Source organism: Carassius gibelio, chromosome B17 (assembly GCF_023724105.1).
Source record: "Carassius gibelio isolate Cgi1373 ecotype wild population from Czech Republic chromosome B17, carGib1.2-hapl.c, whole genome shotgun sequence".
NCBI classification, from domain to species: Eukaryota; Metazoa; Chordata; class Actinopteri; order Cypriniformes; family Cyprinidae; genus Carassius; species Carassius gibelio.
In genome coordinates, this window is record NC_068412.1 from 13,509,734 (window position 1) to 13,561,632 (window position 51,899).

Here is a 51,899-nt window from a genome sequence, read left to right on the forward strand (position 1 = left end):
CTTCAGCCAGACCCTCTTGAAAAAGTGTCTAAATAACTTTGGAAAAAGACCATGACTAGGTGTATAATCTAGGCTTCATAAAATGAAATTATTACATTTATGTCATTTTCCACAGTACGTGTGCACAAAATTTAAATGAAAGCTATGGGTAAACTAACTAACTAACTAGCTACTGTAGCTAGCTGGCTAACATATACAAATAAATTACAAAATGTAGCTTTTATTTGTTTTATTTCTTTTAGGCATTTCCTATTGCTCATATTTCCCTTTTTTGTAATAAATACGTGTCACTGTAGGCATACAGTAGTTTTGGAAGTAGCTAATGTCTGGTCCCTTCAATAGATAACAGATTCATTTATAAAATACATAATAAAAACATATGCATTTAATTATCACAATTTATTAACTACTTATTTATGTTCATACTTATCAGTATTTGTGTAATGTTATAGTATAGTAATCTGCATCTTCAGAATTTTTTATATGGCCTCGGGCACCAACAGAGCCTGTGCCGGCCCTGTGTAAGAGGTTTTTTTTTTTCTGATATGTAGCAGATTCACAAGATTTCTCTAAGTAAATTTCTCTTTTAAGTCCTTAAACCCAATATCCCATATGACATTCACACATTGGAGATATAATTTCCTGTGCAGATGATCAACTCAGTGGAGAGCTGAGACATAATGAAATTAAGATGGCCTTTATAAGGAGAGTGATTGCTAAGCTTTAGAAAATCCAGATTCAATATGTTTTTACAGCAGGACCATACAGTAGCTAGAGCCTTATGGGTTTACATCCTCAGGGATGCAGCCATCAATCTTTTGTGTTAACATTGAATTTTCCCATCTAATAGGAACAGGCTTTAGCTTATTGTTCTTGTGTTTTCATGGCTCTAGGCCAGAGCTCTGGGAGTAAACCTGTTCATTTTGATCCCCACTGCCTATCCTTCATATACTGAGATCTGGCCCCTAATGTCCACTTATCGACCGCTAGAAGTGGCCAGGACCCCTTCAGTCTTCTGAGTGATGGTGAAGAAAATAGACCGCTCCTTCCAAGTTTCCGATGGACATTTCTCAGTGTCTGTGCTCCAGAGTGAGATCTCCTGCTGAATGTTTATTACGAGTAATCATTGAACCATTTTAATTACTTTGTTCATCAGGCACCAATCCTTACTTCCAAGTTATTTCCAGCATACAATATGCTAAAAAAAAATCATAAAATTAACACATTGATATCACATCGCAGCTGTTTTATTGCAGTATTCTGTCTGCTTTCTAAAAACGGTCTGAATAATCTTACACGGGTCCCCATATTCACAGTATGGTGGCATTTTTTAAACCACTGCCGTAACTAACTATATTGTTAATCCTTCTAGTGATGGAGCACTTGGTTAACACTTGGTTAGTGCACATGTCTAGATCTGAGTCTCAGGTGGATGGATGAAACATGATGTCCAAAATAATGATTCCTGTGTTAGCGTCTGCTGAGAGGGGGCTTGATGTGGTGGCTCTGCTCTGGAGGTCTTTTTGGATGAATTTTGCAGCTGCCGGCTAGCATGACTGGAAACCTCCATTCCACTGAGCAGAGAGAAAATATCCAAGGAGCTGTGATTTTTCCCCTGCAGATCAGTGCCATGCATTATTCATGATTTATCTTCCAGGCGCCCTGGGCCTTTAGACCAGTATGAGCCCTCCATGAAGAAATGCTACAAAGTTTAGGTTGTTTCTTCTGTCAGTTTTTGTCGGACCGATTCCAAAGCTCTAAATCAAACTGAAGTGTCCTGACCCCTGCCTTCTAGCAATTGTGGGGCATGGCGGCGTGAAATTGTACAGGCTTTAATGTCTACGGAGACTTTCAGAGGCTATTACAGCTTTGAAAGCAAAAACCAAGCTGTTAGTGGCTCACTGTAAATAAACAGTGATAGGGTCAGATGGGAGAATGGATGGCAGTATAAATATCAGTATTATGTTCCTCGCATTCTCACATGATCTTAACCTGTCATGTGTTTCTAATTCTCTTCCATTGTGGCACAAGATAATAGAAGCACTGTGGTGTTATAGTCTGAGGCCAATATGATTACATTCTCCTCCTGACACAACAGGGCAGGTCTCATATGTGAGCATTGAGTAATTAGAAAGACTCTGTTTAACTGCTCGTCTCATTCAACATTTCAGCCCATTAGTTGCCACTGTCCTATTATGTCTCTTACACTCACAGTTTCATTCTCTCAGTGATTAACTCCACTTGCAAAGCAAGAAAGTGAAAGTGAAAGTGAAGTGACATTCAGCCAAGTATGGTGACCCATACTCAGAATTTGTGCTCTGCATTTAATCCATCCGAAATGCACACACACAGAGCAGTGAACACACACACACACTGTGTGCAAACACCCGGAGCAGTGGGCAGCCATTTATTCTGTAAATGATACAAAGAGATACAAAACCAAAAACTGTACTCTGTTGCACTCTTTATGAAGATACGCACAGGGTGTTATTAAAAAGAGAGATGTTAATTCTTTTTTTTCTTTGCATTTCAATCCAAATCTGATATACAAGTGAAATCACTTAGAAGAAAAAAAATATTGCTCTGAGTTGGCTCTATGGAGAACTTGCAGTAATGGAAAGTTCCTTTTAAAAGCCCATTTGACTCTTGCAGAATTCTGTGCAAGACACGATATTCTACAAATGTGATGCTTTTGTTAAAATAAGTTTTTATGAAATGTATTTTTCATAAAATAACTTTTATACGTTTTTGTGTGATTTTCTATTCCACCACATTACGTCTTGTGTGAACAGGCTTTAAGGACAGGTTCAGATTCAGCACTATACATTACACTGTTTTTTAAAGGGGACATTGGATACCCAAGTTGGTAGGATTTTTTATAGTCTTCATGAGATGTCTGCAACATACTTAAAACTCAATGCTCACAATCAACACCCTTTTTACCTTGTCAGAAACTTCTGTACTTACAGAGACCTGTTTCGGTGCATGTCTCTTTAAATGATAATGAGCAACTGCTCACTCCATCTATGTCTTCAGTTTTTTGTGTATTCAGTGGCGTCTTATCATCAAAAACAAAACGAATCCAATGCGTTATCAGTGGCTCGGATTTGAGGAGAAAATTAAGACTCTTGTGTCTACTTTTACATCCAACAAAACTGTTTATGAGACACTGTTGTTGCTACAACTGCTCGAGTGCGGAGAAAACGGGAGTTAGCATACAGCTGACTAAAGGGGGAAATATGCTAATATGGGACAGTCTGTCAGCAGTTGTGGGTGGGGGCTGACTCCTGTATTAGCATAAAATCAAAATGGCTTGATAATTGAGACGGTTTCCTTTTTTTTTTTTTTATCAATGTAGGGTGGTTGTGTCCACAAACTTCTAGGACACATTTATATGTGCAAACCATATAAAAGTAAGTTTTGCATCCAATGTCCTCTTCAATCATTGTGTCTCGTTTCTTTTTCTTGCACGCAATTGTGCCCACTGTACGCCATCTAAAAAGAGCCTGCTTGGGGAAATCTTTCACACTCACACAAAACTCCTGATCACGAGGATGTATCTTGATTTCATCTGTGAAAATTCACTGAACAAAGGTAAATGTGACTATAGCTTAAGACTTAATTTTGAGACTTGATTAATGTCTTATTACCGTTTGCAACATTGCTGAGTGGGATCTGGGGTTACTGAGGTATTTTTATCAGAAGACAAATCTAAGAAGCGGAAAAAGTCTAAGTTTGCTTTCCATGTCTAGATTCAAAAATAGATAATACATAGATCTCAGTGTTTTTTTCTTTCCTGTGGACAACTGTTCTGCTACCCTTTCAAATCTCTAGGCAAATTAAAGTAAGTAAGTTGTACTTTGCTGAGTAAACCATCTTTTACAGCTGCTAACCTGCTCAATAATCCCCCCAATAATGTCACTGATGGCAGTTCCTCATATCTGCTCAGTAAATCAGGAGAAAACAGGTTACCCACATTTACAATATTCACAAAAAGCAGCATTCATATACTTGATGGTATAATGCCATATTTTCGTAGCTCTGATGGTGCATATGGAGATTCGTACAGGCCCACATGACACTGATGCAGAGTAAACATTTTACAAGTGGAGTTCATGCACACATTAACCTTATAGGCTGTAATTTCCATTAAAGCTCCTCAACCTTTTGTCCTCGTATAGGTCTCGCTATAAGTCCACTGCTGAGTCTGAGTGTCCTCATAAACATTTGAAGGATTGGGGGCACAAGCCCCGGCTGCTTACTTTTAAAGCCCTCTAAGCTCAAGTCCTCTATCATTTATTAATGAGCTCTTAGGAAACCTTGAATTTTTAAAGCAGTCACTGATGGAGATTAAAATTTAGCCCAAACCGGTTGTCAACAACCCCATCCGGCTTTTGCTGACGATCTCTCTCTCTCTCTCTCTCTCTCTCTCTCTCTCTCTCTCTCACACACACACACACAGTTGTAATTACTTCTAATGCAAAGCTTAATTTATTAACGGAAGGTGCTTTGAACCGTTCGTTGTATAAATGCTCAACTTGTACATGCTGTGTGCGAGACTGTATCTACTGTGCATTTCATTTATGCTTTTCCTTGTCACTCCCTTTTTTATGTTGTTTTCTGTTTGCCAATGTAGGAAAAATCTCTGAGGTTGACCCTGGCTACACCTCATAGCCAAGGTGTTTTACCATTGCATTGGTTTACCAGCCATTGCAAATGATGTGAGGACTTTTAAAACTTTACAACTTTTCTTTACAACTGTCCTTAACATGCCCATATTTAGAGAGTTTTATAATATGGAAAATATGCAAAGTCACTTCTTATTTAAAAAAAAAAAAAAAATCTAACTGTACAGAGTAAAATATTAAGAGCAGATATTAAAATGCAGCTGCAATTTAATGTTACATTTAAAGTATGTTGAATTTATAATAAAAACGTATGTCAAGATCGGTGTACTGGAAACACAGAGAGAGAGAACCAATTTCGGGTATGATGTTTATTAAAGGGTAATCCAAAGGGGTAAACAGTCCAGGCAGGGTCAAAACCAGAATATCCAAAACCAACATAAACTAGACACGAACACAAGGCAAGGCAAGAATTGACGGACATGAATAACACTCAGACATTAAACAAGGACTCCGTAACACAGACTCAGACAGACAGGGTATAAATACACAGAAGGATAATGAGGGAACAGGAGACAGGTGGGGAACAATCAATTACACAACAAGGAGGAAGGTGACCAAATAAGGGAACAGGAAGTGATATGGTGACAGACACCGTGAGAAAGGAGGACATCTAGTGGAACCCCAGGGAACACAACCCAGACACTGTGACAATACCCCCCCTCTACGGAGCGGCTCCCAGACGCTCCACGACAAGACACAACACAGAGACCAGAAGGGAGGCGGACAGGTGGAGGCTCAGGGAGAGGGATGGAGGGCCAGAAAAGAAAAACATCATGTGGCGCCCACCAGGGCGGAGCAGAAGACCACCAAAGCCATGTGGTCCGGACGGAAGCCCCCCAGGGCAGAGCAGAAGACCACCACAACCGTCTGGTCACAGCGGAAGGTCCCCAGGGCGCAGCAGAAGACCACCACGTCCTTGTGGTCAAAGCCAGAGTCCTCAAGGGTGGAGCGGAAGACCACCACAACCGTGTGGTCAGGGCGGAAGGCCCCCGGGTGGAGCAGAAGACCACCACAGCCATGTGGTCAGGACCAGAGCCCCCCAAGGCAGAGCAGACCTCCGTGCGGCCGGACCAACGGGACGACTAAACTCTGGTAATCCCCTGGTGTCCTTACTGGACTCCAGAAGATCGGTGACTTGACCTGACTCTGGAGGTTCAGCGGTGACTAGCCCTGACTCTGGAGGGTCAGCGGCGACTAGCCCTGACTCTGGAGGGTCAGCGGTGACTAGCCTTGACTCCGGAGAGTCCACCGGAACCTGATTCGACTCCGGAGAGTCCACCGGAACCTGACTCGACTCCAGAGAGTCCACCGGAACCTGACTCGACTCCGGAGAGTCCACCGGAACCTGACTCGACTCCGGAGAGTCCACCGGAACCTGACTCGACTCTGGACTGCCTGTGGAGACCTGAGGCGCCTCGACTTCGGACACTGCATCCGGAACAGCGTCGGGCACCGCCACAGCCTCCGGAACAGCATCGGGCACCGCCTTGGCCTCCAGAGCAGCATCGGGCACCGCCTCGGCCTCCGGAACAGCAACGGGCACTGCCTCTGCATCCGGCAAGACCTTGGCCTCCGGAACAGTCTCCGGAACAGCATCGGGCACCGCCTCGGCCTCCGGAACAGCATCGGGCACCGCCTCGGCCTCCGGAACAGCATCGGGCACCGCCTCGAGGCTGGCAGCGGCCTGCTCAGACACCGCCTCGGGAACGGCAGCGGCCTGCTCGGGAACGTCCTCCTGGACGGCAGCGGCCCGCTCGGGAACGTCTTCCTGGACGGCAGCGGCCCGCTTGGGAACGTTCTCCGGACTTTGAGGAACGGTAGACGCCTGTATCCTCCTCCTCTGTCCTCTATGATGGCGAGTCGGTGGCACTTTGTGTGGAGACTCAGGCGTCGAGTCGGCCATCTTGTGCTGTGGCGCTGGGCTGGCGGCCATCTTGTGCTGTGGCGCTGGGCTGGCGGCCATCTTGGGCCATGACTCTGGACGAGCAGCCATCTTGTGTCTTGGCGCCGGGTTAGCGGCCATTTTGTGCTGTAGTGCTGGGCTGGCAGCCATCTTGTGTGGTGGCGCTGGATTGGCGGCCGTCTCGTGCTGTGGTGCTGGGCTGGCGACCATCTTGGGCTGTGGCGCTGGCTCAGCAGCTGTGACGTGAACAGTCTTGGGAATCTCTAAGATCCTTAACAGTGTGGAAAAGTAATCCAAGAACGTGTTAGCGGCCATCTTGGGCGTTGGCGCTGAGCTGGCGGCCATCTTGCCCCATGGCGCTGGATTGGTGATCGCCTTGTGTTGTGGTGCTGTGTTGGCGTCCATCCTGCCTCGTGGCGCTAGACTAGCGGCCATCATGGGCAGTGGCGCCACCGTGGCGGACGTGCGCTTCCTCTCTCCTCTCCGTCCGCCATGGTGAGACGGTGGCTCTAATCCATCCCACACGAGCCCCAGGTCGAAGAGTATCCTCTCGACCACTCCCTCCTCGGCGACCTCCTCTGGTTCCCCGGAAAACCACCAGGCGAGTTCCTTCAAATCCATTCCTCTCCCGCACTGTGGCTGGGGAGGAGACATAAGCCGACAAACCGCTGGCTCTTGCAGTGACGGAGTCATTCTGTCACGGCTCGTGATGCAAGGAACGAGGACAGAGAGAACCAATTGCGGGTATGATGTTTATTAAAGGGTAATCCAAAGGGGTAAACAGTCCAGGCAGGGTCAAAACCAGAATATCCAAATCCAACATAAACTAGACACGAACACAAGGCAAGGCAAGGCAAGGCAAGAATTGACGGACATGAATAACACTCAGACATTAAACAAGGACTCCGTGACACAGACTCAGACAGACAGGGTATAAATACACAGAAGGATAATGAGGGAACAGGAGACAGGTGGGGAACAATCAATTACACAACAAGGAGGAAGGTGACCAAATAAGGGAACAGGAAGTGATATGGTGACAGACACCGTGAGAAAGGAGGACATCTAGTGGAACCCCAGGGAACACAACCCAGACACTGTGACAACGTAATTCATAATATGCATAATATTATAAAGACATGTTGATTCCTAATTTAAATAACTGGTTTTTATATTTTTTCTGTTCTAATGCCAAAACAAATTATTAAAATATGATCTAGAATAAAATGTGATGAATATCATAATTTTAAACCTTTTTAATAAAGCAAAGTGAAATTGAATTTTTTTTATGTATTTAGTGTCTTAATTTTTTTTTTTTTTTTTTGACAATAAACACATACAAAAATGTAGTTTTTCTCGAATTTGTTCGAAAAATCCCTGGTTTGTATTATATTGATATGTTATTCTATGTTTTACATTTATTCGACAGTCTACAGATATTATTCTGAGGTCACGGGAGCAAAGCTAGACAACTTTTCACAGATAAATCTTTCTTTTTAAAGGCCAGTGGCAAAATACAGATTCTGTTGGACACAGGAGACATTCAAAACATAAGCAACTATTGGGAAGATTACAGTCACTCCATATGCTATATACAATTTATCCTCAGCACAAACCTTTAAAATGAGATCTAGTTATCTGCTCACTGGTAAAAAATAGTTTTCTGCCACCATCACAATCATCTACAGCCTTAGTGTTGTAGTGTTGGCATGAAAGTGTAAGAATATTTTCATGAAAATATGTCTGTACCCCTCAATTAAAGTAACAGATCACCCAAAAATGAAAGTTTGCAGAAAATTTAGTCACACTCATCCAAGATGCACTTGCTAACAGCTGGATTTTCTGCAGTGAATGGGTACCATCAGAATGAGAGTCCAAATAACTGTAGACCATAGAATAATATTTCAATATTGTGATTTTGTAGTGTATTATTATTATTTTATTTTATTGTATTTATTTTTACAAAATTGCAACTTTTCACCTCACTAGACAGTTGATTGACTAGAGTCATGAGGATTATGTGTGGATTATTGTGATGCTTTTATAAGAAGTTTGGACTATTATTTTGATGGAACCCATTCACTGCATGATTATGAAAATTGTGATTCACACTAAAGGCATCAAAACTATGAATTAACACATGTGGAATTATATATGGAATTATATACATAACAAAAAAGTGTGAAACAACTGAAAATATGTCATATTGTAGGTTCTTCAAAGTAGCCACCTTTTGCTTTGATTACTGCTTTGCACACTCTTGGCATTCTCTCATTGAGCTTCAAGAGGTAGTCACCTGAAATGGTCTTGCAACAGTCTTGAAGGAGTTCCCCCAAGAGATGCTTAGCACTTGTTGGCCCTTTTTCCTTCTGGCTGCGGTCCAGCTCACCCCTAAACCATCTCGATTGGGTTCAGGTCCGGTGACTGTGGAGGCCAGGTCATCTGGCGCAGCACCCCATCACTCTCCTTCTTGGTCAAATAGCCCTTGATGCCTTCAGTGTGATTCTACAATTTTCATAGTCAAGAAAATAAAGAAAACTCTTTGAATGAGAAGGTGTGTCCAAACTTTTGGTCTGTACTGTGTATATATATATATATATATATATATATATATATATATAAGATCCTCTATCAGTCTGTTTGGAAAGATTGCAGGGGTACAGAAATGCAATCAGTTGTCAGTGTCATTTTGTTCACCACTTTCATGTGCACATCATCTTAAGTAGCAACTGTTATCAATATTAAAATAAGGCTGTTTGATCAGAGAATAAGGTCAGGGAACGTCTGGAGAGATTCGTTTGTAGTCATATCCCTAAGATGGGTCAGCAGAATTACATTCGCCATGTTTAGATTAGTTATGTTTTCAGAAAGAGTTCAGAGGAATATTTCATCCCTTGATTCAAAGTGACTGACAGTATCTTGGCAGCAGGTGTTCTACTGGAGGCCGTCCAATCACAGAGCACGTCTGTGGAGTGTGCACCAAAGCTGAAGCCAATCAATTTTAGAGAAAAGTGTTGCAACCATCTAATCCTCCAGCTGAGTCCTGTTCAAAGCACTATTCCATCATCTTCATGAATTGAGTATCACCACTATAATGCACTTTGCAAAAATCCCAAAGCAACCCACACTCCTTGGGTCCGACACTAAAAAATGTACACGGGAACAGGATATTTTGCATTGGTTTCTTTATTGTAAATGCACTGTGGGTAGAAATTGTATAAAATGTAATATTGCACAATATAAATCAATTGCACTTTCTCAATGTATTATGATGCATTTGGGTTATGCTACAAGAATTTACAAGTACTGTGCTCCAATTCAACAACAAGATACTGTGACCAAGATTTTTTTTTTATATATTTTTTTACATAATATTACTTTTAAATATATATCCTACAGTTATCAAAAACACCCTCCAAGTATGAAGGTTCTTGGGCTACCAGCTAAATACAGTGTTTGGCACTGTAGTGAAGACATTAGACTTGAGAATATCTAACACAAAGACTCTTTGAAGCTAATAAAATGATGAGCACAGTTTGTATATACATAGCCCTCTATGTTACCTGCATTATTATACTCCCCAATTTGTGTGTTGTGTTCCTTTCATTACTTTGTTTTAGGTGGGTAAACAAGCACAAGATTTTGGTGATTGACTGCCATCATATTCAAATTTAATTGAGCAAATTACACGTCAGCTTGAACAGAGTGGTGTGTTCTGTAGGATAGAGCCTATTACTATTGTTTTGTGTTCTGTATTTGTGCACTGTCCAACCTATAACACAAAACAATGATCATCTAAACAGATTTGAGGTGTGTTCTCATATTTGTTTTCCACCATGGAACATATTGCCTGTAATCTCCAGCCAATTCTCAAGCATCTTTATGAGTCTGAAAAATATATTTACTGAAAAATTGACCTAGGTTTACAGTATGTTGTAAATACAGCATCACATTCCCAAGAAAATAGTTTCAGACCAGAACATCTGCACACTGAAAAAGTTGTTCTTATTCCAGAAATGTTGATGGCCCATTATTTGAAACAGAAAGTCACCGTATTTTCATGAATTATTATTATAATCTACTTTTTTTTGAGAACACCAGTGTGTAAACCCCTTTTACAACCTTACCTCTTACCTTACCTAATTGTGCATTCTCAACATCTTCCAGAAAAATATCTCTACAAAGTTATTGATTATTAGTGCATGCAGTCAGCTGATTCTGCATTTACTCACTAATTTCATTTCATTCGTATCATTTATTCTGTCATAAAATGGTAATCAAATTTCATTAAAAAACTGAAGAGGTGAGAGACTTTGAGAAAGAAAGAAAGAAAGAAAGAATGAAAAAGAGGGAAAAACAGGGAAACAGACAGAGGTATATCTCAGCTATCAAAGCTACTTTATAATCCTCAAAAGTTTGTGCTTTGCTGATTAAATGTCTTTGATCTACGGCTCCAAAGTAGTTTTGTGGCAAACTAGTGTTTTAGCTTTGAAGTTTCTTGTTGCCTCTGCAGGGTCCCTAAAGTAAAATGGGATAAATGTAGAAAGAAGAGAGAGATCTCAGTTAGACACTGGAAAACATACACACACACTGCACAGCACACCAACAATCATCCCTGTTCTCTTACCTTGCTAACTTGACTAAACCTAAGGATCATTGTGTAATCCCATTGAAAAATGTGAGATCAGGTGAATTCAGCAGTTCCCAAACACAGAGGGTTCATCAGAGGGTCATGATTAGAAAACAACTGTTATTCCTTACTACAATCCAGTCGTTCAGTGGATCCCGTGATGCATGTTCCAAACGGTGGCTAGCAGTGAGCATTTCTCCATGTTTATCCAATTCCACTAGAATTTGCTCATTTGTGATGGTTTTAGGGATCCTGGATCCATATATTAGAGGAACCAGAGTTTCCATCGTGCATGCTTCTTGGTCTCAGTCTTGGACTTGCGTTTGGGTGTAGAGGTGAACACCTCGTGTGTGTAAGGCAGAGAGGGGTAGGACGGCTCTTCTAATGGACACAGTCTCTTCATTAAGGGCTGAAGTTTGTCCTCTTGAAGTTTAAAATCTAGTTCCACACTATAAAAAGAAAAAGAGAACATTTTAGGTGAGGATAGGTGAGATCATATCAAAACAGATTATACAGAATTGTCTGGATGAGGACCTAAATTAGTCCAATTAAAGTCAACAATAAATCAAAACTTATTGTGCCTGTTTCATCATCAGCATCCCAAAACTCTATTCCAACATGCATCAATATATTTTCTTTATCATTTGTCACCATGCAATTACACCACTGACACTAACTTCTCTTTCCACTGACACCACTTTGTCTGTTTGAATTGTATTAATATAAGATATTATTTAAAAATGCCATATATATTTTAAAAAAATGTAGTAATATTATATTAATATTATATGAATATAGTAATATTCAATGATTAATTTAATATATCAAGTGAAACAACATAATATTTAAAACTATTTTAAATAAATGCTTCGCTTTTGAACGTTCTAATCATCAAAGGATCAAATAACAAATATTTATTAAGCAGCAAATCAGCATATTATAAAGATTTCTGAAAGCTCATGGGACACTGAAGACTGGAGTGGATGCTGAAAATTCAGCTTTGAATTACAGGAACAAATATTCAAATAGAAAACAGATTACTTTTAAATAGTAATCATATTTCACTATAACTTCGTTCTTTCTTTCTTTTCTTTTTTTATGTATTTTTGATCAAATAAGAATAAGAGACTTCTTTCAGAAAGATTAAGAAAGATTAAAAGTCTGGCCCAAAATGTTTCAACAGTAAGGTAATTTATTATAACAATATTAAAATATTATTTTGAAATATTACATTATTAAGCCAAATTCAATAATCAGTTCCTAATATAAGAAAATGTTTCTACTTCCTGTTGCAGTCCTCTTTCACCCGGTAATAATTTGACAGTAAAACGAGTTGCAAATGCTTTTTCTTGTTCGAGTTCTGTCTGCCTTAGAAAATGTCATGAGTGTACACCACCTTATTCCTAACCTCTAACATCATGACTAAGCTGTTTAGCTCAGTCTCAGCATTTTTGTGTGTATGTGTGTGTTTGACTGTCCTCGTACAGCCACAGTCTGACCTAGTCTTCCCTCTAAAGACATAATCCCATGACAATCAGATGATTCCTGATGATTGCAGTGGCTAAACTCCCAGATTAACCATCAGAGACAGCTTTAATCTCATCTAAATGAAAGCAGCGTCCGACTCATCAGTGTAAAGAACAGAGACACACAGCCCATCAGTACCACTCACTTTCAACTGCCCCATTCCTCACTCGCTCCCCTTCTTTTCACGTTCCCGCACTGCAAATGAGCGTATTGGAAATCAATGCTGTTTGACTCATCAATTACATCCATTTATAAAAGATTTGTGCAAAAAAAAAGAGAGCTCTCTAACCAAATTGCAGCATGAGAGTCAATTATGTTTATCTCCATCTTTCCACTGAGGGTTTGTTTGGTTTGTGTTAAGGAGCGCTTTATATACAACAGACTAGCCCTTTGGCTTCCATTTAAAGTGTTGTATTGGATAACGCAGACATTTCGTTTAATTAAAAGCTGCTATGGTGAAACGCAGACGTTAATCGTTCAGATTATTATGGAATTTTGCACTGAATTTCAAATCCTTTGAAAATTCGATAGCTTTTTATCACAATTCCACACAAACAAACCTTAAACCAAGGACTTTTTCCCACTACATGCGTTTCGAGGCAGCAGAATGCACCAAAAACAGACTAAAACCCTTGGAGACAAAGCGATCTACATCTCATTTTCAAGTCTGTTCTGGATTTTCACAAATGATCAGAAAAACTTCTCTGGCGTGATATATTTAGAAGCTGCAGACAGTGTTTGGTTTGTCTATTTACAGAACTTGTGAAAGCTCAGCGATTCTCGGCAGACTCTCTGAGGGTGAAAGAGAATGGAACAGCAGTGCGTTTCTGTTCTGGGTTGGGTTAAACTACGCTTAGCAATTAATCACTGGAAAAACCTGAGCAGTTAACTTGTGCACACTACCTGTACCAACCGGGGGTTTGAAACATATGGGTGGCTGGTGAAAAATGCACAGCAAACAAAACCTGGTTCAGAAAGGAGATGATGTCTTAAGGTTATCCTAAAAAAAGGATTCTCTTCTGCTATATGGTGTTTTGCAACAAATGCAGTCAATCTGTAACAGCCGCATTCAATTCAAAACATTCTTTTTACTGTTGAAAAAGGAAAAATCCTACTATACATCTAAAAAAATAATATGGCTGTTTCTAAAAAACATGTTTGTTAAAAAAAGAACACACACACACACATACACACACACACACACACACACACACACATATGAAATTTATTTTAAGGCCATTAAATAAAAAAAAAAAAACAGTTAAAAGTGAATATTACAACAGATTTCTATTTCAAACAAATGTTGTTTGAAATTTATTCATAAAGGAATCCTGAACATTTTTTTTTTTTTTTTGCATGGTTTCCACAAAATAAATTAAGCAGTACTATTTTTTCAACATTAATAATTAGTCTTTTGGCTCCAAATCAGCATAAGTGACCCTGCACCACAAAACCGGTCATAAGTAGCGCGGGTATTTTTTTTAGCAGTAACCAAAAAATATATTGCATGGGTCAAAATTATTAATTTTTATTTTATGCCAAAAATCATTAGGATAATACATAAAGATCATGTTCCATGAAGATATTCTTATTTTAATTTATGATTAGTAATATTCATTGCTGAGAACTTCATACGGACAACTTTAAAGGAGATTTCAGACTTTCAAATAGTATATATCTCTGGCAGATATTGTCCTATCATAACAAACCATACATCAATGTAAAGCTTATTGGTTCAGCTTTCAGAGTGATTTCTGAAGGATCGGGTGACACTGAAGACTGGATTAATGGCTACTGAAAATTATATATATATATATATATATATATATATATATATATATATATATAATATACATATATACGTTTGTATTTAAAAACTGTTATTTATAATATAATATTTACCAATATTACTGTTTTTTTTTACATTGGTAAGCATATGAGACTTTCAAACTTTCAAACAAACCATACCTCAAACCTCTAAATACGTGTATGTGTGCATGTGCGTATGTATGTGTGTGTGTTCCAAATGCATATAATTATATATATTTTTTTTTTTTTTCAAAAAGAACAGCAGAGTATATGTTAAAACACACTTTAACAAAACATGAAAATAATTTTACAATTTGAAATATCAAAATATTCCTCACCCAAAAGCTATTTGGAAATGAGCAGTTGTGACATTGAGACATTGTGCAAAACATCTCTTTATGTTCCATGAAAGAATTTCATACGGATTTGAAATGACATGGAGGTGAGTAAATTAATTTTCATTTTTGAACTATCCTTTTCGCTTCCAGTAAATTCACAGGAATTTAATTTGAAATTGATTTTTAATAAAGCGCTGCGGGTATAAATAGGGATTGTTGAAATAACTCCCCGTTGTTAACATCAAATATAAGTGACCCAGGTTCTTGCTCAATTATTTGCTTGACTGCTTTGCTGTAATGCAGAAACATACATACGGTCAAACCCAGGGGAGTTGTAGACATGGAGCTAAATATTTAATCACAGTAATACAGAACATCATCCTTTATTCAGGTATACAAACATTCAGCCGTGAGTTTCGGTCAATGACAGGGTACAAACCTGGCCTGTCAGACGCCATAGATGTTATGTTCAAGCACTTTACCACAGGGACAAACTGTAATAGGTTCAGTCAGTGAGAGGCTGTATTAAAAGAAGAGCTCAATCTTAGACACAACAATGTCAAATATTATGTTCCAGTACGAGTCAAGACAGCAATTGATTTCAGAAGCAGGCCTAAAGGGTTTTATCCGAGTGAGCGGAGGCTGGTGCGAGGAATCAGCTGGATCATTTCTGAGGGTTTTACTGAAGTGAGTGGATTATTATCAAGCTCCGTCTGTAATTTCTTCTCGAGCGGCACCGCTGTCCATCCCTGCTGTGCACATTGCTGGGTATCTCTGCCACCTCTCATTCAAACTAACCACTCGTCCTCCACTAACCTGACACGTGACATGCTTGTGTCCACTTGTCTGCATTCATGAGGTGCTGTGTGGACAGGACAGGCTGAGGTGGTGCTGAAGGACGGGGCCGTCAGTTGACGAACGGCCACATTGTCCTTGGCTTGAGATAGCAGCCACAGAGTAAACTTGTCCAGGCCACTATATGCCAACAACAGGAGTCACAATCAGCACGTCCTGACTGGCTGATCTGCCAACTCAGGGCAGGAAATGAGATTTTTGACAATCAGACTTTGTCTTGTCTTCTGTTTCTGTTTCCCCTCCTCTGTTTGGTAATGAAGAACTGATCTTCTTATTAGTGCTGTGAGCAGCACAGTTTTCAGCACTGGTGAGTGCTACCATGCAAACCGAATGTTCACTCCCTGGGTCAGTCCATGTTAGTATATTTTCCAAACAATTTGCTTTAAAAGTATTTAAACTTTTTTTAATTGTTCAATCAATCAATCAATCAGTATTGGTCCCAGACTTTTGGAAACCACTGTATAGATACATATTTTAGATGTGTATAGTTAATATAGTTAATATTTTGGAATGATTTGATTACATATTAATTAAGATTTAACCACAGTATCACAAGAAGGTGAACATAAAGATATCTCCCAAAAACTGTAAATTCTTTATGAAATATTCAGTTTGTTTTTCCTTTTTCCCCACTCTCTTATTAATAGTTCAAACACAATGTATTCTTAGGAATAATGTTTTAATTAGCATTTTAATTATAACTTTTTTAGGTACTTTTACATAAAGTACACAGAAATATTTACAGAAGCTAGAAATATTGGTAAGAAAGTCATTCATTTTGTGATTCTGGAAGTCTCAAGCACTGAACTAACTTTAGGTTATTTTATTAATAATAAATTATTAAGTATGATTCAATATACCTCCTACTGGCCTTTGGAAGTTTGCTGAGGCCCCCTAGTGGACCCTGGTCCCATGGCTAAGAACTACTATCAGTTTCTATTCGTTTTTAACTACAAAAGGTCTCCAGGAAGACATAATGCTCAAGGAAGTGACATGATCATGTTGAGAAAACAACATTAATTAGTATTAGTGTAAATTCTGTGATTAGTTGATTTGTCTCATTTTTAAACATTTACATCATGTTTGATTAAAATACATAAATTAGTGTGATTTTATAAAAATGCATGGTTAAATATATAAAAATTAACTTATTTACACGAGTTTACATAAAATGAATTTGTGAATCCTAAAAATTGAAGTTAGCCAGTTTGAACATAAAAGGTAATTGTCGCTTTCGCTACTGACCAAACTTTGTGTGAACGCAGCCATATTTATCACTCTAAAACAAGACTGACGATTGTATTCTGCATCTGTCTTTCTCTGAGCTGCAAGGATGTTGGGCAGAGAAAAATATAGAAAGAATGTGGACACTTTCCTACATTTTGAGAAATCATCTGGAGCCTGCACAAAGCACATGATTTACCCAGTTTATTCCTGGTTCATAAATACTTAATGGAAACTGACTTGCTGCTTAGAATGAGAAATATTGCAGCCTTTGAAAGTGAGAGGAGGATATCTGCATCACACCATCTCAATAATTGATGCATGCAAGACACTTACAGTAATCCACTTGGAAAAAAACAAAGACATTTAAAAACACATATACAGATCCAAATGGAACAAACTGCAACTGTATTTGGCACCATTAATGGAAATTTTTCATAAGCTTCTAGCAGGAAGGATATTGCTAAGCGTCTGTAAATACCCACTGGGCCGCCATGAGACGTGACACAAAATAAATGAAGTTGGAAGAAAAAAGGTGCTAAATGCAAACTGTAGGAATTCCACAGGGAGTTACCTTGGACACCATGCAAGAAAAACTGATGGTTGCCACTATTTCAAAACTCTAATGGTTATTTTTTTCCTTCTGATAAATGAGTCATGCCTGTCTCCCGTCAGCGTACCCCGAGGACAGAGGCTGCGGCAGGACGGTCACAGGTCGGGCTGTTTGTTCTGTCACTATCTGTCTCCCAGTATGTGTCCAACAACAGAGACATCGCAGCAAATTCACACCATGCTGGCTTCGATATTTTGATATATGAGAGTGTAAAAATATACAGAAATGTATGTACAACGATGTATGCACAGGTGCAAATGCTTTGAAGCTCTTGGGCATGCTGATACTACTTTGTCTTCATATGCCCAGAAGTTGTACTGTTTGCATCACCATACTGTATATTATGCAGCTGACCTATTTATTTTATTTTAATTTCTTCTTGTATCTTCCCATGACTGGGTTATTTGCCTTCCACAGAAAAGAGAAAAGTTCAGGTTTGGAATTAGGTGAGTAAATGATGACAGAATGTTTCCTATGATATTTCTATTAATGCTTTAACAGTGACACCATTAATGCGATTTAACCAATTTGTGCACATGCTCAGCTTTGAGAACATTCTTAGATACACGTTTCAAACAAGAGCACAAAGAATTTGAGCTTAGTTGAACTGATGCAAATGTGAAATGAGAATCAAGCATCAAGACTCCACAAAAGCGCACTAAAGGTTCAGAAAAAAGAAAATACCCACAATATACAGTTTGGAAGTTGCTTATTATACCCACTATACACACAGCTAACGAAAATCAGGATACTTTTTTAATTGGCCCTTTTTTGCATTTCACACAAAACTGCAAAAAGCAATGCTGACCTTTTTTTCCTAGAATACCTTTTTAATCTGCTATATGAATAATTATTTTTAATTTTGTTAATAAGGTTGCATGGTTAGACTCTGCGTAAGTCCGTATTAGCCGAAAGGTGCTTAGCGGTTCATGAATATTTCTAATGCTATTTTCAGTACATTTAACAGTGTATAAATTCACAGATTAAGGCCAGTTGTCAGCACATAGAACATTTATGTAATTTAAAATTGGGTGAATAAAGTAAAAAATATATAATATAATATAATATAATATAATATAATATAATATAATATAATATAATATAATATAATATAATATAATATAATTTAATTTAGTATATATATACTCCGTAATATAACATTTCACACACAAAAAAATAAACAAGTTACCAATCCGTGTCTTTGTACTCACTCAAAAAAAGCTCTCTCAAAGCTTTCATTGTTGCCAATGTTTTGGAAAGGAATACACATTAAATACTTTGGGTTGAAAGAAGGATGTGCCATTGTTTAAAACAACAATGTGGCACAGTATGCTGCAGCCAGCTTGTTGGTTGTTTGCTGGGAGCATGCTGCTCTCTTACGGTGCTTTCTGTGTTCCTTTGAGAAAGTTGTGATGGAGGAACAGCAAGAGGTATCTTACACCATGCTGGCATCCATTTTAAACCCTGTATGGGTCATGTGGAGTACACTGAATGAACAATGAACTTTGACCTTGTAGGCCTTCTTTTCTTATCTATTGGAATTTCAGAGCAGTTGGAAAGTACTAAGTCAAAAATAAAATAATAAGATGTAATGAGCAGTTATTTTAAATGTAATGAGCAGTAGGTATGTATCAAATGTTCGGCAAGCGGCAAGCAAAATTATCCGAATAAGCGATAAGACAGAATAAATTGTACCAAACAATGATGTGACGTGATCGAATAGAGGCATGCACTAATGCAGCAAACATGTCGGCAGTGTGAAAGCATTTAATACTGTCCGAGAAAGACAAAAATCACTGCAAACCCCAACATCGAGAGACTGTTGTTTAGTGCTGCATCTCATGTCTTTAATGAGAAGAGGAAGGAGGGGTTATTGCTGGTTACTGTATGATGTTAGAAATCAGAACATTGTGTTTTTTAATAAACATGCGCTTTGCATATACTGTATTCTGACAGTGGAATAAGCTTGTTAGCCAGGGTTTAAAGTCCAAAGCATGAGGACAATCTGTGCTGAAACAGTATTACTCATCAGTTAACATTTATATGAATTTCTACAAAGCATGTGACAATGCAATACGTGCAACAAACATCTTCCCAAAATTGTAAAGATAATCGTTTATAAATCTGCCGTCGTCAACAAAAAGCACCGAGGTTTTCCTGCAGGTTTCCATCAAAATAAAAGCTGAGAAAAAGCAACTCCATTAACATTCATAAATTATATTGTAATTTTACTATTGTAAAATTACTAAAATACATTTATTATAACATTCTCACAAATTGTTCAGATTGGGATCTGTAATATTCTCTGATGTTTTAAAGTCACAATGAAACGGAATTAGTGATTGTCTTTTTTTCTCTACGGTGACATCTATCCGAGTGAAACAGCATCTGAAATGAGAGGATGGGACTTGATTTCCTCGATTGGGAATTGATTGGATCGTTGGAAGTTTGGCCGTTGCTAACAAAATGGAGACAGATCTGAATGCCAGTTTGCAGTTAGTTGTGAGGGGATTTCTCTCCACTGGATTCACCGTTTACACCCAAGCATGGAGATTTTTTTTATTTATTGAGGAAGACGATGACAACAATGATCAAGAGTACAGAATATTCCTAACAGCTTATGTGCAAGTGAGAGAGAGAGAGAGAGAGAGAGAGAGAGGGAAAGAGAAACTGCCGGAATGAGTGCATCCTCCATCAGGTTAAAAGGCATATTCATTAAAAAAAAAAATGTTTCTTTTCAATTTTTAAGGGTAGTGAAAAAGAGAAAAAACAAAGTGAAAGTGATGTGACATACAGCCAAGTATGGTGACCCATACTTATAATTCAGCGCATCACTGCACGACTCGAAAAGGCGGGAGCTAGTTGCTGAAGCCACGCCCACTTAGCACGGCGGCACTGTCAGCAGTTGCAAACCACATGTCACACAAGTGGCCATGCCCTTAATTATGCAGAACTTTAAGTCTTAATATAATTTAAACGGATGCGTTATAAAATTATTTTACCCACCCACAGTTGTCATGAAGGGAAAAATGAGCTGCATATACTAAAATCATTTTTTGCACCAGGCTGTAAACATGTTTTTTCCTGCTGTAAAGTTGGGATTTTAACATGGGGAGTCTATGGGACTGACTTCTTTTTTGAAGCCAGCCTCAAGCGGCCAGTCGATGAATTACAGTTTTAGTCACTTTCTTGTTGGCTTCACGTGTCATGTCACTAGCTCCGCCCTTGTGCCATAGCTCATGAAGAGAAGAGAAGATGAGTCGTTTTGAGGGGGAGGGGAGGTTAACATTTTTGATTAAAGATTTCTAGGGCACATTAATAAAAAATAAAAAAAATTAAGTGCACTGATAAAATTTTTATAATAAACACTACAGTATTCCATAAAAAAAAAAAAAAAGAAATTACCCATTTTGATTTCATGGTGACTTTAAAAGTCTCTTCTGCTCAGGAAGGCTACATTTATTTGTACAGTAAAAAATAAACGCCTTATTAAAGAAGGGTGTCAAAAATGGCCCAAAACAATATTTAACTAACTTATTGATTTGAAGTTAAATTGTGTTTTATTGGTGTAAAGTCTGCTACAATAAAAAAAGGTTCAGTGTTAAGTAAATATTTTTAAACTATTGTTTTATAAATGATTTTTTTTGTCTCCCAAAGGCAAAACAAAACAAAATCTGCATATTTTGACTATTATTATAATATATATATATATATATATATATATATATATATATATATATATATATATATATATATATATATATATATATATATATATATATATATATATATATATATTATGGCAAAATGGGATAAATACAAACACAAAAAATGTGTTCTGTATTCGGCCTTTGGGCCCAGTGTTTCATTTTGTTTCACTTCGGCCAAGAATTTTCATTTCGGTGCATGTCTAATGAGCAGTTATCTGAATGTCCTTATACTACTGGGCCGTTGAATGCATGAATGTGATTGGCTAATAAATGTTTCTAAGGTGTGTATTATTTTCAGGGAAACGTACTGCGAATGTATTTCTAGGCAGCTCTTGACTGCACTCCATGTCCATATCACTTCACCAAGTGATTTCAGTACAATCATGACAACTCTCAGAATAAATTTAACATGGTAATGGTTATGACAATGTTCATGTATTTGGTCTTATTTTGGCTGCTGCTGATTATTGCTGTAGCTGTAGATTATTGCTGCAGCTGCAAGCAATACGGGACCCTGCTACAGCCAATGCATATGGTCATACAATGCTGTGAGTATTAAAGACATACTGCTGTTGCACAAATAGCATATAAAATAACCCCCCAACAAAGCTAGGAAAGAAGATAAACAAAACCGCTAAAATGTGTACACTGCTATAAGCATGAAAGCATACTGCTTCTACACAATAACATGCTTGAAATCATCCCTGTAAGGCAGAAGAGAGATGAAAAGATACCCCCTCCCAAAGGAACAAGCAGGTCTATTGCCAAAACATATTTACTGCTTCTGCTCCGGAGAGCCATGAGACTGTGTTTGCTACAGTATCTATGTGAGCCTGGGCCCGCCTGTGGACTATTGCTGTGTTTACCTGATCAGCTGACCAGATAGTTTAAACTAGTTTCTTAGCAATGTGAACCTGGGTGCTATAGGTTTATTTAACTAATGACTGAGATAACTATGTGTGTCTGAGCCAATAGCTCAAATTTACCGAGAAAGAAATGCACACTATAGCCCTATTTGAACAGGATTAGTATTATCTGGGGACCTTGCGTTATTTCGAAATTAACCCCTCCATCCCCCATCCCCCCACCCCCACATCTGAATTTTGTGTGGTGCATTTGGACAGGATAAGCGAAACCTTTGATTGTACTCTCATTTATTTATCTCCCAGATACGATGTCAAGGCTTTGCGAGTCCCGTTCTATGGTCAGGTTAGATGGATAAAAAAAAAAAAGAAACTAATAAAGTTTTGTGCCCTGTGTCATTTACATTTCACCAGGTTAAAATAATATCTCAAGGTTTATGCTTGATTAATTTGTAACACATAACCAAACCTAGGGATGCACCGAAATTTCGGCCACCGAAAATTATCGGCCGAAAATGGCCTTTTCGGTTTTCGGCCGATAGACTTTTATCACCGAAACAACACGGCCGAAATGTTGTGATGACGCAAACAGAAACCACGACCTGCACGTGCACCAGCATAGCGCAGACCACGAGCTCCACGCGACATTCACTTAACACCAGTGAGAACATTCTCTTCTTATTCCTTTATTCGCAGCACTAAAGCGTCTCCTAACAAAGAAATTAAGACGGACCACGAAGTAAAAACAAAGAAAAGTACAGTCTTATAGAGTCTGTTAGCACACGTCTCACTGAGATCTTTTCGGATCCTCTGCACTTCATCGCGAATGTGCTTGATCCGCGTTATAAAGACCATTACTTGGATGCGGAAATAAGGCAGTGCGCACGAGAAATGATCCAGGCCGCGCTGGATGCGGAGAACCCGCATAGAGACGGAGAAGCGCCAAGTGCAGGAGACAGATCAGAGCGCAGAAAAAAGACTGGTCTTTGCACCAGATGAGGGGCATGCACCATCGTTGTCTGATATGTTCAGTGGAATTCTGCAAGAAAGTGCCTCAAATAATAATAATACGTTGGCTATTTTGTTCTTAGGCTACTACACACACACACACACACACACACAAACATATATACATACATAATATCAGATTGTAGCCATATTTATGCTAGATTTTCTGCTAGATTTCTGCTTTAATTTGATAAAAAAAAATTATTTATGCCCTGGCCCTATTTAAATACACTCAAAATATTTCTCAAATGTCAGGCAGATGACAAGCTCAACTGCTCAACAGCTAGATGGTTATCTGTCTGAAGTCCCCCACTGTGATAACAGTCTTGCCAAATGGAGAAGTAATGCACTTTCTAGTCCTACATAGAAAAATTTCAAATGCACTTCACCTAAATGCACTTTGTTTTTATGAGAGAACTGTTCATTTTAAAACCTTTCTGCAGGCCAGTAGGCCTGTACATTATTATTAAATATACACGAGTGGGATACATTTTTAGTTAGAATTTTATTTTCTACTGTGCATTGTTGCAATGCGCTTAATAAATATTTGCATCATTTGTAATTATGTATTTTTATGTTTTTTTTTTTTAAATAAGTTATGTAATTGTAATTATTTTTGAAACTTTAATATTAATTTATGCAATTTCAATGTCTTAATTTTAGTTAAGTTAGTACACGGTCATAGCAATAAATGCAACGGTACTAATAATTGGCTTATTTTCTTTTGGTGTTTCGGTTTCGGTTTTCGGCCTTGGTTTTCTCTTTTTCGGTTTTCGGTTTCGGCCAAGAATTTTCATTTCGGTGCATCCCTAACCAAAACCTTTTCATCTTTCTTTTGCCTATGCTGCTGTAACCACCCAAAGAAACTGAACTGCTGTTAGCTCCATTAATTAGGCATAGGTAGCTAGGCAAATGTCTATTTTATTTCTAACAGCGAGCAGAAAAACATGATAAAATCAATAGAACCCATCACAATCTGTTACAGCCGTGCGTCAATTCACAATTGTAACCGAAGCCCTATTCTATTTCTGACAGTTTTTCAGATACAAAAAAAAAAAAAAAAAAAAAACAGAATTTGTACAATAGCTTTGTCGCTTCCACGTGTACTGTCTCTGCATGGCACTGTGATCACTACCAGCAAGCTTTTCACTGTACCCTCATGCAACTACATTGATTATTAACTTCTGCCACTGCTGCTATTGATAATATACACTAACTTTTCAGTACTGAGTTGTAATACATGTTGTTTCTTTGAATGATATTCACAATGTTGTAGAGTTAATACTATGTGAGCTACAGCTGTAATAACATGGAATCAGAATTTGCTAAATATAATACAGCTGCTGCAAAAAACCTGCTGTAAGCCGTATTGAATAAGCAAAGACAAAAAATGCTTATTTCACCTAATGATCCTGCTGCTATTACAATTCGCTAAAATTGTGATCTGAATAGCGATACTGCTGCTACAGCTGTTCAAAAGTACTTAGAATTACTATAAAGTAGGGCTGGGCAATATGGCCAAGACGATAATTTTTTTTTTCAGATCAGTTTATATCTATAATTATGACAAAAAATGACCAATTTGTATTTCTTATAAGTTTAAAGGCAGATTTTTGCTCCAAAGTTGTAGAAACTAGACAGTTAATTGTGGTTATATTCTTTATGGTCAGAACATGACAAACACTTCATTTTATTTAATTCTTTACACGTTTCCAGCCATTTTTCCTTAACAGAATAAATATCTTAATAGAAAAAAATAATGTCTTAGTTTCTACATTTTCTAATGAGTAAAACTGCATCAAATGAACAAACAGGTTTGTGTTGCCTGATAATATTAATACCAATGTAAAAAGAAAAAGAGGTCTCTTAGAAATGCACATTTGATTGTAGTAGTAGCTTGAGTTAGAATGCAGATGTAAATTTATTATTATTATAAAAAACAATAAAATTAGTTTATTCTTACTGTTTGAGGTACAGTATTTGTATGGAAACCAGATTCTAAATTGGCTAGACTATATTTAGTATAAATGTACAAACTAGGGATATTCATTTAGGTTATTTTTCCTAACCAACAACCGATGCTCGTTAACCGATTATTAACCGTTAACTGACAAGATTATTTTAAATTAGAATTGAATTAAATTAGAAAGGTTAAGTGTCTGTGACCAGTTAAAAATACTAACATTTGTTTCCCGGTAATTAATTTTACATATGCAAAAAAGCAGCAAACAACAGAACATGAGGATTCACATGGTCTTCATATCACATCACGCACCTACCGTGCTTCTGCGAGTGGAGAAAAACATAACAAATCTAGGCTATATATAGGCCTATATATATAATCGAATAAATAGGCCTATATGAGAAATATATTTTTATTTAAATAACAAATTAAGAAAATGAACGCAAAACAAGTTAAAAAACACAATGGACCAACACCAGCAGATGACATTGCACCCCAAATCATCACTGACTGTGGAAACTTAACACTGGACTTCAAGCAACTTGGGCTATGAGCTTCTCCACCCTTCCTCCAGACTCTAGGACTTTGGTTTCCAAATGAAAAACTCGCTCTCATCTGAAAAGAGGACTTTGGACCACTGGGCAACAGTCCAGTTCTTCTTCTCCTTATCTCAGGTAAGACTCCTCTGATGTTGTCTGTGGTTCAGCAAATTCCTCGACACGTCTGTGTGTGGTGACTCTTGATGCCTTGACCCCAGCCTCAGTGCATTCCTTGTGAAGTTCACTCAAGTTCTTGAATCAAATTTGCTTGACAGTCCTCATAAGGCTGTGGTTCTCTCGGTTGTTTGTGCATCTTTTTCTTCCATACTATTTCCTTCCAATCAACTTTCTGTTAACATGCTTGGATACAGCACTCTGTGAACAGCCAGCTTCTTTGGCAATTAATGTTTGTGGTTTCTCTCATTGTGAAGAGTGTCAGTGATTGTCTTCTGGACAACTGTCAGATCAACAGCATTCCCCATGATTGTGTAGCCTAGTGAACCAAAATGAGAGACCATTTTGAAGGCTCAGGGAACCTTTGCAGGTGTTTTGAGTTGATTAGCTGACTGGCATGTCACCATATTTTAATTGGTTGAGATTGTGAATTGGTGGGTTTTTGTTAAATGTGAGCCAATATCATCACAATTAAAAGAACCAAAGACTTAAAATAATTCCGCACTGAATTTATTTAATACACAAGAATTACTTAAATAAATGAACTTTTCCACAACATTCTAATTTATTGAGATGCACCTGTAAATTTTTAGACATATTGCTATGATTCACTAACCCCAACCAAAGCTAGGAGGACCTTTCCCTTCTATACTCCTCATCACTTCGGTAACTAGGACAACCACATCATCCTCAGCAATACATGTTTCTCTCTGTTTCTGCTCAGTATTCTTCTCATACTAGTGTCACAGTGTGTCGCCTTCTATAAGAACATTCCAGTAGAGGGTTATAGGGGATCTCAGGAAAAGGCATTGAACTGCAATTTAACACCTTTTTATTGCTCACCCAAACCTACTGTCTATTCACCATGAACTGTTCCTAAGAACCAAAACCAATTATAGCTTTTACAAATCAGAACCTTCAATTTCATGGTTTAGTTAACGAACGGAAGCACACCTGAGCAGAATGGATGAATATTCACGATAAACATACAAACAATCAAATAAACAGTCCTTTAATACAGAAGGGATTTGAACCACAATTGAAAAATCTGGCAATATTTCCTCATGTTGTTTACTTATGTTGTTCTAAATCTGTATGATTTAAATATAATTAAATAGAAAGATATAATAATAAAACATAATATCATATCATATAATTACATATAGTAACACCAATATTAATTTAAAAATAACATTTACAGATTTCATTATTGATTTACATTAAAAATCCTTAATTTACTAATTACACCTAAATAATCATTATGTGTGCATTAGAGTGTACTGTAGTTTTTTATTTATTTATGTGTTCTAGCTCTTCTCTATAGTAATGTCTTCTGGGCCAGTGTTCAAAGAGTGCTGACAAGCTTATACAGTATGCATATCTGGGTGTATTTGATTTCCCTCACTGTGCAAACTGAATTGCATATTTTTGATTTCTTTTCTGACCCAAGTAATGTATTCCAGGGTCGTCTGGTAGGCGGTGAAATGCTGCATTTGTCTGATGATAGATGGCATGCCTTTATGTACATGTCACTGCATTTGATTTCAATGTGTAAATGAATTAATACAAAAATGCTTGAGAGGCAAAATGTTTGTGTTTTGCTCCCACGTGCAAGCATATTGCTGCAAAACAAACACGAATGAAAACAGCCGTGTGTGTGTCTGTGTGTGTGTGTGTGTGTGTTTGTGTGATCTAGGTCTGCCATTCTGGATTTCAAAGACATATGGGTTTGAAATGGCATAGGGGTAATTATTGCTTTTATACCAAAATTAACAGCAAAACCATTCATTTAAAATATTTAAATTAAAGGATATGTTTATGAGAATTGTACAATTGCACTTAACTTGCATTGAAGAAAAAATTGTGTAGTTTTACAGTTTCTGAGTGGATTTTTCAGTTGGTCTGGTAAAAATGTATGAAGTCCATATGCGGGATGCATCAAAGGAACTGATGATATTTTTCATTTTACACTTGACTTCTTATTGGTAGAAGAGCTCAGGCTAACAGCACAGATTTTTATACTTTCTAGTTCTTCAAAGCTTTACTGCAACAGAGACAAATTTGACAATATGATTGGACACTGCAGCTGCACTTGTACAAATGTGTGCCTTTTTATGCAGAGAATCTCTGAATCAAGGATTCAGATGAAACTTCAAAATGTACAATGAAAAAAAAAAAAATCAACAGTATAAAAATGTTGGCCAAGCTGAAAGATTGTGATATCAGAGACTCACCTGTATATGATGCAGGCACTGTTACGACATGTGTCACAGTTGGCTGTATCCTGCCCAGTTCGATAAGACAGTCTGTGGAAAAACAGTAGAATTCATTAAACTTAAAGGTATAGTTAAAACAAAGCACCAAATTCTAATATTTCACAGTGCTGTTTTGATTCAAAACAATACAGCTACAGTATGCTAAGCATGAGATGTATAATTGTTTGATTCAATAAAACTTTTTCATTGATTTATAGCCTTAATTATATCTTCTGCATTGGAGTCTTTTCTTAACACAGGGCCTCTTGCAGATTACTGTTTTATTCTGCCCTGCGCCCAGGATTTCTATATATTATTTCATGATGGAAGACACCAGGATTGAATTCCCTGTATCTATCCACAGTTCATTTGTGGCCCTTGGGCTTCAGCAGCATTAATGTATGTACAAGGGGATGATGGATCATGCACTAGTCTGGCATACTTGAAGTGGTTTTGCTATATTATTTGTGTGCTAATGTGACACTGTGACACACGCCTAGCATTTCTCCAGAGACAATAACAGAGCTGCACCCAGCAGCCATGCAGTTATGCATTTTCATTAAAGCTAAATGAAAGCCTAACTGGATCACTTTAACCCTCTGAGCGCTCAAGAGTCGGGATGGTCATTGATATTCTGTATTCAGTTCAATCTGACGTTACTGAGGACTTCACGGCGACTGTGGTTACACACATTATGTCCGAATGTAGAAGAGTGATGTTTTGCTGCAGCAATGCAGTCGGCACAAACAACCCCTGAACTGAGCTTTTACTTTTCTTGCTTATAGACTAAAAAAATATCTTTCCCTGAATGCTTAGATTTAGGGCACTACGTCATGGTAGGAGAGAACTGTACTTAAAAGAAAATCAATAGGTTCAATATGATCTGGAATAAATAGGAATGAGATGAGATTGCACCATTCCTTGTTCCAGAAGCACTAAGGAAGAAATATCCTAAAGGTCAGGAAGGGCAAAGAATTATTGGCAGTAAGGGTGACCCAAAAAAGATCCAATGTGATGATTAGGTCTGTTGGAGGTGAGTGCTAGTTCCTGTGTGTTTTGGAATTAACATGAATAATCTGTCATCATTTACTCACACTCACGTCATTTCAAACCTGACTGATTTTCTTTCCTCTGTGGAACACAAATATATATATATATATATATATATATATATATATATATATATATATTATAATTATATATATATATATATATATATATATATATATATATATATATATATATATATATATATATATATATATATATATATTAGGGGTGTAACGATACGCGTATTCGTATTGAACCGTTCGGTACGACGCTTTCGGTTCGGTACGCGGTACGCATTATGTATACCGAACGGTTCGTTGGAGTAATTAATTATATTTGGAAAAAAAAAAAAAAAAAAGAGAGAGATAGAAATATAATGATATGCGTTCAACAAGGTAGCCCAATAACCCAAACAACGTAACAGGCAACGCCCCTGACACTCCCGAAGAAGAAAAAAACACCATCTTATATGTTTATGTTAGGCTACTCAGCAGGCGCTCGCTCACTCAGTACGCGCTGAAGGCTCGTGGCAAAATAGCCAATGCGTTTAACAGACTAGAAATGAGAAGATCCCCCAATAACCAACAGGTCTGGTGTTTGGGTGCACTTTGGATTCCCTTTAAGCTATAATGGTGATGGCAAGAGAGTGGTGGATAAAAAAACAACGGTATGTCGCATCTGCAACATGACAGGGTACACCAGCGGGAATACAAAAAAAAAAAAAAAAAAAAAAAAAAACACCAGCGGGAATATCTGGGATATATGCGTCAGTACTATCTGGGAAAAGACGAAAAAAAGGAGAAACATGCACGCAGCAAACTATCCCTGCAGCATTTAGACACTATAGCTTACAGGGAATCCAACCCAAACACCAGACCTGTTGGTTATTTTAGGATCTTATATTTCTGGTCTGTTAAATGCATTAGACATTTTGCAACGAGCCTTCAGCGCGTGCTGAGTGAGCGAGCGCCTTAGGGGCCGTTCACATATCGCTCCTAAAAACGCGTGGAAAACGCTAAGCACGTCTTTCTCCTCCTTTCCAAAGCGCTCGGGCAGAAGCGCTCATGAGGCGTCTGTCTTTGCTAAGCAACAATGACGTGCTCTCTCCATGAGACGCGGAAATTTCAGCGAAGGATAAATGGATTTGCAGCTCTAAAAATCGCTTGCAGTAGCTCTGCTACTAAATTTATTTCAAAATTGCAATCCATATACAACTATGATCAGCTGTTCCTTCATCTTGGCTGAGCTCTCAACCTTGTTACGGGAAAGGATGAAGCTGATTGGTTGGTTCTTGTCACATGACCCGCGGTGCGCTTGCGGCATTCTGAAAAGTTGAGATGTTTTTACATTTTGCTGTATCTAAAACGTATCGAACCGAACCGAACCGAACCGTGACATCAGTGTATCGTATCGAACCGAACCGTGAATTTTGTGAACCGTTACACCCCTAATATATATATATATATATATATATTATATTTATATAATATATATATATTATAAAAGTGGGGTCCACTGTAAAGATTGTAACTGTTGGTAATGATGTGTGAGCTGAAAGAATGTTACTCACATTGTGAAATTCAGTGTTTCAGAACAGAGTGAATCTGCATTTTTTAACAAAATAATTTGAGTAAATGATCCAATAATTTATTCATAAAACTTTGTTTCTGAATACATCAGTGATTTTGAACAAATTGCTTGAATACATGATTCAGTGACTTACTCATTAAGGCCCAATCCCAATTCTATTTTATACCCCTTCCCCTTCCCCTACCCCTCCGCCGAGAAGATATTCCCCTAAGGATTGGGAAACCACAACCATGACGTCACACGTCATCAGCGTTCGTCGTCTAGCTCTTACAATACACACATATACTGGTGTGCTGGTGTGCATTAGAGCCTTTAATTATCGTTCTGTATTAATGAGCTGCTTACTGACACACACACACATATAGGAAATCGCGCAGCTCACACATCCTCAAACTCTCATGTTGTTCAATACCTGTAAGACCTTCGTTCAGCTTCGGAACTCAAATGAAGATATATTTGATGAAATCCGGGAGCTCTCTGACCCTCCATACACAGCAAGGGTACAACTACAATCAAGGATCCGAAACATAGAAGGACATCATTAAAATGGTTGTTGTGACATCAGTGGTTCAACCATAATTTTATAAAGCTTCAAGAATACTTTTTGTGCAAAAAGTAAACTAAAATAACAACTGCATTCAACAGTTCTTCTCTACCAATCTCAACAAATTAGAATATGGTGACATGCTATCAGCTCATCAATTCAAAACACCTGCAAAGGTTTCCTGAGCCTTCAAAATGGTCTCATGGGCTGCATCCAAAAACATAGGCAGCTGACTGCTACCTCGCTGCCGTATGAGGCAATGACTTTCCAGGCAGCGTTTTTGCACGAAGGCACCTCATGAAACTGATTTCGGACAGACTTCTGGGGCAACATAACGGTTTAATGATCTACGACAAAATAGAACAAGTTTTGTGATACCTAAACAAATATTTAATTACTACAATACTGATTTCTAACATCAAATGTGCAAAAAGTTAGTCAGAAATATACATTTACACACAAAATGACCAGCCTTATGAGGACTATCAAGCAAAATCGATTCAAGAATTTGAGTGAACAAGTAATGGACTGAGGCTGTGGTCAAGGCATACAGACATGTCAAGGAATTTGGCTACAGTTGTCGTATTCCTCTTGTTAAGCCACTCCTGAACCACAGACAACGTCAGAGGCGTCTCATCTTGGCTAAGCAGAAAAGGAACTGGACTGTTGCCCAGTGGTCCAAAGTCCTCTTTTCAGATGAGAGCAAGTTTTGTATTTCATTTGGAAACCAAGGTCCTAGAGTCTGGAGAAGGGGTGGAGAAGCTCATAGCCCAAGTTGCTTGAAGTCCAGTGTTAAGTTTCCACAGTCTGTGATGATTTGGGGTGCAATGTCATCTGCTGGTGTTGGTCCATTGTGTTTTTTGAAAACCAAAGTCACCGCACCCATTTACCAATAAATTTTGGAGCACTTCATGATTCCTTCTGCTGACCAGCTTTTTGAAGATGCTGATTTCATTTTCCAGCAGGATTTGGCACCTGCCCATACTTCCAAAAGCACCAAAAGCTGGTTAAATGACCATGGTGTTGGTTTGTTTGAGTGGCCAGCAAACTCATCAGACCTGAACCCCAGAGAGAGAATCTATGGGCTACTGTCAAGAGGAAAATGAGAAACAAGAGACCAAACAATGCAGATGAGCTGAAGGCCACTGTTAAAGAAACCTCGGCTTCTATACCACCTCAGCAGTGCCACAAACTGATCACCTCCATGCCACACCGAATTAAGGCAGTAATTAAAGCAAAAGGAGCCCCTACCAATTATTGAGTACATGTACAGTAAATGAACATACTTTCCAGTAAGCCAACAATTCACTTAATGTTTTTTTGGTCTTATGAAGTGTTATAATTTGTTGAGATGGTGAATTGGTGGGTTTTTGTTAAATGTGAGTCAAAATCATCACAATTAAAAGAACCAAAGACTAAACTACTCCAGTCTCATTTATTGATGTATGTATACATGTATACCTACATCCAATAGGGCAAAAATTGCCACTGGAAATCAATTTAGTGGGGCAAAAGGAAGCCCTTAATGAAAAAGATGATTTCTGTCATTGCTGTGAACTATCCACTGCACATAATTTGAAGAATACAAAACGCTTTATTAATCAGCTGCCCACAAAAAGTCTAAACCAGTACAAAAACACACTCAGCAAAATACGGTCTAATTATCGTTAACAACAAAAATATATTTTGTTAATACTGTACTGTCCTAGTACAATGTTGCTTTGGACCCAATTAACATTTACTGTATGTGCATAACGAATTGAAATATTCCTTCAGAATGTCTTCTTTTCTTTTATGCAACATAAAGAAAGTCAACCATTTCTAAAAAGCAACAAGTTCCGTCATTACCAATAGAGTTCAATAACTAACAACCATAGTTCACTAATGATGCTTTTGGGAAATGCAAGCCCAGGTTTGGAGCAACATGAGGGTAATAATGACAGACTTATCATTTGTGTGTAAACTATGCCCTGCTTATATGATCTACCAGTTTACACCAATTAATAACCAGCTAGAAACCATGTTCCAAAACAGAGTTGTCAGGTTCCTTTCTCATCTGTGAAAGTGTGAATTTGTGGAGCATCCAGTAATATTATGTATCTATTTCAGTTGTTTTAAAATAAGTATTGATCAGACTGTGTGTGTGTGTGTGTGTGTGTGTGTGTGTGTGTGTGTGTGTTTCCCTCCAAGCTGGCTCTCAGTTATTGCAGACATCAGCTCTGTTGAAAGGCACGCTCTGCCCTCTCTCGCTGGAGGTGTGCCCTGAGTGTGCATGGAGGTGGCACACTGCTACGTTCCTGGAATAACCTGTGAAAATCTGACACCGGCAGCAGAAGCACGTCTACACACTGTGTAATAGCAAACTAATGTTTTGTTTCTAATGTGAATAAAGTACACAATGGTTCGTATGTCATTGAAATTCAGCGAATTCTATTAAGACATACTCATGTTTGCACATGCTAATGAAAATGATACGTGACACTGTAAGCAAGAGCGGTATCTGATGATACTCATTGAAGTCCCTTGACTTGTGCTGAAAGCTGCTCATGGATAATTCATTTGTTGATCATCAAAGACAAAATATAGAATGAAGAACTAGATTTTTATGTTATCTAAAACAATGAATGAATGATGCTTGCCTAGAAGAGGGAACCAGGAATCAGTTGCTGTTTGATTCCCAGTAATGGTTCTTGCATTTATGGAGGGATGGAACAGCATACTCAAATTCTTGAACAGTTTCCAGCAATATTTTAAAGCACACAATGTGACCAGTGTAGTTTATTTATAGAACAATCAACAATATGATTCGGATCTCTTTATTGAATCAAAATCACAATATTAAACCAGTATAGTCCACTTACTGAAAAACTGACTCTAATGTGTCAGTTGTGTTTTGTGAATCAAACACATTTTAGCTTACATCTAACGGATAGTCTTTATCAGTGCTTACTGACTGGTTGTTTACATAAAGTGTAATTAGAGTTACATTTAAATGTATTAATGAAATAATCCCAATATTTAGCAATAAAATGATCAGAGTTTTTAGTGTACTTAAGCAGCACTAATAAGCTTCAATGACTGATACTTAATTGTGCTGTTTTGTATTGTGAATGCTTAGAAATGCATTTTAAGTGAAAAGGAATCCAAATGCCCTTAAACCACAGCAGAGCAAGCCTTGTGAAATCCCATTTTCATCCAGACACTGACAATCTGTTGCTGTCTGGATAGGCTGTGGAAGTCAATGACACACTAATGAGCCAGTTGTGATAATGATTAAAAAGCAGTTCAGGCGGTTGGATCTCCATTTGGATACATCACCCAGTGACTGTCCTTGGAAAGTACTGCATTAAAAAACGCATCTATCGTCTAATATAATGGTGAAATGAGCCTCGGCGAGTGGAAACAAAATGCATTAAAGTACTTGTGGAAAATTATATATTGTTGCTAATTTGAGGCATCAGCAAAGTTGAAGAAACACAGAATCATCATTTATTCCTCCTCTACAATTATCTTTCAATTGCCTTCCTAAAAAAGAAACTTATGTCAGCATCTGAAAAATTTATATTTTTGTGTATATGAGAGTATCCCTACAAATAAGAAATTATATAAAACTGTTCAAGAGTTTGGGGTAGGTGCGATACAGTAAATATAAATTGGAACAATTTCATAATATATTGACATACATTTCCAGTTCATCCAAATATGTATATTTATGTATATGTACATTTTTGGACATATATGTCATGCACATGTACATGTGTATCTTTCCTAAAAGCCATCAAAACTAGTTATTATATTAATATAAACGATATACATTTATTAAAATATAGATATAAAAAAATATATAAGTATACAATAAATCGTTTTCATAAAGTTATATATAAATATGTACTGTTGACATATATGGTTGCTACATACAGTAGTACCATATAAAAATCATCAAATAGAAAAGTTACTAAAGAGGTTTATTTGAAACTAGAATCACTTGTGTTCATCTAACCAGAGAATGTATGAATGTGAAAATGATCTAGGTAACATTAACATACATGGCACTTTCACTATTCGATAAATACTGTATGGTTTCATCGGGCGTACAGTATGTGCCTGGCCCTAAGTTAGCTTCCGGTCTGTGTTTGTTTATCAGTCTGGCTATGGCGCCGGCTACAAACGCAAGATTTAAAGTTAAAGTGATGAGGAGACTAATGTTGGGCTCAGGTGGTTGTGCTGTGTTATGTATTTCCCATATATTTATTATTTGTGGCTCTCGCCACTATATCAAAACTGACCGATTTTCCAAAAGGCTTCGTTGAATAAACATGAGCACGTACTGCACGTTTAAAAAACAATACGAGGCGCGGGTGTTTTTATATCACTGTATTTCTGAAGGAAGGCTATCTTAAGAACATTTTCAATTTCATTTTCATTTCATTTTGCATGTAATGTCTGATAAAGCAGCATTTGTGAGCTCAGCTGTTACTGGGGAAACCTCTATTTTATGTTGTTGCCGTTGAAACCATCTAAAGGGCAATATATTTCATATAACCATATGGGTACAGTTATATATCAATATGCTGTTTTATTTATTTATTAACACTTCATTCATTTTCAGATTTTTTTCCACTAATAATTCGCAAATTCCATCTTTCTTTGATTCTAAATACTTTGGTCCGTATGGGGCAAAAGTGGCAAAAAATTGTCTAAATTCTGTTAGACTGATGACTCCTGTAGTACTGTCCTAATGCAAACTAACTGGCCAAATTTCCAGGCGCAGCACAACTCAATCAGCAATAAAAGCTGGCTTAACACCTAAAGGCTCTACCCCGGTGTTCCAGAGGCATCCATGCCAGGGCTCCCGAGTGCTTGGCATTTTAAGCTCTGCCCACCCTGGCTGTCAGCAGCATGTAGACGCTTTGTTTGCACTAAAAGCGCTGCACTCAGACAGAGAGGTACATCAAAAACCCTTGGCTCTGGCTGGTTTAACCCAGGGAGTCTGGCTGGGCTTTCATTTGCCCACACTGAGCCACTCTGCTCTGATGACACCTAGCATGTGGGAGTGTGGGCACGGAGGTCTTGCCTCTAATAATAGGCCCCACACTCATTGTGAAGTATAGGAGCTACACATACACACACAAAAAAACTGATACACTTTCTCCTTCCGAAGATGAAAGGGCTGCCTGATGAGGCACTGCTAATTGAGGCTGTTTGGGTAGTGGTTTTGTGCTCTGCTTTTTTCACTCCTGGCTGGGATTAGAAAGAAGTCCAGTGCTCCTTAGACAGTGAGTTAGGTTTGAGGGCCATTACCTGCCCAAAGCAATGCCTGAAGGACATTAAGTGCTGAGACTGTGGGATTTAGACCAGTTCTGAGTGGCCAATTTGATTCATTTCAGGGGATGTTTAGGGTGAGATACAGTATACACAAATTCAGCTATCTGCTGTTTACAAGATCTCTGCCATACTAATGGGAAATAATATGGTAGACATAAAGTGGCTATTACTGACACCTTGCTGAGCCCAGCAATACAAATATTATGGACCAATTTTACCTTAGAAACAGTTGTCATTTTCTTATGTCAGTCTACAGAAGACTAGTTTCAAAGAGTCATTTCAGAGAAATGATCTAGAACCATGGTTAAATATTGTTGTCGGATCACTCATAACGGACTGGAGAGAATACAAGTTTTTGTTTTAGTTGAATTGTTTTGAGGATTCAGATGGATTTGACTGTGAGAAGCATTTGCCTTGATTTAGATTCTTTAATCAAATTTTAACCTCATTTACCATTAAAAAACAAAGCATCAAATAAAAATGTCAATTTATTCAAGCCCATATAAAAATAATATCCAATCCAATTAGTATGCTTGATGATATTGTTCATGTATTTATAAAAATAAAATATAAAAAATATTTATAAAATAAAAAAAAATGGAGCAGAAATCTCTAGTTTATTCCTGGGATGTTTTGTAAAGGTTTTCTGTGAGTGAATGGTTTATTAGTCTAGGGTTTAATGACACTTTACAAGAAAAAACCTGAGTGCTGAATGGGATTTACATTTCAAAATCCACCAACTGTTAATTAAAATTCAAGATTTTTTTATATATGTATAAATATGTTTGTGCTAAATATGCTATTAAGATATTTTAATACATCTTAGTAGTTTATTTTGCTGGCCAAAACTGAATTTATTTGATCAAAGATACAGTAAAACAGTAATATTGTAAAGTATTATTGCCATAATAACTGATAAAATAACTGATTTCTATTTTTATATTTATTCCTGTGATGGCAAACAGGACTTTTCAGTGTCACAAGATGCTTCAGATATCATTCTAATATGTTGATTTGGTTCTCAAAAAACATTTCTTATTATTATCTATGTTGAAAACAGTTTTGCAGTTTAACATTTTTGGCAACTATGATAATTTTTTTCAAGATTCTTTAATGAATATACATTTCATAAGAATAGCATTTATTTGAACCAGAAACGTTTTGTAAAATGTCCTTCCTGTCACTTTATTGCAATTTAATACATCTCTGCTGGATAAAATAATCAATTTCTTTCAACAAAAAAATTTAAAAATAAAAATATTACTGACCTCATATTTTTTTATGGTAGTCAACATGTGTATATATATATATATATATATATATATATATATATATATATATATATATATATATATATTTATATATATATATATATATAAACATATGCCTAACTCTCCTTTTGGATCTCTACCAGAGATTAAGAGCTGCTAATATCTCCAGAACCCACTCTCATCGACCTTCACTAAATAAACTGTCACGTCCTGTCCAGCCAACAGCTGAGGCAGGCACTTCTAAGCTCCCAGCATCCCAACCAGAAGAGACGTCCACTTAATGGAGGGGCATTATTAAACATGAGGAGCACTGATTGTATCGAGTTCTTTCCTCTCATCGGGAGGGCTGGCAGAGAGAAAGTGAGGTTGGCTCTGTGCCTGTGGAGCATCAGGTATTAGAGAATGCAGGATGACATCTGACATTGAAGTGTCCCTGTGTTACTGCGCAAGTGGCTTTCAACAGGCACCGAAGCATCTTTTCACCTCATTTACTTCCCAGGTTCCAATTTCAACAGTCACCACAACCCATAACCCTGAATTTTTGCCACTCACTATAGATGCTGGCATGGAAATGGAGCTGAAGTGCATTTGAAAGCTTTAAACAGTTGTTATAAATGGATGTTCATGCTGTTCACAGTGCTGGTTTAAACCTGTGCGGCGCTAACACCACAAATGCAGGGAAATTAAAATATTCGACCTGCCGAGTTGAATACATATTCCCTGCTGACTTCACACCTGCCTTTTATTCATAAATCAGGTATGACGGATCGTTTTAGAAATGCTTTGTTGTTTACGAGTGACCTTGTCTGCTAAATGAAGTATGGTGTAACAGAAGAGTAGCTCCAGCACATTTTCCAAACAAACATTATTATTCTATCTTTGAAGAGTGACTACTACAGGCTATGGATTGACAGTTCGTTAAGCCCCGCCCCCTTGTTTACTGCTGCAGAACATACATTTACAAACATCTCATATGACTGAAATTAAAATTTATTCAAACATATGATTGTTAGTTAATGTGCTCATAAAGTGGTAACAATGGATTGGATGTTATACTTAAGTGGGTCGAAATGAATTGTTACATTGCATTTTCCTTTAAAAGTGTTAAACATCACAGTAATGTGATTAAAAACTGTAAATTAAAAAAGAGAAAATGTCTGTTCCTCCAGATGTTCCACAAGTCCATTCAGGAAAGCAGGTGACAGTTTAATTTTAATAATACACTTGTCAAGGTTTATGTAGTCACTTGGATAAGGAAAAACACTGCTTGGACTCTCTCTGGGTATCTTGTGTCACTATTAAAATTGACCCATTTTTTTGGATAATCTTTAATAGCCTACTATTCAAATGCTCACAATGAAAAGCAATCTTATTGATCTTACTGTGAACAATTAATCTATGCACACATTCCTTTTTTCATCATAATGTTCGAATCAAAATGATAATCAAAAAGCTTTATCTTCTGGTAAAATGTCAGACTTCTCTCTGGGGACATTTGTAGGACCTTTACAATAATTTAAACCGTTTAAACCCACCCCTTTATTACAATCCACTGCAAGCTTTCAGATCTCCAATCAACAACTGATAGAAAAACCAAAGTCATCTACAGTAATTTTTCCCCTTTTTCAGTAATCTGTTCAATTAGCATGTAGATCACAATAAGGAAGAAAATATATATATATATTTTTTTTTTATTTACTGTACTTGAGTTGTCACTTTTTTGCACTATATATCAGTACCATACACGTTATGGGCCAACATTAGAATTGTTGCATTTATAGGATATAAGTCAATATTGTATATTTACTTGTGCCCGATCATTTCCCCTATTTTTACATTTGCATGACATTTGCCTAAATGTGATTTATTGCTAACTGAATATCCATTTTTCAAACTATACATACTGTTGTGATAAATAAATTCACTTAATGCATTTAAACGTACAGTATGGGATTTTTGGCCGCCAGGGGTCACTCAATCAAAATAATAACATAAGACGTACTTTGATGACGTCGTGAAAGAGAGTAGGTTTCATGGGAGTTGTTGTTCATTGGAACACGCGCTCTGTCGCTCCCTATCATTCCTCACTCATTCTAACTTAGTATTTTGACAATCACGTCTTTTCGAACAGAGAGATATATGAATTATGAGACCCCTATCAAATCAATATTCCATCTAGCTAGTAGTAATATATCGTCCCCTTGGAATTATAAGGTTCTATCTGACATTTTTGACAAAATTGAGTTATTCACATATTCTTGTTCTGTGACCATTTATTTACATAATGTGATGTTTTATTTTAAGTTGTGTACATTTTGGGATTTTTTATTGAAAAAACAAAAAGGTTCTATCTACAGAAGTCTATGGAACACAAAAACTTTAAAGCTCAATATCTCATAACTACTCAGAACGCAGATAGAACCTTATAATTCCAAGGGGACGATATGTTAAAAAAATACGGTCGCCTGTAGTTAATAATTATAATTACGTTTATACTATGATATCGAACAATATAGTGAACTGCATTTGAAGCTACTTTATCCAGCTAGATATAGAACAAATCAGATTTACATTATACTATACATGAGAGCTAGTCCGTCTGTGTTTTACACAAGACATCATCGTTTCACAAAATATACGGATAGATACCATTAGCTGAATGGATGCATACCTGTTTATCAGAATGCAAGCGAGTTCGGCATCTCTCTGTAGTTTCAGCTTGTCACGAAACTATCTTGGAAATGCAACTCCAATATTTACCCGTGTCTTGTTTCTTATCTTGTCCCAAAACCATCTCGGGTCATTTAATTCACCCGTACGTTTGCACTTCACAGAACGTGCAGGCAAAGCATAATCATGATCCATAACTAAGTTATTGATTGAGGTATAAATACGAATATAAACAATATAAATATAAAATATAATAGTCTCGATCAAGGCTAGCTACTACTTTTTCTTCTTCGTCTTGTCTTTGCTTTTGTTCACCTTTGTATTTGGCAGTTCCGCAGGAAGCTAGATAAACTAGAGGGGTCAAAGTTTATATGACGTCATAGATGGGCGACAAAACGGAAATAAAGAAACGTGCCGTGTCTTCTAATTAAAATATAATTTTCTCCGGATTTGAAAGTTCGTGGAAACTGTCGGGATAATGTAAGTACACAACTAAAAAATATATATAACATAGATATAGTGATTTCTGCTATTTGTAAAGCAGAAAAATTACATATTGCGCCTTTAAAATGATTGCTGTTCATTTTTAGCATTTAATTTTTATTTTACAGAGAAAAAAGTATAAAATATTTATAAATCGATATTGGCCAAAATGTTCAACCTGTTTCATCCCTATACAGTGAGAAATATGTAGACTGTTAAGTCTGAACAGATACTTGTGGGATTACCATTTTTTGCAAGGCTTCCTTTGTACTGTACTGAATTTCCCATTGGTGTTTACAAACTGAAATTTAAACAACTTTTCTTTAAGTTCCGATCAGCAAGTGGCAGATTCTCCAAACTCTGATGAAAAACAGGTTCAATAGCCTTAGAACTCTGGTATTTTTAGTATTATCTTTTCTTGCTCACATTGAGAAAACAAGCCTGAAACACAAAACCTGCACAAATACAGTTGATGAATACTAAATGCATTACATAAAGACTATGACTCACCCCTCTCGCTGTGCTTCTCCTCTTTCCAGCTCCTGAATTACCCCCAGCAGCACTTTGATGGTTTCTTGACTGGAGTTGATCAGAGCCTCCATAGCTTGGAGCCTGTCTTTCACATTCCCATCGGCCCCAGGGAGAGCAATCAGCTGCCCCTGCATGCCCTGCCGGGTCTCTGCGGTGCCCGCGTTTTGACTACTGTGACAGTGGGCCTGGGAAGCGCAACTCGCCGAATGAGGCAAAGCCTGAGACTGCGTCTGCAATCCATTCAGCTGTGCCGTGTCTTTTTTTCGTTTGCAGCTCCCTGAGGGGCTCTCCGGGCATTCCACTTGTGTCAAAGATGTCCATGCAATAGGGCCAGAAATCTTTGAACAGTCACCCCTGACCTGCAGAGGTTGAGTCGGCGTGGTCAAGGAGGCACAATTGGGCTGCTGGCCTGCCCCTGCCTCGCTTTCACTGGGTAATCCTTTGTGCTTGGCCCCACTCCCCAGGACATTGGTGTCCCTCCGTGAGTCCGACTGATCCAAAACTGTGTCTGACAGATCAGTGCAGAGATTCCCATCTAAACAGTCCGGCCCAGCACACAAGTCCTTAGCGTCACTGCACTGCGGTGTAGTGTGGAGCAACACCCGGGTCTGCTGCACCCGACCTTCGCACCTTGTCCCCAGTTCCCCACCCTTTACATCACTCAAAAAACAATTGCTTTGATCTGGGTAATTCTCCACTAGAGCTGTGTGTTTGATGACGTTTCCCTTCTTTCGGTCAAAGGGGAAAGTCTTGTAGCGCTTTTTCAAATCGGGCGAGGTTTGCACGCCCGTGCTCTTGGTGACGTTTGGGATGGAGCGGCGAGCCGGCATGGTCATGTACCTCCGGTGGATGACCTTGCAGGAAACGGAGCGGTCTCTGGCACCTCGGTGGGCAGCCTCATTCTGCGCCTCACAGATGTCTTTAAAACGCACCTGCAGGGCTTTGTTTCGCTTGCGTACCGCGTCTGCTCCGCTCCCCTCCAGCAAAGGACCACCAGACTCTGAGTCAGACTCTAAACTTGACAGAGTGCAGTGGCCTGCTTCCTTACTGACCATAACTCCTGTGAGGGAGAGAGAGAGGAGGAAGAATGAGGGACAGCAAGAACGTTTACAGTTAATAAAATGCCAGTGATTGCGGCTCAAGCACAGATGGCCTAGTTTTGTCTTTTCCTCAGCGCACAACATCCTGGCAGTCAAAGCTTGTTTTGTTTTTTTTTGTGGGCGCGTGTGTTTTGTTTAGCAGTGGAAGTTATAGCTGACACAGAGCGACCTGTATTCATGCTCTCTCATTACACTAAGGCTTCATCTCTCTAATGAGGCTGCCAGAACATGGGAGATGGGGGCTGAAGCACAGACTGCCAGTGAGACGGAACAGGGCTTTGAGTTATCAGATATGAAATACAACTCAACACTTGATGACAAATACAGACACACAACACCTGAATTAAGAGGAGCAAAATGGTTTAAACAACATCAATCAAAGATGTGTGCATAGGAATGATCAATTTGAGTTTCTGCTGTTTTTTCGCACAATTCATTCTGGATCAGAATGAATTGTTCATGTACAGAAAAATCTAATGGATTATGGGGTGGGGTGCATGCATGAGTGTGTTTAAAAAAAATGCTGCTTTACCAATTGGTGGACCGTGAATAATTTGTCAATTTGTCAATTTGCTTGCTCATTTCAACTACTTTATGGCTGTGCAAAACTCACTGACAGTGCTTGGGTGAGCAGTTGCCAGGGTAATCCTACATGGTTGCAAAGGTTTTCTAAGTGGTTTTGATGCATTGGTTGCTATAGTGGTTCCAGAGGCATTGCTACGTGGTTTCTAATGTGTTATGTATAGTTGCTTGCTAGCCCAACCACCAGTGCGCATGTTACTTAACACTAGGTTACAGCTGGCTCACCACTAAATATTTGAAAGCCATGCCATTAAACTTTGAAAGGAAAAAATTGAAACGTAACCCTACATATACAATAAATAATACTAAAGCCTACAACCAGGAGTTATATTTGAAACAGTCTCCTCCTCTGACATCACATCACGCCCACAGACTGTTGGCTGAACGTCTGATGCATGTGGCACACAAAATTGGAAACACTTCTGGAGTTTTGAATTTGTCAACTGATTTGTTGAAGTCTGCAGGATTTCTGGGAGATGTATGCGTCACATTGGTATTATCTTTGCTGAAGTTTCCTGAATGTCTGGCTATGTGAGACTACATTAGGAATAAAACAGCAGACCAATTGGATCATCAATATACATCAACAAATAAGCTCATGTTTTCCATGAAAAACTTAAAAGTATTATTTTAACTCATTTATATTTTCCAAGAGAGGACATTATTTAATTAAATTATATTTTAGGTGCTCTGCATGAAACTGATCTAAAAATAATTAGATATAGAAATGTCGTAATATTTATTTATACCCTCTGCATAGAAATATAGATTTATAGACATATATAGAAATATATTTATTTCTAAATATTGTCAGTAAAATTATTAAATATATTCTGTAATTATTTAAATGGAAACTTACTGTTGACTGTTTACCATGAGGATATGATTATGATTAAAACATCAACTTTGACAGGATAAACTAAATGCAAAGTGGAAAACGTTTAACTAAACTGGGGGCTTTAAACTTATTAGATCAATAAAGTCAGATTCAATTTTATGCATTTAAATGCTTGGAACAGTAATATCACTCATTGTTTCTTGATAAATGGCACAATTTGCAATATCATTCATGTCCGTTGCTTAATATTAAAGATTGTTAATTTGTTTAAACCCCCAACACCTCATATGAGCAATACTAATAGCAAAGCACCACTTATTATTGTTAAAATAATTTGTCAACACCATGACTGTTTAAGATCACTAATTTCATATCACCAAGCACTAGCCTTATATTGTTGGGCAAACAAATGCCATGTTCACACAATTTTTAACATGCCATGGACAGGCTATACAATGTTAAATAAATATTTCAGCCTGCAGATAAATATAGTGGCAAGACAGTTTTCATTCTGTATCATATTCATTTCACTCAGCTGCGGTCCATCATTTACTGTTAGTCATTGCAGTGTCTGGCAGGCTCAGTAACAGGGAAGAATACAAATGGACACCTTGTCATCTGACAGTCAGCAGCAGTGGCTTCCGGTGTCTGATTTTCACTCCGTAAGCTTATCTGACTCGACAGTGATAACACTCATCCTCCTTGAGTCAATGAACTGCCCCCTCTAACGATTCAATCAGCAACTAAAATAATGAGCCCAGTGCTCTATCAATTATTGGAGGCTGTAGAATACGCAGTATATGATGGCAGTGATTTCGCAACAAGGGTTAAATGAATCTCAGTCTGCTTCAGTTTGAGAGGAAGTCTGTTGTTGTTTTTGTGTGTGTGTGTGTGTGTGTGTGTGTGTTAAAAAGCAGGGTTATTGACATTAATGAAAACTGTTTAAAACTAACAGAAAAACTAAATTCATATATTTTTAACATACATTATAAAAATAAATTCAACCTAAACACTAATATTTAAAATAATTAATAAAAATTAATAATAAAAATAAATGAAAGATATTTTGAGATATTAATACAAATTTTAAAGCAAGCATTTCCTGTTTGGCGTCAGTCATTTTGCGCATGTCAGTGAAGCCTTTTGTTATTTTAGGGGTCATATGCGATGTCCTCGATGTGGACTTTTGTAGAGTCTGCAGAGTAGTGGACTTCATGGCAGACTATTACCCAGCAGGCCGTGTGGCAAGCCGAGAGAAGTTATGCGGGTGTCATTTGGTTTAGGGACAAAAAAAGGTTTTGTAACACTATGTATTTTATGCTTTTTTAGATGAATGCTTTCTACAATCACTTTTCAGAAGTGTATTGCCTTGCACATGCCAAAATCTTGAGACCCCTCATAGCATCTGCTCTCCCACCAATCTCGGATTTATAGCACCATCTGTCCTTAAACAGATGGCGGCAGCTGATTGATTCATTGATTCTGTAATTTAATTAAATCCACATGGTAGTGGCTCACCTGCGTGTCTCGTAAGTGCCAACTGAATCACGATTAGGATTGAAAACGATCTTTGGGTCATTTATGAGTACTCGCAGTGGTATTCAGGAAAATGTATCTGCAATGTCCTGGGAACACATTCAAAGCAGCGTAAAGGCAATTATTAGAACTGTATTGGTGGACACTTGTGCAACTGATTCAGTTTATTCTTGTGAAAGGTATTAATGGTCAGTAGCAGAAGCCCCAGCAACACTGCTATGCTGTAATGGTGTTTCTTGATGATAGCAATTACTGCCATCATTACTGTCATCATCAATAATTTGCAGTGAATAATTCTCCTCCCAAAGGGCACTCGGCAAAAATACCTTGAGATTATACAGATAGAGACTAGACATTTAAAGGGCTAGTTCATCTAAAAATGTCATAATCTCATCATTTACTCACACTCACCCTGGTGTACTTTTAAAGGCAATTACAATGAATGAAATAAGCACCACCAAATTATCATAAAAGTAATCCATTTTGACATGAGTGAAGCTTAGTTCATGAGTAATGATATCCAATTTAGGAAATAATTATTATTTAAATATATTTGGTTGAGTCAGATCAAAAAATGCAGTCTGAATGATTTATAATACTGATTTGATTGTCAAGTTCCTCTTTTCAACAGTTTTTGCAACACTTAAATACTTAAATATCAGTGTAGAGCATTTTATTGTGTTTTTATATTCTTTTTGAAGGATAAAAGCTTTTTATTTTAAAAGAGCGACCATTACAATTCTTCAAAATTACTTCAAAATATTCTTTTTCGGGTTTAGTGTTCTGCAAACTAAATCTCTCTTTCTCACGCTCTCTCTCTCTTTCAAGCACACACACAGAGGTCCCCCCTTCGACCCTGACAATTTGGCCACCATCAACCCCAGGATTATGAGTAATGCATTGAATCTAAAATTGCAAAAATAATCCTCTTAACTCTCCTCATGCACTTTAGCAGCATGTCAGTTCAAACAGGCCCACTGCTACTATTGAAAACGGCTGTGAAAAAGAAACAGACTTTAACTCTGTAGCTATGTGCATTTTTAGTTTTTTTTTTTTTTTTACAACACATTTATTTATTAATTTTAACCCACACTCTCATCCAGCTGTGTCAATGGATGGTTATCGCCCGCAGCAGGAACTGTAAAGCTTCCATTGCTCTTCCTCTGCCAAACAATGTGTTGCTCAAAACATCATCTTACATCCTTATTCAATGCTATCTTATTCTCAGATATTTCTGATTTCATTTATACCAGCTTTGGTTTTCTTTAAATCCTATCAACTTGGAGCACAACCTGATATTGAGGAGACCTCAGATTTACAGGTCAGTTCCACTAGGGACTTCATATCAAAAATCTGTCCTAATCTCACGATTTTGGGGGGATAATAAGATTCACTGTGGATTTGAGAGCTGATATGACTTTTATACCACAGAGATATAATTAGTATTCCTTTTACATCGCAGTGATATAACAGCACTAGCTGGTTTTATTGTTGTCTGTGCATCAGGAGCTTTATTACATGCTATTGTACTCAGCTCTTGTGTAAATCCTACAAATATTATTCACGTTTTGTAATGCAAATGAAGCATGATGTGTGAATGAAGCATTGTAACATTTAGCAGGGAACTGGTGTTAATGCTTATAGACAACATGGAGCGATTGCCTCTAAAATATGCCTCAAATATTTTATAAAACAAGTGTGGGGTTTGTAGGCTCGACCTTTAAAATACAATGTATTAAAATATATTAATGCATATTATACAATTGGTTGTGTTTTGTTATAATGGGTTTCTTTCTAGCCACTATTCATTCTTTCCGCAAAATAATGCAAAATATAATAATGCATATTATACAATGGTTGTGTTTTGTTATAATGGGTTTCTTTCTAGCCACTGTTCATTCTTTCTGACTGCTAATTGTGTTTTAAATGTATAATGGTGGAGAATGTAGGCATGTATTTTAGCCATGGTATTCCTAATATCACGTCTGGATCAGTGTGAAACCTTCAGTTTGAACTGAGCTGATTTGATGGCTTGATTTTCTGTCTTCTTTTTTTTATTTTTATGATGGTGCCTTTATGAAAAAAACAGTGAGTGAAGCAATCAGCCAACTACCAGGAAGCTTTCAGCCCCACCAATATGTCTATGCAAGATTCAAGAGAGTGCGAGAGAGAAAGAGTGAGAGAGAGAGAGAGGATGGGTACAATCCTGCCTCAGATAAAACACTGCCTGACTGACTGTCCTTCTACATCATGCTGAGGTCTTGAGCCATCCCTGTCTGTTGCTCTTTTGATAACACACTAAACTGACATATTTCATTACTTCCCTTTGAAAAAGTGTTGACCACTTTATAATACAATATTGTTCGAAATGTCACAGACGTCACAATTTGACGTGTTTTTTTGTGACGCATGACCATTGATTAGCATTGGGGTTTCATGGTAAAAATGAAGGCTGCTGGCCTGTCTCTGTACTAGTTTGTCAGATCTTACCTTTGAAATTATTCATCAAACAGTTCAGCATTAAAAATAATATGAAAATGAATCGCTAACTTCAGTCCTTGGAATAAAGGACCTGTAAATTGACTTCCAGCAAATTGTCTCCTTTTGGAAAACATTGGCGCTTGCAAGTTATAAATGCATCACTTGTTTAAAAAGCACACAGTATAACACAATATACTGGCAGTCCAATTTCCCCCTCTTCCCTTTATCATAACCATATCCCAAGCTGTGTGTGGTGCAACAGTCATTAATATTGGGAGAGCTGTAATCTCTGTCTTTTATTCTGCAAAGGGCTTTGAGCTCTGCTTGTAGCACCAAACCTTAACGTGAAGAACAATCTAATGATTTTCTCGAGCTGCCGTTGCCTTCCGTTGTCTCCACATGACTGCACAGTCTGAAACCCGAAAGCACTGACACTGCGGTACAGTGAAAAGTTACTGGAAGGTTGCTCGCTGGGAGGCCAAAAGTCCTCAAACTGCTGTCTAGTATGTATGCTACTTTCCACAAACAGGTTACAAATTAAGCCTGACACTTCAGTGAAAAGGAGATGTTTAACCTTCATGAATGTTGACTGTCAGGCTCAGGAGGGCAGCATAAATGGTAAATAATAAATGAAAATCCAATTCTGAATGAAAACTGCTTGAGCGGCAATGTTGCAAGTAACAAGTTGGCAAACCAGCCTAAATTAAGCTGTCACTCTATATGGGCTTATTAGCTTGGGACCAAATGTTGGTTTGTAGTTATCAATAACTGTATATTGCTTGAAAACATATTAGTTTAATATATATATATATATATATATATATATATATATATATATATATATATATATATATATATATATATATATATATTATATATTATATATTATTTTTACACAATTTTATTTTTTGCACTAGCAACCATATTTTTACTTATTAAAAAAAATATATAATAATAATTAAAATCATTTTTACTACAATGAATTGATTATTTAATACCAAACTAATTATGAAATTTTAATAGTTTCAAACAGCTGAGAAAGGTCAAAATGTGGGACATGCCAAAATCCCCATTTTAAAGGGGGTTACTGTCTTTCTGTGTTGGGTCAGGCTTCACTAAACATCAAACTGCCTTTGGCCACTAGCTGGTACAGAGAAAGGTGGACTAGTTTGTAGCACTGGATTTACAGACTTATCAGCAAGCCATGTAAGGAGTACAGTGGGATCAAATGACTTCTATTACCAGAGCTCTGAGCAAGGGGGCTGTGAATGAGAAATGTGGCACTAATCCTACTAACAAGCTAAAGTATTAAAGTGACTGAAAATGGAGGAATCCCCTTTTGGATTTGTGATGTACACTGGGGTGTCATTAAACCACTGTAAGAGGGTGTATGAAAGGAAGAGAAATGTAACCCTTTGGTGCATGAATCACAGTCACTAAGTAAAAAAATATATATAATTCACTTGTTTATTCAACATCCTACAGTGGAATAAAAAAATTCACAAATGCTTCTATTTACTGTTTTTATAATTTCATACTTTTTACAGAGTACAGAGTCAAATGATCAGTCACAAATGTGCTCATTTGATCAATGCCTACAAATAGTGCAGAATCTGAAATATTTTACAACCCCTTTTGTATTTTGACAAATCTTCTCTACAATGGACATTGTGTAATGACTGAAAGGGTTAAAAGGTAGAAAGCAAAAGAAAGGTGGGTGTTTAATATGTTCTACATGTTGCTGTGAAAATAATGAAGATTTGGTGTGCTATACAAAATAAATTAAATAATGTAATTTATTATTTAAATGATCTTTCCTTTATTCACACATTTCCCGAATCTAAACACAAAAGCTTATTTCAATGGCCCATCATCAGTCATGACTTACAGAAAGTGAACAAAAACTGAAGAAAGACCAAAAAATAAGGGAAGAGAGTAAAGACGCTCTGGAGCGTGACTAAACACATTCATCCTCTGTTCAGTTAGAGGCCTAAGACTGCAGGACTGAGGTATACGGTGGACGAAAATGGTACTAAAATAAAACGGAAGGATGCAGTGATTCAGTCTGGTTTCCTGGAATCAAAAGGTAAATCTGTAAAAAGAAATTAAAAAAAAACAGAGCATCTAATCTTCCCACAAGGACAAGGTAATGAAAGAATGATGGAAACTTTTCACTCAAAATGGGTGAAAAATATCCTGGAGATTTTTCCATTCTGGCATGTGTACAAATGACAAAAAGTTCATATCTGAAGAAAATGAGATTCTGAATCACAGTGAAAATAGAAAGTGTCATTCCATCATATAGGGTGGTCCGTGACAGAGTGGAAATCTCTCTGTCTCACACACACACACACACACACACAATGTAGCACAATATCATATGGCAGGGATGCCATCGTTCAAATGCACATCCTATCATGTTTTCCTGACAGGTTTATACCTTACATAAAAGTTATCTAAATAATTTTTTGTCACATCTACAATACAGCTTCCAATAAATGCTTATTAAACTCCCCATTATAGTGACTAACAGATTTTAAACAAGTCTGCGCCATTTAAAATACATAACTTCAACTGAAAATACACCTTATGCATATGGAAAAAATCACAGCATCCAATTGCAAATGCATTGTGGCGAGCCTGCTGAGGCGTGGGAGAAAAAGCCCTCATCCACGAAGGACATAATCCCACGTTCATCAAATTACCTTTACACCTACAAATATTGTTTTTGAAGCTTTCACAGGAAGCGTTGTGACGTGGCTTTCAAAATTTCTAATTGCAGAGAGACTGGACTTACCAACAGAACCAACTATAGGCTACAGAATAGCTCCAGCAAACCACGTCAATCACAAACCTGTGAGCAAGCTCCAGCGTTCCCACAGAAAAAAAGTGAAATTAATTAATATATTCCAGTCTGTGGCACAGGCATAGATGAAGTGTAATTGAAACCAAACTCACTCACACACTCACTCACTCACTCACTCACTCAGTACAGTAAGTAACCGTCAGCGAATAAGCACATTGCAATGCATAAAAAGACCTTCCTGCTCCAGCACTTGATGTGAAAACGGCTGGACGGAGAGCACACTCACCCTGAGAGGACCATTAGCGGAGGTGAGGAAGACAGTGAAGGCGTCAGTCTCCCGTGGAACTGGGGCATGTCCGCTTCTTTAGCAGCCATACGGGGCGACCGGCTGCAGACGAGTTATTCCACAGTGGCTGAAGTGCAGCAGTGAGAGGGTTTGCCCGACGCCGGAGCTGTAGCCTAGCGAGCGGACACACATGCAGGGAGAGTTACGTTCAGTGCGTCAAATTGAAATCCCACCACAAGGAGATGTGTCCCTCTTGATTTCTCACATTACCGGGAGAGGCACATGTGTGCGTGCCCTGCACACACTCAAGCGCACATATTTGGCACGAGCGCGCGCAGACGATGTTCCTCCCGCCGCTGCAGAGTGCAGACCCTGTGTGTTTAATAAGAAGAGAGAGAGAGAGAGAGAGAGAGAGAGAGGAGGGGAAGGAGAGTTTGGGAAGTAAGATGAGAAATATGGTTAGGGAAGTCCTGTTTTAGTTCAGTTTAATTGGTCATTTCACATGCTATCTTATCTAATCTTACTAACCCACAAAGCTTATGTAATCGGAGGAGTGGGTGGGCGGATGGCTGTGTTAGTGGGGTTTCGGAAGCTGAGAAGTAATAATACTGACGCGTTTTAAATGGCTAGCCACACTGATTACACCTCGTTACAAGATGACATGATTTAAACGAGAAAGAGATGGAGAGATTGGAAGAACAAAGTGT

The 51,899-nt window shown here is 37.7% G+C and overlaps 1 protein-coding gene across 4 annotated transcripts; it reads right to left on the reverse strand.

Moving 5' to 3' along the window:
- Nucleotides 1-9,222: 9,222 nt before the first annotated feature.
- Nucleotides 9,223-51,616, reverse strand: LOC127975903 (inhibitory synaptic factor 2A). 4 transcript variants are annotated; one of them, XR_008157651.1, is made up of 7 exons: nucleotides 51,463-51,616; nucleotides 51,193-51,365; nucleotides 45,602-45,708; nucleotides 41,543-42,623; nucleotides 28,079-28,150; nucleotides 11,219-11,670; nucleotides 9,223-11,109 (listed from the first exon to the last, which is right to left on the reverse strand). XR_008157651.1 is itself a non-coding variant. In XM_052579947.1 (5 exons), the coding sequence occupies exons 2-5, from the start codon at nucleotides 45,660-45,662 to the stop codon at nucleotides 11,487-11,489; spliced, it is 1,398 nt and encodes a 465-aa protein (XP_052435907.1). In that variant the 5' UTR covers nucleotides 45,663-45,708; nucleotides 51,193-51,616; the 3' UTR covers nucleotides 9,223-11,486. The 4 variants fall into 4 exon arrangements, 1 of the variants encoding a protein (XP_052435907.1); XR_008157650.1 differs by having other exon boundaries at nucleotides 51,193-51,616; XR_008157652.1 differs by lacking the exon at nucleotides 45,602-45,708 and having other exon boundaries at nucleotides 51,193-51,614.
- Nucleotides 51,617-51,899: the final 283 nt, after the last annotated feature.

What these genes read in the sequence shown, in the direction of transcription:
- LOC127975903 (XM_052579947.1), bottom strand. Translation starts at nt 45,662, where the DNA reads ATGACCCAAAGATCGTTTTCAATCCTAATCGTGATTCAGTTGGCACTT. An exon ending in GGAGAAGCACAGCGAGAGGG is followed by an intron (nt 28,151 to 41,542) that starts GTGAGTCATAGT and finishes GTTTTTCCACAG; the next exon opens with ACTGTCTTATCGAACTGGGC. An exon ending in AGTGCCTGCATCATATACAG is followed by an intron (nt 11,671 to 28,078) that starts GTGAGTCTCTGA and finishes TTCTTTTTATAG; the next exon opens with TGTGGAACTAGATTTTAAAC.